The sequence below is a fragment of the Procambarus clarkii genome, chromosome 48, assembly GCF_040958095.1.
Source record: "Procambarus clarkii isolate CNS0578487 chromosome 48, FALCON_Pclarkii_2.0, whole genome shotgun sequence".
Taxonomy (NCBI): Eukaryota; Metazoa; Arthropoda; class Malacostraca; order Decapoda; family Cambaridae; genus Procambarus; species Procambarus clarkii.
In genome coordinates, this window is record NC_091197.1 from 8,097,922 (window position 1) to 8,170,010 (window position 72,089).

General features: G+C 47.5%; 4 protein-coding genes across 4 annotated transcripts in view; 1 reads left to right on the plus strand and 3 right to left on the minus strand.

The window, feature by feature from the left end:
• Positions 1–165, minus strand: part of LOC123764653 (prophage side tail fiber protein homolog StfR-like) — a 2,518-nt gene extending 2,353 nt beyond the window's left edge. Inside the window, exon 1 of the mRNA XM_069302471.1 lies at positions 1–165. This exon is cut by the window's left edge and continues 596 nt beyond it. Within this exon, the coding sequence (XP_069158572.1) occupies positions 1–165 (165 nt within the window).
• A 10,311-nt stretch (positions 166–10,476) lies between these two features.
• LOC123764654 (uncharacterized) lies at positions 10,477–11,343 on the plus strand. Its single transcript, XM_045752629.2, has one exon. It carries the CDS (start codon positions 10,477–10,479, stop codon positions 11,341–11,343), a length of 867 nt encoding a protein of 288 aa, XP_045608585.2.
• Positions 11,344–21,491: 10,148 nt separating this feature from the next.
• Positions 21,492–27,152, minus strand: LOC138351001 (antifreeze protein Maxi-like). The gene is made up of 2 exons (XM_069302472.1): positions 26,884–27,152; positions 21,492–21,894 (listed from the first exon to the last, which is right to left on the minus strand). Exons 1-2 carry the CDS (start codon positions 27,150–27,152, stop codon positions 21,492–21,494), a joined length of 672 nt encoding a protein of 223 aa, XP_069158573.1.
• A 37,721-nt stretch (positions 27,153–64,873) lies between these two features.
• LOC138351003 (glutamic acid-rich protein-like) lies at positions 64,874–65,605 on the minus strand. The gene is made up of 3 exons (XM_069302473.1): positions 65,540–65,605; positions 64,991–65,312; positions 64,874–64,881 (listed from the first exon to the last, which is right to left on the minus strand). The coding sequence occupies exons 1-3, from the start codon at positions 65,603–65,605 to the stop codon at positions 64,874–64,876; spliced, it is 396 nt and encodes a 131-aa protein (XP_069158574.1).
• Positions 65,606–72,089: the final 6,484 nt, after the last annotated feature.

Below are 72,089 nucleotides of genomic sequence, written 5' to 3' on the forward strand. Positions count from 1 at the left end.
AGCGGCACTAGCAGCTTCCTCGGCCTTGGCTTCAGCGGCACTAGCAGCTTCCTCGGCCTTGGCTTCAGCGGCACTAGCAGCTTCCTCGGCCTTGGCTTCAGCGGCACTAGCAGCTTCCTCGGCCTTGGCGTCAGTGACACAACTAGCTGTATAATAGTCTACCATTGGTGCGTGGATTGTCTGCTGCTGGGATGGGCCTAGAAGTGTGAAATACTAGACAATAGAATAGTTACCCATTTGGTTCGAGACCGCCATGGGACTTGAGGCTGTACCGTTAGCACAGTCCGGTTCATTCTCGACTCACAATCGAGAATTCAGGGTTCGAATTCCGGCCGAAACAACAATGGTTGTGCGCATTTCCTATCCCTAATATTAGCCTCTCTTCTCCTAGCAGTACACGAGCTAGTTAGCGTGTTGTGGGGTTGTATCCTGGGAGGGGTCAGTAATTCGACCTTGGGGGTGGGGGTGGGGAGGATCTTGATATAAGCCTAATGTGTATTAATACACTCTGGCTGCCTGTCCTCCGACACTATGAATTATAATTATGAGTTATACTTTTACTACAGAGCCGCCCGTCCGGTGCTACTAGAGCCACACTGGGTACACTTCACTGCCTGTGGAGCCACAAGTTGGTCACGCTGGGGCCCTCTGTTGCCTCTGGACACATTCGTATCTCACTCTGGTGTGACTAACACTTGGTTTTGTTCACTCACAATTCCTAACGCGAGCATCATTGTGTTTACTGGAGAGTATTCATGTAGATATGTTAATGCAGTGTATGAAGGTGGCGAAGAAGTCTACGGTGTCTTGCCACCCACGGTTCACTATCAGCGAGTCGGGCATGCGCCTAAGTTCTCTAATTGTTTCTCATCAATATTTCGGCTTCGCTACATTCAGTGTGCTGAATTTTTTGTTGCATGAAGAAGAAAACTGTTATGAATGCTCGTTTCCCCAAAATAAAAGTGCGTTTATCAGTTTGGTGTTGAAACAGGGCAAGTTCACCTACCTAGAGCTCCAGAAAATGAGGTATCTATCAAGCCATTATGGGTATTATTGCACATTCTCCCTCTTGCAACACATGAGCAACAGGGACCGCAGCAGCTTCCTGGAGAACTTGTCTCCCAGAGCGTCCCCAGAGACGTGTGAAACAGCAGCTAACTGCTTCACGCTCGTGTAACCTTGTATCCTCCCCAGGATATCTTCACTCAGGGGGTAAATGAGCTCCCACACCCAGTGCTCACCATATATTCTACTCGCCTCCGCTCTGTTGCACCTCGTGCAAGCACACACATGTATATGGGAAGCAAGGAGATCCCTTACTACGTATGGACACAGACAGGTCGGCCACAGCACCACGTTGACAGAGGCACTGAAGAATGACACACACAGCAGGGTCAGACAACCCTAGTACGACCCCTCACTGTCTCGCAGCCTCTGTGGCAATGTGTGGTCAGCTTAGCCTCCTCCTCAAGTGTGTCTGTTATGCTAAGATGTGGTTATGTGGTTATACTAAGTACACTAGCTGATAGGGACGTGGTTATGCTAAGTATACTAGCTGATAGGGATGTGGTTATACTAAGTACACTAGCTGATAGGGATGTGGTTATACTAAGTACACTAGCTGATAGGGATGTGGTTATGCTAAGTACACTAGCTGATAGGGATGTGGTTATGCTAAGTACACTAGCTGATAGGGATGTGGTTATGCTAAGTACACTAGCTGATAGGGATGTGGTTATACTAAGTACACTAGCTGATAGGGATGTGGTTATACTAAGTATACTAGCTGATAGGGATGTGGTTATTCTAAGTACACTGGCTGATAGGGATGTGGTTATGCTAAGTACACTAGCTGATAGGGATGTGGTTATGCTAAGTACACTAGCTGATAGGGATGTGGTTATGCTAAGTACACTAGCTGATAGGGATGTGGTTATGCTAAGTACACTAGCTGATAGGGATGTGGTTATTCTAAGTACACTAGCTGATAGGGATGTGGTTATGCTAAGTAGTACTCCGTGGTGTAGTGGTTAAGTCACTCGCCTGGCGTTTCACGATCGCTTTGGCCTGGGTTCGTATCCTGGCCGGGAAGGATTTACTGGGCGCCAATCCTTCACTGTAGCCTCTGTTTACCCAACAGTAAAATGGGTACCTGATTGTTAAACGATTTGGCGGGTCGTATTGCGGGGTATATTAGGATTAAGGACCTGCCCGACACCCTATACGTGCTGGTGGTTATCTTGAGGTTATCTTGATGATTTCGGGACTTAGCGTCACCGCGGCCCGGTCCTCGACCAGGCCTCTTTTTTTGTTACAAACCCCATAATGCAGCCCGTAGCAGCTGTCTAACTACCAGGTACCTATTTACTGCTAGGAAACAGGGGCATCAGGGTTAAAGAAACATTTTGCCCATTTCTCTCTGCCTCCACAGGGGGATCGAACCCGGAAGCTCAGGACTACGAATCCGAAGTGCTGTCCACCCAGCTATCAGGCGCCCCGATGGAGACATACCTAACTTCGATTCCGGATTCAAAGTCCCAGAGGCTCGGTCTCTGACCAGGCCGCCCAGCTGGTTATATTGATGTGGTTATATTGGCTATAATCTGGACTATATTATAACCAGTACACTCGGTGGTGAGGACATGGCTGTAAGCCACACACAGACATGCCAGAATTTGACTGTAATCCCAACACTTGTGAGAACATTGCTATAATCCGGACAATAGCCAGAGGACTTTGGCTGTAATGCGATTTCATAACTGTTCATCAATATATCATCAGTGTCATTTACACGGAGGAATCACACTGACGTGATATATATATATATAATAAATGAGAAAACCAACTGGACCTCTGAGGGGGGACTCGAACCCGGCACCGAGATAATCCCAGCCGCAGACGCCATACCATTGGACCACCCTGACTCGTTAAGCCATATAACCGGATTTGTACTGACACCACCAGTCGGGAAGTCACTCTTGAAGCCAGTGTGGCTAGTCTCAGCCGCTGGGATTCTCACGGTCGCGGGTTCGAGTCCCCTCAGAGCTCCAGTTGATTTTCTCATCTGTATCAGTATAATACCAGAGGTTCACACTGATACTGCAGTATAATGTACTGATACTTGGTACAGAGTTACTACAAGACACTAGTATAATGTCTGGTGTCTGGTAGGAAGCATTCTAGTCACGGACCAAGAGCAAGAGTCCCCAGTCGTGACTGGGCTAATCCCCTAATCCTTGTCTTTCATACAAAGATAACTTACTGAAGCTAAGATCATTTCGGATAAGCGTTCACTGGCTCTACCTGATCTGTCTTACAGACTAAGCCAAACTTCGTAGACACATTCCATACACAAACAGTCACCTGGATCAAATAGTTTTGTATTAGCCAGTTTGCTAACCTCGGCCTCAAAACTATTAGTTTCCAGCAGGAATGTGACCTATTGTGGCCTGGCTGGCTAGCTGGTTGACTGGCTGGCTGGCTGGCTGGCTGGTTGACTGGCTGGCTGGCTGGCTGGCTGGCTGGCTGGCTGGCTGGCTGGCTGATTGGCTGGCTGATTGGCTGGCTGGTTGACTGGTTGGCTGGCTGGCTGGCTGGTTGACTGGCTGGCTGGCTGGCTGGCTGGCTGGCTGGCTGGCTGCCCAGCTTGACAATACACACTCCAACTGATCTGCCCCCTCTCACCCTCCACATATATTGTATTCGTCATAGAGGTTCTCTCTCTCTCTCTCTCTCTCTCTCTCTCTCTCTCTCTCTCTCTCTCTCTCTCTCTCTCTCGTGGAGGTTTTCTCCCCTCACAGCACATCTCTCGGAGCTATAGTGAAGGTTTTCACCTCTCAGAGCTATAGTGAAGGTTGTCTCTCCTCACAGCACACCTCTCAGAGCTATAGTGAAGGTTGTCTCCCCTCACAGCACACCTCTCAGAGCTATAGTGAAGGTTGTCTCTCCTCACAGCACATCTCTCAGAGCTATAGTGAAGGTTGTCTCCCCTCACAGCACACCTCTCAGAGCTATAGTGAAGGTTGTCTCCCCTCACAGCACATCTCTCAGAGCTAAAGTGAAGGTTGTCTCCCCTCACAGCACACCTCTCAGAGCTATAGTGAAGGTTGTCTCCCCTCACAGCACATCTCTCAGAGCTATAGTGAAGGTTGTCTCCCCTTACAACAAAGGGATTCTTAGACGTGAAATTGGAAAGTTTCTTCTAGTCTTGTCCTGTGAAGAGCTTCTACAGAGCTCTGTAAAATTGGCATCTGGTATCTTCGCGTTTCTTGGGTTTCCTTAAAGTTGATTTGAATGTATTTAGCTTATCTTGGATTTTTAGCTAATTTTCATTAACTTAATTTTGTCTTGTTTATCTTATGTTGGAGGTGTAAGGCTCATCTGACGGGCACCCACTCTGAGACATGTCTGTGTCTAGGCCCCTCACATGAGACATGTCTGTGTCTAGGCCCCTCACATGAGACATGTCTGTGTCTAGGCCCCTCACATGAGACATGTCTGTGTCTAGGCCCCTCACATGAGACATGTCTGTGTCTAGGCCCCTCACATGAGACATGTCTGTGTCCAGGTCCATCATATGAGACATGTCTGTGTCCAGGTCCATCATATGAGATATGTCTGTGTCCAGGTCCATCATATGAGACATGTCTGTGTCTAGGTCCATCATATGAGACATGTCTGTGTCTAGGCCCCTCACATGAGACATGTCTGTGTCTAGGCCCCTCACATGAGACATGTCTGTGTCTAGGCCCCTCACATGAGACATGTCTGTGTCTAGGCCCCTCACATGAGACATGTCTGTGTCTAGGCCCCTCACATGAGACATGTCTGTGTCCAGGTCCATCATATGAGACATGTCTGTGTCCAGGTCCATCATATGAGATATGTCTGTGTCCAGGTCCATCATATGAGACATGTCTGTGTCTAGGTCCATCATATGAGACATGTCTGTGTCTAGGCCCCTCACATGAGACATGTCTGTGTCTAGGCCCCTCACATGAGACATGTCTGTGTCTAGGCCCATCATATGAGACATGTCTGTGTCTAGGCCCATCATATGAGACATGTCTGTGTCTAGGCCCCTCACATGAGACATGTCTGTGTCCAGGTCCATCATATGAGACATGTCTGTGTCCAGGTCCATCATATGAGATATGTCTGTGTCCAGGTCCATCACATGAGACATGTCTGTGTCTAGGTCCATCATATGAGACATGTCTGTGTCTAGGCCCCTCACATGAGACATGTCTGTGTCTAGGCCCCTCACATGAGACATGTCTGTGTCTAGGCCCATCATATGAGACATGTCTGTGTCTAGGCCCATCATATGAGACATGTCTGTGTCTAGGCCTATCACATGAGACATGTCTGTGTCTAGGCCCATCATATGAGACATGTCTGTGTCTAGGCCCCTCACATGAGACATGTCTGTGTCGAGGTCCGGCACATGTGACATGTCTGTGTCTAGGCCCATCACATGAGACATGTCTGTGTCGAGGTCCATCACATGAGACATGTCTGTGTCTAGGCCTATCACATGAGACATGTCTGTGTCCAGGTCCCTCACATGAGACATGTCTGTGTCTAGGTCCATCACATGAGACATGTCTGTGTCTAGGCCTATCACATGAGACATGTCTGTGTTTAGGCCTATCACATGAGACATGTCTGTGTCTAGGCTTATCACACGGTTATCTCAGCTGTGTCGCCAGTTCTCACCACTTGATTTCATTCATCAATTGCTTTGTCAGATCTTTGTTTACACTCACCACAGCTTTTGTGTGTGTCGAGTCTTCGTTCATATACTTGTGTGTGTGATGTCTTGGACCTTTGACCTCTAAGACAGATTTACTATTTAATTACTGAAATTAAAGGTCACAGTGATAATTGTCCTCGTGATGTACACTGTCATAGTCACGATTTATCATATTTTTATGATAAATCCATATTAATATACTAGCTGTACCCGGTCACGCGTTGCTGTGTGAGCCAAATCAGCCCTCCCCTGCCCCGCCCCCCCATCCTCCCCACCATTCCTTCCTCCACCGTCCTCTCGTCCTTCCAACCATTCCCCACTCCCCCATTCCCTCATCCTCCCCACCATTCCCTCTCCCCCATCCCCTCTACTTCCGTACCATCCCCAACTCCCCCGTTCCCTCGTCCCCCCCCCCAGCATTCCCCCACTCCCCTCGTCCTCACCAACATCCCACACTCCCCTGTCCTGCCCTCCCCCATCATTCTCCACTACCCCATACTCTCGTCCCACCATCTACCACTCCCCCCATCCCCTCGTCCTCCCCACCATTCCCCACTCTCGTCCGATGCGTTCCCAAATGATCTAATGTTCCTATCAGAAAAATGGGAACATCAAATAATCTGAGGTTCCCGTCACTGAAAAATAAGAACAGTTAAAAAACGAAATGTAAAAATGAAAAAAAAAAACTATTCTCACGAAATGAACGGTAGGTAAACAACACAGCTCAATTCCCACGCAGTGTCACACCAAATAAAAAAAATGCAGAATAGAACCATTGAGGAGTAGACGTGCCATAGGCATAATCAGAGAGCTCTGTCTGAACATTAGGGGTCCATAGCTGTTCGACATCCTCCCAGCAAGCATTAGAAATATTGCCCGAACAACGGTGGATGTATTAAAAGGCACTTGGAAAGGTTTTTGCAAGAAGTGGCGAACCAACCAGGCTGTTGTGGATATGTGGGCCTGCGAGCCGCTCCAAGCAACAGCCTGTTGGACCAAGTTATCACAAGTCGAGCCTGGCCTCAGGCCGGGCTCGGGCAGTAGAAGAACTCTCGAAACAGACTTCAGGTCTCCAGGTACAGACAGACATATTATAAATGGATGAAGATATAGCAAACTTGGCCCTCTCCTCACTGAGCCATATTCAGCCATCAGTGAGTGGCCCTCTCCTCACTGAGCCATATTCAGCCATCAGTGAGTGGCCCTCTCCTCACTGAGCCATATTCAGCCATCAGTGAGTGGCCCTCTCCTCACTGAGCTATAGTCAGCCAACATACAGTGAGTGACCGCCTCCTCCCTGAACAATAAGTCAGCAAACATTCAGTGAGTGACCGCCTCCTCCCTGAGCCATAGTCAGCCATCATACAGTGAGTGACCGCCTCCTCCCTGAGCCATAGTCAGCCAACATACAGTGAGTGACCGCCTCCTCCCTGAGCCATAGTCAGCCATCATACAGTGAGTGACCGCCTCCTCCCTGAGCCATAGTCAGCCAACATACAGTGAGTGACCGCCTCCTCCCTGAGCCATAGTCAGCCAACATACAGTGAGTGACCGCCTCCTCCCTGAGCCATAGTCAGCTAACATACAGTGAGTGACCGCCTCCTCCCTGAGCCATAGTCAGCCAACATACAGTGAGTGACCGCCTCCTCCCTGAGCCATAGTCAGCCATCATACAGTGAGTGACCGCCTCCTCCCTGAGCCATAGTCAGCCAACATACAGTGAGTGACCGCCTCCTCCCTGAGCCATAGTCAGCCAACATACAGTGAGTGACCGCCTCCTCCCTGCCACAATTCAATATAACATGTGAAGAGCAGAGGAGGAGCGCTGTGAGTCGCTTCTCCTTTACACCTGACAATGGAGCAATAAAAAACAATTACCTAGCGCTGACTGCCAACAGCGTCTGTTTCATTTTTTGAACAAGTGAACACTTTTGAACAGTTAGGAGAGAGAGAGGAACCTTCACAAATTAAATTCCTGTCATCCCATCTGCCTCGGGACCCGCCAGGCACGTGAGGTAATTTTAGGCACTCTTGTTCTCTTTCCTATGTTAGCCTTATATGTATATATACAACTATATAGTTGTATATATATATACAACTGTAGCTGGAGGTATAGAACTATAGCTGGATGTATAGAACTATAGCTGGATGTATAGAACTATAGCTGGATGTATAGAACTATAGCTGGATGTATAGAACTATAGCTGGATGTATAGAACTATAGCTGGAGGTATAGAACTATAGCTGGATGTATAGAACTATAGCTGGATGTATAGAACTATAGCTGGATGTATAGAACTATAGCTGGATGTATAGAACTATAGCTGGAGGTATAGAACTATAGCTGGATGTATAGAACTATAGCTGGATGTATAGAACTATAGCTGGAGGTATAGAACTATAGCTGGATGTATAGAACTATAGCTGGATGTATAGAACTATAGCTGGAGGTATAGAACTATAGCTGGATGTATAGAACTATAGCTGGATGTATAGAACTATAGCTGGATGAACAAATCCACAAGGGCCGTGATGAGGATTCGAACTTACGCCCGGGATGCTCCCAGCTGCGCCGTAGTCAACTGTATCACGACAGGGTCAAAAGAATTGCAACCTGGAGTGCTTCTGCCCTCAATAGAATCCCGAAGCTCCCGGGCACCCGGGCTCAGTCAACCAGATGTTCTACCTCTATGCCCTTAGTTCAATACACACACAAATCACAATAGCGCGGTGTATCAAATGAATAAATCCACAAGCGTCGTGAAGAGGGTTCGAACCTATTCACCGGATGTTCCCAGAAGCGCCTTAGCCAACTTTAGGACCGTGCTTAGGTTCGTGTACCACCTGTCAACCACCTGGGGGAGTGTGCATGCCACACACACACACACACACACACACACACACACACACACACACACAAACACACACACACACACACACACACACATTCACACACACATACACACACAGGGGTTTGGTAGCTGAGTGAACAGCGCGCGGGACTGGTAATCATGTGCCCCGGGTTCGATTCCCGGCGCCAGCAGAGACAAATGGGCAGAGTTTCTTTCACCCTGATGCCCCTGTTACCTAGCAGTAAATAGGTACCTGGGAGTTAAACAGCTGTTACGGGCTGTTCCCTGTGTGTGTGTGTGTGTGTGTGTGTGTGTGTGTGTGTGTGTGTGTGTGTGTGTGTGTGTGTGTGTGCGTGTGTGTGTGTGTGTGTGCAAAAGGAAATAGTAGTTAGTGACAGTTGTGAGGCGGGCCGAAAGAGCAGAGCTCAACCCCCGCAAGCACAACTAGGTGAACACACACACACACACACACACACACACACACACACACACACACACACACACACACACACACGCGCGCGCACACACACACACGCACACGCACGCACACACACACACACACACACACACACACACACACACACACACACACACACACACACACACACACACTAACTGTATATCTCTCAACCAGTGAGTTTATAACTTACCATTTTATGAATTGAAACATAATTGATTTTTTTCATTATCATTGTTTTGGTAAAGATAACAATTACGAACCTTTCTCGTTGTTTAATGTTTTATTGACAATGATTGTTTTTGGTTCATGTGTGAGTATTGGCTGTGTTGTGCTCCTGTACCCTCAATCATGATGAACTATTTGGAATTGAGATGAACTGGTTTTTAATAGTGATTATTTTGACTCATAATAAAACATTTTGAATTGTGAGGAATTATTTGGCTCTGTTTGTATGGCTTTATGTGTGTGTTCACTCAACACAGGAGATGCATTTTCCTGCACTAATATTTTCAACGTTAATTATGCATTTTGTAATCCATTTCACTATGACGGGTAAGTTCCCTTTTTAATGTTGCAATTTGCGTTAATTGACACTTCCAAACGTGCTCGATGATTAACAAAGTATAAATGTTTAGTGTGTGGAGAGCTGGGAGGCTGCAGGGCATCGAACCATTCTTTATGAGCATTACGTGAAGTACCCATTTACCTCATGCACACACACACCACCACCCCACCACCACACAGCCCACCACTAGCACCAACCCACCACCCCACCACCCCACCACCACACAGCCCACCACCCCACCACCACACAGCCCACCACCACACACACCACAACCAACCACCCCACTACCACACAGCAATCCACCACCACACACACCACCACCCACCACCCCACCACCACACAGCCCACCACCACACACACCACCACCCACCACCCACCACCACCCCACTACCACACAGCCCACCACCCCACCACCACACAGCCCACCACCCCACCACCACACAGCCTACCACCCCACCACCACACAGCCCACCACCCCACCATCACCCCACCAACCCACGACCCCACCAACCCTCCACCCCACCACCCTACATGAACAAATGCCCCTGGGAGGGGGTATCAAAAGCAGCTCAACTGTCAACACTAGTATAAAAGCCATGTACACAAATGGAGATGGAATTACTAATAAAGGGGTAGAGTTACAGGGACGATACTGGAAAACGAAAGATTCTTTTACAGGAAAGAGTGACAGAAGAACGTCCACACGTGATCACGATAATAAGAATGACACTGACAAGTGTTAAGGGAGACGTGGGTGTCAAGTAATAAGGAGACGTGGGTGTCAAGTAATAAGGAGACGTGGGTGTCAAGTAATAAGGAAACGTGGGTGTCAAGTAATAAGGAGATGTGGGTGTCAAGTAATAAGGAGATGTGGGTGTCAAGTAATAAGGAGATGTGGGTGTCAAGTAATAAGGAGATGTGGGTGTCAAGTAATAAGGAGATGTGGGTGTCAAGTAATAAGGAGATGTGGGTGTCAAGTAATAAGGAGATGTGGGTGTCAAGTAATAAGGAGATGTGGGTGTCAAGTAATAAGGAGATGTGGGTGTCAAGTAATAAGGAGATGTGGGTGTCAATTAATAAGGAGATGTGGGTGTCAAGTAATAAGGAGATGTGGGTGTCAAGTAATAAGGAGATGTGGGTGTCAAGTAATAAGGAGATGTGGGTGTCAAGTAATAAGGAGATGTGGGTGTCAAGTAATAAGGAGATGTGGGTGTCAAGTAATAAGGAGATGTGGGTGTCAATTAATAAGGAGATGTGGGTGTCAAGTAATAAGGAGATGTGGGTGTCAAGTAATAAGGAGATGTGGGTGTCAAGTAATAAGGAGATGTGGGTGTCAAGTAATAAGGAGATGTGGGTGTCAAGTAATAAGGAGATGTGGGTGTCAAGTAATAAGGAGATGTGGGTGTCAAGTAATAAGGAGATGTGGGTGTCAAGTAATAAGGAGATGTGGGTGTCAAGTAATAAGGAGATGTGGGTGTCAAGTAATAAGGAGATGTGGGTGTCAAGTAATAAGGAGATGTGGGTGTCAAGTAATAAGGAGATGTGGGTGTCAAGTAATAAGGAGATGTGGGTGTCAAGTAATAAGGAGATGTGGGTGTCAAGTAATAAGGAGATGTGGGTGTCAAGTAATAAGGAGATGTGGGTGTCAAGTAATAAGGAGACGTGGGTGTCAAGTAATAAGGAGAGAGGGTGCACAGTGGAGGCGGAGTAGCCCATCTTGCCACAGTTACATTGAAGCTTTGACCGAGGTACAACTTGACGGTGAGTCTCCCCAGGACGAGAGCACACTACGAGTACCAACAATGGGAGGTATGAAGACAGTGGCCCCGATGATCTATAATCCCCCATTAGACAATAGAAAACTTAAGGAACAATACGACAAAGGGAACAAGATTTGTCTACAAGTAATTTGGAAAAAGCAACTATAGTAGCAAGAGGAATAAGAGCTAAAATTCTAATCCCAGAGGAATTTAACCACAGGAGGGTTGACAGGATAAAACATGGACCGGCCACAAGGGGTGGATTGCCAGAAAGCCTTTGACACAGTACCACACAAGAGGCTAGTGAAAAAGCTAGAGAGGCAGGCAGGATTGAATGGGAAGGTACTCCATTGGATAAGGGAGTACCTAAGCGGAGTACCTATCCCGGAGGGCAAAACTGCTTGACCTACCAGACGAACACTTCTTAAAGCATCTTACTACAGAACCAACAAGAGTAAGAAGAGTAGACTTCCCACCAATTCTTGATCCGGTGTTTTACAAAACTGAAGCAAATGTTGACAGAAATAGACCACAGAGTTGACCTGCTTGAACACATGATGACGCTAAAGGCGTTGGTGTTTAAACCTGTTTAATAGGAGGAGAGACTACGCTAATATGAGAGACCTTCTCTGTCTCATCTGAGAAATGAAGGAGAAGACAGCACATGACACGATGGAGTTCATTGGTGGGAAATGTGCCGCTGTAACGGAGCTGTTCCCATCACTCAAGGAGTGGAGGAGATGGACAAGTAAAGTGAATTTGTCCCCCTGGTTCAATAGGCAAAGTATCGAAGCTAAAAAATACAAAAATCGTCTGGAAAATAATTGAAAATAAAACAGAGGACAATAGAGAGGTACAAATGCGAATTAAAAAATTAATACATCCGAGTTAGGAGAGAAGATCAGAGGCAATAAGAAATTGAGAGTGTTGCAAAAGCTGAGGACCAACCAAAGCCGTGTTATAGCCATTAAAACGGGAATTCTCACAGAAAATGATAATGAGGTGTGTGCGAAAACTCGACAAAATATTTCAAGATATTTTTACAATGGAACCAGCATGAAGACCAATGTTGCGAGGTGAATGTGGAAAATTTCCACCACTCATAATATATTAATAAATTAATTGGTGTAATTGTGTAGCTACTTGCTGCATTATACAGCCTAAATCATACATCCACGACTACACCACACTGGCCATGTCCGCATATAGACCTATAGATACTCGGTCATATGATCTAGAATATTCGACCACAGGGCTAATTGACAAAAACAAATACTTTCTGTGACGGCATTTCAAAATCGTAATAAAGACGTAATCCATACTATTAGTATTATCAATAATCACTATATCACCTTTATCTTGATCTTACAAACACATCCATCTAGACGAACGAAAAGTTAATCATTATTCATAGCTAGCCCCGGTGACTGAGAGAGCAGGGGGGGGGGGGCACGGGAGGGCCACAGACTCAGACACTATTATTTACAGCAAGACACCATTATTTACAGCAAGACACCATTATTTACAGCAAGACACCATTATTTACAGCAAGACACCATTATTTACAGCAAGACACCATTATTTACAACAAGACACCATTATTTACAGCAAGACACCATTATTTACAGCAAGACACCATTATTAACAGCAAGACACCATTATTAACAGCAAGACACCATTATTTACAGCAAGACACCATTATTTACAGCAAGACACCATTATTTACAGCAAGACACCATTATTTACAACAAGACACCATTATTTACAGCAAGACACCATTATTTACAGCAATACACCATTATTTACAGCAAGACACCATTATTAACAGCAAGACACCATTATTTACAGCAAGACACCATTATTTACATCAAGCCACCATTATTTACAACAAGACACCATTATTTACAGCAAGACACCATTATTAACAGCAAGACACCATTATTTACAGCAAGACACCATTATTTACAGCAAGACACCATTATTAACAGCAAGACACCATTATTTACAACAAGACACCATTATTTACAGCAAGACACCATTATTAACAGCAAGACACCATTATTTACAACAAGACACCATTATTTACAGCAAGACACCATTATTTACATCAAGCCACCATTATTTACAACAAGACACCATTATTTACAGCAAGACACCATTATTTACAACAAGACACCATTATTTACATCAAGCCACCATTATTTACAGCAAGACACCATTATTTACATCAAGACACCATTATTTACATCAAGCCACCATTATTTACAACAAGACACCATTATTAACAGCAAGACACCATTATTAACTGCAAGACACCATTATTTACAGCAAGACACCATTATTTACAGCAAGCCACCATTATTTACATCAAGCCACCATTATTTACATCAAGCCACCATTATTTACAACAAGACACCATTATTTACATCAAGCCACCATTATTTACAACAAGACACCATTATTTACATCAAGCCACCATTATTTACAGCAAGACACCATTATTTACATCAAGCCACCATTATTTACAACAAGGAGAGCAGGCGCGTGTGAGTGTTCGGGACTCTTAAAGAGATCTAACACCGCACAAACTCTCTCGTACTCTCAGTTATAGCTCACTAAGGTGCTCAGGGAGGTGCTCAACTGTAAATCAAAACAAAATTCTAACTAATTCATCTCAAAAGCGTGTAGAGAGCAGCCCACACCAGCACATGTCCCCCCCCCCCCCCCTCCCCACGCTCACCACCACCACATCAATTATAATCTAAGCAAACTCAACCGCCTGAAACTAATTCCTCAGCAACGCTGTCATCTAATTCTTCAACATATCGAGCCTTATCTCAACACGAGAGATCTTTAATCTAGCAACTGTCAGATAGGCACAGGTTCTCAGTTTTGGTTAAGTCTTTAAGTGTTTGTGTAGTGTGTTTATTTGGCCAATTTATATGGTTCTACAACCCGTTCTCGCATTTTCTTACGGTCAATATTGACTTATTAAATAAGTGCATATGTGACATACTAATTTATTGTGAATATTTTAGTTTGCCTTGATAAGCTTCATAGAAAACACTGACCTTACCTAACCTTCTTAGTATGATAAGATAAGCATCTTATTCCTTCGTAATTACAATTATTACTTAACCTATACCTATAATAGGTTAAGTAATAATTATAATTACAAAGCAATAAGATGCTTATCTTAACATACTAAGAAGGTTAGGTAAGGTCGGTGTTTTCTATGAAGCTTATCAAGGTAAACTAAAATATTCACAATAAATTAGTATGTCACATATGCACTTATTTAATAAGTCAATATTGACTATACGAAAGTGCGAGAACGGGTTGGGTTCTATGACTATAATCTTTCCATATAAACTGTTTGTCGTTATATCGAGAAAGGGAACCCTAGAATAAAGTGAGCATCTATAATAATTCTTATCTAAGTTAATTAATTTGATAATTATCAATAATACTTTAATCCTAATTATCTAAACTGAAATGAGTTTATCACTAAATAATCAGTATAAATTATCAATAATTATCATTATCAAATATGGTTATTTGCTTACATATAATCTATAAATCAATTTCAAATCTTGCTTCAATAGTATAACTAGTTGTGCTATATTTATTAGATCAAATCCAAATTATTTTCCGTAACAGTTCAAGTGCTAGACTAGGTTGTGCATAGTGTTCACACCTTTCACCAGCCTGAACAACGAACCCGTAATATTAGCAATCATTAAAGCTGTATTTTTTAACATAATATTTAGTACTATGTACACTGATGTAGCTAAATACCAACAGGTACATGTTGTTTCTACAAACAATTTTCTTCAATAATACCGGATTACATTATCTCAGGAAAAGAGGAATCTTTGGCCGGACTTTGAGACAGTTAAGACCTTTCTTTTTTACGTTGTAGTTCTTGCTTGTAGCAATTTTGTATATACACATTATTATTATCCCTGATCAGTCCCAGGTGTTTATCCTACAGTGAAAGGCCAGAAAAACCAATGGATTTGTAGTCTCTGTAGAAGCGGAACAAGGCGGAACATCTTGTTCTTTCTTGCCACTTGACAAGTGTGATCAAATCATTGGAGTCAGACAAACTCTCTCCTTGGCTGCTGAGGGGCTTTGTCACCCATTATCTAGAAGTGAAAGTCAAATGCATAAGACAGAGAACAACCCAGAGGTCGGGAAAAAGGAGAATCATAATCTCATTAAAAAAAATGGAGTTAGAAAGAAGACATTGTATTACAGACGAGTGTCTTTAACAAGTATACCATGTAAAGGACTGGAGGAAGTCATCATGCTGGGAATAGTGGAGCATCTAGAAAGCATCAACCATGTTACTAAAGGTCAGCATGGATATAGAAAAGGAACGTTGTGCCTGACAAACTTAATTGAGTTTTAGGACAATAAGAGTATCTAAAATAAGATAAAAAAGAAGACTGGGTAAATTGTATTTTCTTAGTTGACCAGACCACACACTAGAAGGTGAAGGGACGACGACGTTTCGGTCCGTCCTGGACCATTCTCAATCGACTTTTGAGAATGGTCCAGGACGGACCGAAACGTCGTCGTCCCTTCACCTTCTAGTGTGTGGTCTGGTCAACATACTTTAGCCACGTTATTGTGACTCATCGACTGTATTTTCTTAGATTGTCAAAAAGCGTCTGACATTGTTCATGGTGAAAGACTGGTGTACAAGATGGTACCATAGGATACAATAACTGTTAAAAATCTTGAATGTGTTTTGAGTACTTGAAGGACAGAAAGTAAAGAGTCACAGTCAGAGAGGATGGTTAAAGCTGGTGAAATGTAACAAGTGGGGTCCCACAAGGCTCTATCCTGAGACCACAGCTGTTCCTAATTTATATGAACAATCTACTCGAGGGAGTGAGCTCCCACATGTCAATGATGATAAACTGACGAGGAATGTAAAAACAGAGGAGGACTGCAGGACGTTGAAGGAGGACAATAACAAACTCCTCAAGTGGTCAAACAACTACTTGCTGGAATTCAGTCACAACAAGTATAAGGTAATGAAGATGGGGCAAGGGAGTGAAGATACTCGAACGCACTTACACAATAAGGGGAAGGCAACTACAGGATTCAAAGAGAGATAAAAAAAAATTGGAGTGGATATAATTCCAAGGGCGGCCACCAGAGGCACACAAACAGGATAACATCTGCAGCATTTGGGTCGCTGGCAAATAAAAGAACATCGTTTAGAAACCTAAATCAGGATTTCTTTAATGAAATCTACACAACCGTTGTCAGAACAATACTGGAATATGCAGCGCCATCATGGAATCCGCATCGTGTGAAGCATAAAAAAAATTCGAACTATTCAAACATTTGAAACAACACTGTAGCCCGAGCTGAGAGGGTTATGCTACAAGGATAGGCTAATGGAACTACATCTCACAGCCCTAGAAGATAGAGGGGGATATGATCACAACATATAAGATACAGAGAGGGGGGTTAGATTAGGTTGAAAGAGATGCCTCTTTCAGATGAGATAAAATAGGACTAGAGGACACAGGTGGACTCTGGGAATGTTAATAAGCAGAAGAAATAGAAAGAAACATTCAGGTAGCCAGTAAGGATTGTCAGCAAATGGAATGCATGGAAAGAAGTGGTGGAAGCCACCTCAGTCCACAACTTTAAGGCGAGATTTGACAAGGAATTTAAATGTTAGAAGACCTAAGTTGTAGTGTAAGAGGCTTCAACGCTAGAAGCTGGGGTGTAGAGAGCTAACCCTATCTCACCCTTAGGTAAGCACTGTTAGGTCCTAAGTACCATCCACCACAATTACACCTATTCACCACTACCCTCTACCACCAACACCGCCCCTCACCACCACTACACAACACCACCACTACTCAACACCCATCACCACCATTACACACCACCACCCATCACTATACATCCCCACTACACAACCCCATCCTGCTATCGTCCAGTCTCTGCAGGCTCATTGTAATCATTACTGCCTGTACTCAACAAATTGGGACCCCACTTAACATGAAATAGCGCAATTATACCATATTCCATTCCCGTTCCAATCCTTGGTTCTATCCCCATAAAGATTTGTCAGCATAGTTTTTCTATATGATGATTATAATGCATTATGTAACTTGTTTATTGATGACAGTATTCAGTGAACATGGTTGAAATTGGTGAGGTGGTGGTGAAGGTTGGTGAAGCTACTGGAGGAGGAGGGAGAGCATCCAGTAGTGTGTGATTCATGTCGTGTTTAACAACCAGTATTGCTGATGAAATGCAAGATGGGTCCTAGAGGCGCCCTCGTGATGGAGTCTGTTATCTTGCCTGGCCAACATTCACAGATATTTTGGGTTCCTGAGAGAGACCCGTTACTCACTCGTGAAGTAACGCTTGTGTGTGATTATGGGCACAGTTTGTCCCGCCCCCAACCCATGTGACGAATAGTGATTGGAGGAGACGATGTTATGGTCTCCTTCAATGCCTCAGTCTTCTGTGTAGATTGGTAATGTTTCAAGATATTTGGCTGTTTTTTTCAAGTTAGGTATATCACGTAATTCTTCATGTTCATCAAGGAGAACTTTTTACACTCCCCTTCTTTATGTTCGTCAAGGAGAACTTTTTACGCTCCCCTTCTTTATGTTCATCAAGGAGAACTTTTTACACTCCCCCTTCTTTATGATGTCCATTCCATCTTTGAACACTAACTCTTTGGTTTATCGACGCATTAATCCCAGTAAATGCATCATGCTGTCTAAAGATCATCATTATTTGGATTTTCTCATCAAATCTTAGTTGATATCACCAAGCAAAAGAGCTATTAGAGCCAAATGTTCAAATCCGTTTAACATTTACATACAGAAATCTTATTTCGGCTCTTCAACACGAATTGGTAAAACATGAGAAAACAACAGATTAATGCCATACACGACCCAAGAATTCATTCTAATTTGACTGGACCACCGATTTTCTGAGTAGGGGAAGGGGGAGGAAGTGGCTAAGTACCCATCTCCCCCCTCAAAGGTCTCCCCTTGTCCTGGTTAATGGGCTCATATATGACTCCTTGGGGCTGGTGGGTTTACATCACCCCCTCCCTCCTTCCTTTACCTCTAATGGTGTTGCACATATGTAGAAGACCAAAATAATGTACCCATTCGGGTCACTGGACCTCCGACTGGAGGGGTCACGTGTGATGGTTTGACCTTGGGTGCCCAGGCTGGGGCGAGAGGGAGTAAGAGGTTGTTGCACTGGTGAGGGACAATGTACAGTGCAATAGGACTCCCATGTTAAAGAGGTGGGGAGCCCCTGCATGTGACAATGCACCAGCCAACACTTGGCCTCCCTTGCTGCCTCAGGGGAAAGGAAGACCATTTAGGACAACCAGGAAAAGAGCAGTGTTCAGAACACTACCTTTGGGGAATACTTATATGTTGTTGAAAAGAGCTAGACAAAGTTGTACCAGAAACAGCAGTACAAATAGACCTTAATTATACTAGGATATCAGTCGTGCTGTAACTGTTGCAAAGGCCACATTGAGAGGGAAAGAGGGGGAGGGGAGGGGGGGAAGGGGAAGTGGGATTAGGGGGACAGGGGAAGTGGGGTTACTTCTACTTCGGTACAGGTGGTACACCTGTGAAGGGGGAGTGAGACAGGCTGGGCTCATCTTACGGTGAGCTCACCGTGAGATGAGATCACCGTGAGATAAGGACCAAAATAACCTTCTAAGAAGGTATATCAGTAACAGGTAATCAAATAGTTTTTCTTTAGTTTATTCCTTCCCTCTTCCGACCAATTTCTTCCCTTCTCTCCAATTACATTTTTCCCCTTTTTCTTCCTCCTTCCTTTGTCCCTTTCTCTTCCTCCATTGTCCTCGTTTTCCCTTTAACCTCATCTCCTCTCTCCTCCTCCTCCTCCTCCTCTCTTTTTCTCTTCCCTCACCTTTTACTTTTCTCTTGTACTGCTATCTCCTCCTCACATCTCTTCATTTGTCAACTGCCACTGTCTTGTGTCCTCGCTATCCTTCATTCTCTTACTTCACTTCTTTCGTTGTCGCATTTCTTAATTTCTCCTGTTCGGTTTCTCTTTCAGTAGCATTTTGTCTTTGCTTTCTACCGCGTATTATTTTTACCTTTTATTTGTTTCTATCTCTTGTCGATTACTAACATTTTTATCTTTATCATTTTTCTTCTATTTAGGCATTTTTTTGCTTTTATCTCTCTCTCTCTCTCTCTCTCTCTCTCTCTCTCTCTCTCTCTCTCTCTCTCTCTCTCTATCTCTCTCTCTGTCTCTGTCTCTGTCTGTCTCTCTCTCTCTCTCTCTCTCTCTCTCTCTCTCTCTCTCTCTCTCTCTCTCTCTCTCTCTCTCTCTCTCTCTCTCTCTCTCTCTCTCTCTCTCAGAACAAATTTCATTCCCATGTCTCTTCGTCTTCAACAATAAATCCCTTTTCCAATTTGATCCTTTTTCTCCAGTAGTGGATACCTGTCTCTTCTGACCTGGTGACCTGGGAGAGGTCACGTCACAGTACAGGTCACTCCTGGCCTCGTGACCTGGGAGAGGTCAGGTCACAGTACAGGTCACTCCTGGCCTCGTGACCTGGGAGAGGTCAGGTCACAGTACAGGTCACTCCTGGCCTCGTGACCTGGGAGAGGTCAGGTCACAGTACAGATCACTCCTGGCCTGGTGACCTGGGAGAGGTCAGGTCACAGTACAGGTCACTCCTGACCTCGTGACCTGGGAGAGGTCAGGTCACACTACAGGTCACTCCTGGCCTGGTGACCTGAGAGAGGTCAGGTCAACAATGTCTTGATGACGTCACACTAGTTACAAAATTCACACAATTTCGAATTTAATTTAGCTTAGCGGTGTGTGGGGGAGGGAGGGTTGAACTTCAGCTCTTGGACCATCTCTCACCCTTCAAATGATTGCAAGGGTTCCCATACCCTTCGGGCTGTCATATTTATACAGGGATTCGAGTATGGATCCCGCCTGACCTCTCTTCATAGTTCCATATATTAACAAAACTTATACAGAGAAAACAATCCTAATTACATAGTGGTATATATATGGGTATTTACCACGCTTCTCCTTGTCCGTCTATATCACCCATGTCAAATTACTTTCCTTTTTGTCGAGTATTTTGTATGTCGTCATCATGTCTGTTTTTTGTTCTTATTTTAGATCTCTAGATTTTCTCCGCCTTTGTTTTGGGGTCTGGAGACGTTGACACATGTCCCAGCTCTTGAAGAGTGAGATAAGAGCTGTGTAGAGTGAGATAAGAGCTGTGTAGAGTGAGATAAGAGCTGTGTAGAGTGAGATAAGAGCTGTGTAGAGTGAGATAAGAGCAGTGTAGAGTGAGATAAGAGCTGTGTAGAGTGAGATAAGAGCCTTATAGAGCCTTCCTTACATCAGCTTAAGTAAACCCGCCATGCCTGGTTTACTCGCTGCCCTGAATGTAGTAACACATGTGTCGTGTCTATGTAGTAACACATGTATCGTGTCTATGTAGTAACACATGTGTCTATGTAGTAACACATGTGTCTATGTAATAACACATGTGTCTATATAGTAACACATGTGTCTATGTAGTAACACATGTGTCTATGTAGTAACACATGTGTCTATGTAGTAACACATGTGTCTATGTAGTAACACATGTGTCTATGTAGTAACACATGTGTCTATGTAGTAACACATGTGTCTATATAGTAACACATGTGTCGTGTCTGTGGAACAGGCGAGAATATATATGTGCTTGTTAGCATTATAAAAGATAATATACCACTGGTGTGTTCAGTCACACTTCACTATATGTTGTCCAACACTTCCCTCACACACTCCACTAACACTTCTCTGACACACTCCACTAACACTTCTCTGACACACTCCACTAACACTTCTCTGACACACTCCACTAACACTGACGATAATTAGCATTATAAATGGTCATGTGTTAAGTAGAAATAATACTAATATAATAGTAAAATTTGGAGTTTAATAGTAAAGTAAGTAATTTAAAGTAATTATAGTAATTTAATAATATACTACAAATTAAACGGCAGCAACAAGACCAGCAGCGCCACTACTCTCAACATCAAATTTCAAGAGCAAAAGTAATAGCAGAGAAAATAGCATAGGCAACAGAAGTCGCAGCAGCAGAAGCAGCCTCATCAGCAGCAGCAGCAACAGCATCAGAAGCAGCAGCAACAGCATCAGCAACAGCATCAGCAGGAACAGCAGCACCAAGAGCATCAGCATCAGCAGCATCAGCAACAGTAGCATAAGCAGCAGCATCAGGAGCAACAGCAGCAGCAGCATAAGCAGCAGCATCAGGAGCAACAGCAGCAGCAGCATCATCAGCAACAGTAGCATAAGCAGCAGCAGTAGGAGCAGCAGCACCAGGAGCAGGAGCAGCAGCAGCAGGAGCAGTAGCATCAGCAGGTGTAATCCACACCACAGAAGCTGCACACCTAACATGGGATGAATACTGGATTATGCTGTAAATATACAGTTAAACACACATTACGTGAATTACGATACACATGGTGCAGCATGCAGCATTATGACACACAAGGAGCAACATGGAGCATGATGACGTACACATATTGCAGCATTATGACACACATGGTGCAGCATGGAGCCAGTCATGGGTGTGGTGATGGGGGGCAGTATTGTCCTGGGACCTCTGGTCATTAGCCGCCATGAAACACTCGCTTAATATCTTTATAATTGGCAAGGAATTTTTATGTTGCATAATTAAGCGTTCTGTTTGATGTTTCTTAATCCTTGCTTGCAACGATCATCATTTACAATGTCAGCTTTAGTATATATATATTTAATATATATATTTATATATATACACACACACTAAAAGAATAAGGGTGGTAGGTGAAGAAAATATCAAAGTGTTCAGTGAGGATCCACAAGGTCTTCTCTGAGTACTCACTATTTTCTTCTCCAAGGCTATGGGTTCCTACACTTGCACCAGAGGTGGTACCCCTTTTAAGTATTATAAAATATATATATATATATATATATATATATATATATATATATATATATATATATATACATATATATAATATATAAATATATATAATATATATAATAGGGGATACGACCTGCGGCTGGAATAAGGGGACACAGAGCCTCGGAGGAAAGCATGCACAACACACACAGAACGACAATGATATAGCAAGCACGGCAAAGACTCGACCTAAATTGCTGCACAGTCACATCAGAAGGAAAACAACAGTGAAGGAACAGTGAGTTAAAAAAATAGTATAATTTCTGGAGCGAAAAAACTTTGTAAAACATCAACAAGGGTTGAGGGACCGCAAATCTTGCGTCACAGCTTTAATTGAATTTTTGTCCAGGCAACAAAAATTAGGCAAGAAAGAGAAGGGTGGGCAGAGTGCAAATTTCTTGATTGCCAGAAAACCTTTGACACAGTACCCTATTATGCAGAACAGTTGCATAAGTTGGAGATGCAGGCAGGAGTTAAAGGGAAGGTACTTGGTGGGTTGGACATGTATATGAGTGGGATTGGGTCGTTATAGATAGGAGCTGCCTCGTATGGGCCAATATGCCTTCTGCAGTTACCTTTATTCTTATGTTCTTATGTACTCAGTCGATAAGGGAATACCTAAGCAAAAGAAGTAAGCGAGTGACTGTGAGGGGCGAGGTCTCAGAGTGGCGAGGCGTCACCAGTGGAGTCCCACAGGGGTTTAGTTCCTTGAATCTATACTGTTTCTGATATATGTAAATGATCCCCCAGAGGGAATTGACTAATACGTCTCAATGTTTGCTGATGATGCAAAAAGTATGAGGAGGATCAAGACAGAGGAAGACAGTATGAGGCTACAAGATGACCTAGATGAACTGAAGGAGGGAGGGAATTATCAGGAGGAAAGCTCCAAGCCATTATGACTATATAGCACTTGGAAGGGGTCAGGAAAAGGATTTGGGATGGGACGGGGGAAAGGAATGGTGCCCAACCACTTGGACGGTCGGGGATTGAACGCTGACTTGCATGAAGCGAGACCGTCGCTTCATGCAGGTCTACTAAATTTCAACAGGTAGGTAGAGCCCAGCAGGTAGAGCTCTCGATCCCAGCATACTGTACAGTGGAGTACAATACAATCTGTACCGTACTTCACTGTACTATCTTGGGTGAGGTTAGGTAAGGGTTCAGTGCCGTATTGTGCACATGGGTGAGGTTAGGTAAGGGTTCAGTGCCGTATTGTGCACATGGGTGAGGTTAGGTAAGGGTTCAGTGCCGTATTGTGCACATGGGTGAGGTTAGGTAAGGGTTCAGTGCCGTATTGTGCACATGGGTGAGGTTAGGTAAGGGTTCAGTGCCGTATTGTGCACATGGGTGAGCAATTTCACATTATATACAATATTTAAATATGGGGAAATATTCTAAAACTTAGGTTAGACTATGTAACTAATTACAACTCATGGGCAGCTTACTCTTCAATATTTAATTACCTGTGAATTATTTAATATATACCACGTATAATTGACAACTTCAATGGGGAACTATACTAACAAATATTTGGTGTAGAAAAGCATTCGCGATCCGGCAATGAATTAGTTTCTCTGAGTTTAAATAAATTACACTTTATATTAACTTGAGTATTAATGTATTTACTTTTTATGTTAATTTGTATTTTTAAGGTAAAATGCAATTTTAATGAGTTACAGATAGAGTATATATTATATAGACATGATGAGATCCTCCGACCATGGTGAGTTTGGTTCCCAGGTGTGTAGTGGGGAAGGCTGGTGTGTAGTGGAGAAGACAGGTGTGTAGTGGGGAAGACAGGTGTGTAGTGGGGAAGACAGGTGTGTAGTGGAGAAGACAGTTGTGTAGTGGAGAAGACAGGTGTGTAGTGGAGAAGACAGGTGTGTAGTGGGGAAGACAGGTGTACTTACGTAGTTGTATAGTTATACTTACCTAGTTGTGCTTGCGGGGGTTAAGCTCTGGCTCTTTGGTCCCGCCTCTCAACTGTCACTCAATTGGTGTACAGATTCCTGAGCCTACTGTGCTCTATCATATCTACATTTGAAGCTGTGTATGGAGTCAGCCTCCACCACATCACTGCCTAATGCATTCTATTTGTTAACTATTCTGAAGAGTCTACTACTCTGCATATATACGTGTGTGTGTGTGTGTGTGTGTGTGTGTGTGTGTGTGTGTGTGTGTGTGTGTGTGTGTATGTGTACTCACCTATTTGTACTCACCTATTTGTGCTTGCGGGGGTTGAGCTTTGGCTCTTTGGTCCCGCCTCTCAACTGTCAATCAACTGGTGTACAGATTCCTGAGCCTACTGGGCTCTATCATATCTACATTTAAAACTGTGTATGGAGTCAGCCTCCACCACATCACTGCCTAGTGCATTCCATCCGTTAACTACTCTGACACTGAAAAAGTTCCTTCTAACGTCTCTGTGGCTCATGTGGGTACTCAGTTTCCACCTGTGTCCCCTTGTTCGCGTCCCACCAGTGTTGAATAGTTTATCCTTGTTTACCCGGTCGATTCCTCTGAGGATTTTGTAGGTTGTGATCATGTCTCCCCTTACTCTTCTGTCTTCCAGTGTCGTAAGGTGCATTTCCCGCAGCCTTTCCTCGTAACTCATGCCTCTTAGTTCTGGGACTTGTCTAGTGGCATACCTTTGGACTTTTTCCAGCTTCGTCTTGTGCTTGACAAGGTACGGGCTCCATGCTGGGGTCGCATACTCCAGGATTGGTCTTACATATGTGGTGTACAAGATTCTGTACACCACATTCTGATTCTGATTCTGATTCTGTTCTGTGTATGTGTGTGTGCGTGTGTTTATTCACCTAGTTGTGCTTGCGGGGGTTGAGCTCTGATCTTTCGGCCCGCCTCTCAACCAATCAACTGATACTAACTACTATTTTTTTCCACACACACACACACACACACACACACACACACACACACACACACACACACACACACACACACACACACACACGCACACACACACACAGAGTATGTGAGAGCCCAAAAGGCTCAGGAACCTGTACACCTGTTGATTGACGATTGAGAGGCGGGACCAAATAGCCAGAGCTCAACCCACGCAAGCACAATTAGGTGAGTATAATTAGGTGAATACACACACACACACACACACACACACACACACACACACACACACACACACACACACACACACACACACACACACACCACACAAGGTGTGCTGAACACAAGGTATCATCTGGGAGGGGAAATTCTGCAAGAGTCAAATAGAGAGAAGGATCTGGGGGTTGATATCACACCGAACCTGTCCCCAGAGGCCCACATCAAAAGAATATCATCAGCGGCATATGCTAGACTGGCCAACATAAGAACTGCCTTCAGAAACTTGTGTAAGGAATCTTTCAGAACCCTGTATACCACTTATGTAAGACCAATCCTGGAGTATGCAGCTCCAGCCTGGAGTCCATACCTAGTTAAACACAAGACAAAGTTAGAGAAGATTCAGCGGTATGCCACCAGGCTCGTCCCGGAACTGAGAGGATTGAGCTACGAGGAAAGGCTAAAGGAGCTGAACCTCACATCCCTGGACAACAGAAGAGTAAGGGGAGACATGATAACCACCTACAAAATTATCAGGGGAATTGACAGGGTGGACAAAGACAAACTCTTCAGCACAGGTGGGACACGAACAAGGGGACACAGGTGGAAACTTAGTACCCAGATGAGCCACAGAGACGTTAGAAAGAATTTTTTCAGTGTCAGAGTAGTTAATAAATGGAATGCACTAGGAAGTGATGTGGTGGAGGCTGACTCCATACACAGTTTCAAATGTAGATATGATAGAGCCCAGTAGGCTCAGGAATCTGTACACCAGTTGATTGACAGTTGAGAGGCGGGACCAAAGAGCCAAAGCTCAACCCCCGCAAGCACAATTAGGTGAGTACAATTAGGTGAGTACCAGGAAGCAGCCTGTAGCAGCTGTCTAACTCCCAGGTACCTATTTACTGCTAGGTAACAGTGCTTCATGACTCTTGACACCTGGTGCAGGTAGATCTAGGCGTGACTAGTCTCGCGGCGGCTTCACTTCTCCACAGCCTCCAACACCTCTTAAACAACAGATTTTATTACATTTCTGGGTGGTAGTAAAGATGCATAAAATATCAGATATGGAACATATCAGTGTGGCTTTACATTTATTAGTAAAACCACAAAGATTGTGGCTGACATATGAGGAGAGTAAACACATTGGCATCGTCTATGTTAGACTGATTTGTTGTGTATTGTGATGGGTGAGCGGAAGATTACACAGCAGGGGAGGAATACACAGCAGCCCAGGAATACACAGCAGCCCCAGGAATACACAGCAGCCCCAGGAATACACAGCAGACGAGGGCAGAAATGCGCTAATTTTCGGCTTCCTTGTACCGGCCTGTGATGAAATATTGAGTGGCTGAGCCTGTGACGCGGTAATCACTGTGAGCTTGTCGCAGCTTGTGCCTGTAAGACCAGTAATGTATTCTCTGTGAGGCTGGAGGCGGCCGGCAGCTGGCTGGGGGCGTCCGGCAGCTGGCTGGGGGCGTCCGGCAGCTGGCTGGGGGCGGCCTCCAGCTGGCTGGGGGCGGCCGGCAGCTGGCTGGGGGCGTCCGGCAGCTGGCTAGGGGCGTCCGGCAGCTGGCTGGGGGCGTCCGGCAGCTGGCTAGGGGCGGCCGGCAGCTGGCTGGGGGCGGCCCAAGCCAGCTGCATGTATACACCCCATGGGGCTTGTCTACCCATATACAAGGGGGGGGGGAGGCTTGCAGGTTCCAGAATAAAGGGACATTATGCACAATGTCCCAACAGACCATTTGAACATTAAAACAATGCAGAGTTAGAAATTAAATCCCACTTCCCATGAAATGTGAAAATTCGAAAGCATTTGTAATACTCATCAGAGCCATTCTCTTCGGAATTAACGGGGCGGGCCGGGGTGGGCCAGGGTGGGCCAGGGTGGGCCAGGGTGGACCGGGGTGGGCTAAGGCGGGCCAGGGTGGACCGGGGTGGGCCAGGGTGTGCCAGGGCGGGCCGGAGTGGGCCAGGGTGGATCGGGGTGGGCCAGGGTGTGCCAGGGCGGGCCGGGGTGGGCCAGGGTGTGCCAGGGCGGGCCGGGGTGGACCGTGCTCAAGAATATCCATATAAAATTCAATTAAATTTAAAAGTTTTTCTTAGAGGTGACAAATGTTCGTTACAAGTAACAACTGATCAACACCAGACACGTGTCAACAAAATATCCCTCAAGCCGATTATTTCCTAAGCATCTTAAACTCCTGTATGCTAATCCCCCGACAGTCACAAACAAGAATCACTCAAACATCCGCTACTGCCTTGAATCACTTGTGGACTAACATAACAGCTCCCCTTGCATCTGGTTTAATCACTGACACAACACCTGACCACTATCCTACCTTCCCCCTAGCAAACATGGACATACCACCACCAAATACCAAGAAATTTGCCTTCAGGCTAGAGAGTAAAGCAGCAATAGGTAATCTCAGAAATGCACTTCACAATTCAATCTGGGAATCTGAATTCAGTAATACACAGGACATAAATTCATTAGCCTACATCATCCTTTCCCAAACTGACTCCACACATTCTCTTGTGCCATTAACATGTACGAATCCTCGTTCCTAGATGCAAATCCTGGGGCCAGATTCATGAAAGCACTTACGCAAGCACTTACGAACGTGTACATCTTTCCTCAATCTTTGACGGCTTTACTTACATTTATTAAACAGTTTACAAGCATGAAAACTTGCCAATCAACTGTTATTATTGTTATAAGCCAGCCTCCTGGTGCTTCGGAGCTCATTAACTGTTAAATGATTGGAAACAAAGCCGCCAAAGATTGAGAAAAGATGTACAGGTTTATAAGTGCTTTCGTGAATCTGGCACCTGACCTGAAACTCTTCCTTAATAGAGGTAATAGATCCCATACTATAACTATAATCTGAGCTTGTAAAAGCATCTTAATCACCTTCAGTTCTAAAGTGCTTAATAACACATTAGTTTCTAGAGCAGTTATCTTACCCTGTCAGAGTAGGAGAGACATAAATATATAATATATACCAGACCATCAGCACCAGACCAATCCGTCACAACTCTCAATCACAAGACCAATCCGTCACAATCATCCGCACTAGACCAATCCGTCACAGTCATCCGCACTAGACCAATCCGTCACAGTCATCCGCACTAGACCAATCCGTCACAATCATCAGCACCACACCAATCCGTCACAATCATCAGCACCAGACCAATCCGTCACAATCATCCGCACTAGACCAATCCGTCACAATCATCCGCACTAGACCAATCCGTCACAATCATCAGCACCAGACCAATCCGTCACAATCATCCGCACTAGACCAATCCGTCACAATCATCCGCACTAGACCAATCCGTCACAATCATCAGCACCAGACCAATCCGTCACAATCATCCGCACTAGACCAATCCGTCACAATCATCAGCACTAGACCAATCCGTCACAATCATCAGCACCAGACCAATCCGTCACAGTCATCCGCACTAGACCAATCCGTCACAATCATCAGCACCAGACCAATCCGTCACAGTACAGAACAAGGCAGCAGAGGGGGGGGGGAAGCTGGAACTATCACCGGTGTTGACGCACTCCGATGGTTTATGGAAATAGAATTTAACGTTAAGCGTCTGTTAGCTGTTATTGTGTGTGTGTGTGTGTGTGTACTCACCCAGATGTACTCATCCTAGATGTACTCACCTAGATGTACTCACCCAGATGTACTCACCCAAATTTACTCACCTTGATGTACTCACCTAGATGTACTTACGAGGTCGAGCTAGGCTCCTGGCCCCGCTGTCGGAACCTTCGTGCATGACTGCAATGACACATTTCTCAAGCTTTGATCATATTTACATTTTCAACTTTGAATCGACTCAGCTTCAACGACTTCTACATCTAACGTGTTCCATTTACTGATAGTTTTAACGCTGAAAATGTTCTTCCTGATATCTCTATGACTCATTTGCCTCTTCAGTTTCCATCTATGACCTCTTGTTCTTCTGTTCTTAGCTTTGAACAATGCTGCTTTGTCTACTTTGTCAATTTCCCTCAGAATGCTATATGTTGTTATCATGTCCCCCGCTATCTCTTCTTTCCTCTAGTGCAGTAAGGTAGAGTTCTCTTATTATTTCTTTATAGTTCAATCCACTCAGATCCGGATCGTGTCTTGTTGCATACCATTAGATCTTTTCTAGTTTCTTCTTATCTTTTTTCAGGTAAGGGTTCCATGCCTGGGACTCATATTCAAGAGTAGGTCTCACCTTCGCTGAATGGCCCTCAAGGCCCCCTTTGTTCAAGTTTCTGAAGGATACACAGATGTTGGTAAGTATGACATGTGCAGGTGGTGTTATTCTGCTTATGTGGGCGTCAGGCATCAGATTTGGGGTTATGTCCCCTCCTGCTTCCTTGATACCGGCTTTGTGGGGTTCTGGGCGTTCTTGTACTCCCCAAGCCCGGCCAGAGGCCTGGCTTGACTTGTGAGAGCTTGGTTCAACAGTCTGTTGCTTGGAGCGGCCCGCAGGTCCACATATCCACCACAGGCCGGTTGATCCCAGGTCTTTCTCCTTTTCTGACTGAAGAATCTGTCTTCCCTTCATCCTATACTACAGTACTGGTTATGGCACTCCTATTCCAATCTTCATAACTTTGCATTTGGCTGAGTTAAAATCTAGCAGCCATTTTACAGGCCACTTCTGAAGTGTGTCCAATTCTGCTCGGAATGCATCACAATCTAACCCTGACCTCACTCTTCTCATTAGTTTTACACCATCTGCAAACAATAACATGAAGGAGGCGTTTCTCTCTGTCAGGTCATTAACATATGCTAGAAACAAGATGGGACCGTAGAACCGACCCTTGTGGTACTCCACTTGTAACCTCTCTCTGATGTTGTCTCTGCTCTCACTGTGACACGTTGCTTCCTTCCTGAGAGATGCTCGATGACCCATCTTAGCACTCTTCCAGATATCCCCCCTACCACACCAACACCCCCCCCCCCCCTCCTGAACCAACATTCCCCCCCCCCCCTCTTGCACCAACACCACCCCCCTCCTGCACTAACACCATCCCTCTCCTGCACCAACGCCACCCCCCCCCCCTGCACCTGACCTTCTTCTGTTAACCTGTTGACCTTACCCAGCTCAAGGGAACCCGAGAATGTGGTCTTTTCTAAGTTACAACTCTACGGTAACATATATCCACAGTTCACTATGTCTCATAACCTTACCCGACCCACTTGGCTTGGACGGAAGAGTATTTTGACGTAAGCTTTCCCCTAAGGCCATAAATGGTCGTACTAGAACATGGTTGCGGCTCGCGACATTGACATTCTGTTTTGGTTCCTCTGATAGGTTAGGATAGGGGCACTTTAGCACGACCTAACGAGGACGGGTTGGGTAATGACCACTGGGTATATAAGCCTCTCCTTCCTTGCCTTACTTTAGTCACATCTAATTGGCTGTAACAGGGTTGTTAAGTGAAGGCTGTCTGCCACCTTCCATCCCACCGAACTGCTGCTGCTTGGAGCTCCAGTTGTCGGTCCTTCAAACACTTAAAGTTTGAGAAGGTTGAATCAGTGAGGAGAGCCGACAATATTGCAGCCTCCTGCTATGACGTGTTGAGGGCGAGTGAACCCACATGGCCAATCACAGGACACGGTGATGCCGACGCTCACCAGGTCATCTCCAATTGGTTGTTGCATGTCACGTGACTTGAAAGCGCCGTCATCGCGTGACTTCATGACTGAGCGGGGCGCCATCTTGTTCAAGAACGTATCACTACAAAACTAAAACGTCTTAGGAGCCGTCTTGAGCACTTGAAATAGGCGAACACGACTATAATCTTAGGCGAGGAGGATCTGATGGTGACCTGGTGGTTGACACAATTGCCTTCCACCTCATTTAATTATATGATCGGTTCTATAACCTCATTAATTATACATCTGATAATTTGATTATGCAACAATTATGGATTTTGTTCTTTTAGAGCATTGTCGAACTCTTGACAGCAAGAATTATTGTTTTATGTTATTCTCGAATACTGTGTACGCTCACTGTGTTCACCGGTTAGGGAGCCGGTCGGCCGAGCGGACAGCACGCGGGACTTGTGATCCTGTGGTCCTGGGTTCGATCCCAGGCGCCGGCGAGAAACAATGGGCAGAGTTTCTTTCACCCTATGCCCCTGTTACCTAGCAGTAAATTAGGTACCTGGGTGTTAGTCAGCTGTCACGGGCTGCTTCCTGGGGGTGGAGGCCTGGTCGAGGACCGGGCCGCGGGGACACTAAAAGCCCCGAAATCATCACAAGATAACCACAAGATAACCGTGGCATGGTTCACTGTGCTGGAGACGACCATAGTATAGTTCACTGTGCTGGGGTCGTAGGGACGACACATCACCCGTGTGTGTGTGTGTGTGTGTGTGTGTGCGCGCGCGCACATCACCCGCGTGGACGGGGTCGTGCACGTTGTGGCAGGTACACACACTCGTCCCGGGACAAGAATGTGAGGCATTTAATATATCTTGTTGTCGGGCCGTCATGTTAGCTTTGTTAGTCCCCCCCACCCCCCTGCTGGGGCGCTCTCTGGGGGGTGGGGGGGAGGGGGGTGGGGAGGGGGAGGGGGTGCTGAAGGATTGTGGGGAGGGGGGTGCTGAAGGGTTGTGGGGAGGGGTAGAATGTTATGAAAGGGGGGGGGGAAGATGAGAGACAAGGATGAGGCAGAGAAGCAAGAATGAAGAATAGACGTAAAACATGATAAAGAGGAGAGAAGAGACATAATAAGGGTAAAGAATGGGGCGTGAATAACAATGTAAACACGAGGAACAGAAGGAACGAGGGAATATAAAAATGATAAAGTGTATAAGGTAAACTGATAAAAAAATGAGATTTACGAATGATAATGTTAGTTTCCCTTGTTTACACCGAGCTCAGGGGCCCCAGCCTTGCATGGGCTGGACCACCCCCCCATCCCTTCACCTATTACGGACTCCGGTGCCCCTGGCCAAACAATAACTACCCCCCCCCCATCACCCCATCCTGCCCCCTCCACGCAATACTAACTACCCAAACAAACGAGTGATCCGACCAAGGCACACGGCGAAGCTGTCTTTGCTCGCAAAAGGAAAAACGATAATTGAATGCAGTGTGGTGTAACCATCGTGAACAGGAACTAGGCATCGACATGTTATCGATAACTGATAACAAACTGCCTCTGGCTCCCCCTCATTGCCTGGTTCCTCTCCCCTCCCCCCGAGGGGCAACTTACATTTAACTTATTACAATAATTCATCTAACCGTTGTTGTTCCGGGTTATCTAATTGTCTAATTAGTCCTCTACACCAACTGGCTTGTATGTGTGTCTCGCCAGCAACACTGAATGATGTCTTCAACCGTTTTCTTTGTCACGTGTCCAACCATCCAGCTTCCAGTCATGTGTCCAACCATCCAGTTTCCAGTCATGTGTCCAACCATCCAGCTTCCAGTCACGTGTCCAACCATCCAGCTTCCAGTCATGTGTCCAACCATCCAGCTTCCAGTCATGTGTCCAACCATCCAGGTTCCAGTCATGTGTCCAACCATCCAGCTTCCAGTCATGTGTCCAACCATCCAGCTTCCAGTCATGTGTCCAACCATCCAGCTTCCAGTCATGTGTCCAACCATCCAGCTTCCAGTCATGTGTCCAACCATCCAGCTTCCAGTCATGTGTCCAACCATCCAGCTTCCAGTCATGTGTCCAACCATCCAGCTTCCAGTCATGTGTCCAGCCAACCATTATCTAGTCATTGTGTTAGCATACCTCGTATGATTTTGACACTTGGTTCCTTGTTTCAGGAGGCTTTGTGAATACTGTTACAAGTCTCACATTCACTCATCAGGTGCTACAAGCCTCCCCTACACCCATCAGGTGCTACAAGCCTCCCCCTACACCCATCAGGTACTACAAGCCTCCCCCTACACCCATCAGGTGCTACAAGCCTCCCCCTACACCCATCAGGTGCTACAAGCCTCCCCCTACACCCATCAGCTGCTACAAGCCTCCCCCTACACCCATCAGGTGCTACAAGCCTCCCCCTACACCCATCAGGCGCTACAAGCCTCCCCCTACACCCATCAGGTGCTACAAGCCTCTCCCTACACCCATCAGGTGCTACAAGCCTCCCCCTACACCCATCAGGTGCTACAAGCCTCCCCCTACACCCATCAGGTACTACAAGCCTCCCCCTACACCCATCAGGTACTACAAGCCTCCCCCTACACCCATCAGGTACTACAAGCCTCCCCCTACACCCATCAGGTACTACAAGCCTCCCCCTACACCCATCAGGTACTACAAGCCTCCCCCTACACCCATCAGGTGCTACAAGCCTCCCCCTACACTCATCAGGTGCTACAAGCCTCCCCCTACACCCATCAGGTACTACAAGCCTCCCCCTACACCCATCAGGTGCTACAAGCCTCCCCCTACACCCATCAGGTACTACAAGCCTCCCCTACACCCATCAGGTACTACAAGCCTCCCCCTACACCCATCAGGTGCTACAAGCCTCCCCCTACACCCATCAGGTACTACAAGCCTCCCCTACACCCATCAGGTGCTACAAGCCTCCCCCTACACCCATCAGGTACTACAAGCCTCCCCCTACACCCATCAGGTACTACAAGCCTCCCCCTACACCCATCAGGTACTACAAGCCTCCCCCTACACCCATCAGGTACTACAAGCCTCCCCCTACACCCATCAGGTACTACAAGCCTCCCCCTACACCCATCAGGTGCTACAAGCCTCCCCCTACACCCATCAGGCGCTACAAGCCTCCCCCTTCACCCATCAGGTGCTACAAGCCTCCCCCTACACTCATCAGGTGCTACAAGCCTCCCCCTACACCCATCAGGTACTACAAGCCTCCCCCTACACCCATCAGGTGCTACAAGCCTCCCCCTACACCCATCAGGTACTACAAGCCTCCCCTACACCCATCAGGTACTACAAGCCTCCCCCTACACCCATCAGGTGCTACAAGCCTCCCCCTACACCCATCAGGTACTACAAGCCTCCCCTACACCCATCAGGTGCTACAAGCCTCCCCCTACACCCATCAGGTACTACAAGCCTCCCCCTACACCCATCAGGTACTACAAGCCTCCCCCTACACCCATCAGGTACTACAAGCCTCCCCCTACACCCATCAGGTACTACAAGCCTCCCCCTACACCCATCAGGTACTACAAGCCTCCCCCTACACCCATCAGGTGCTACAAGCCTCCCCCTACACCCATCAGGCGCTACAAGCCTCCCCCTTCACCCATCAGGTGCTACAAGCCTCCCCTACACCCATCAGGCGCTACAAGCCTCCCCCTACACCCATCAGGTGCTACAAGCCTCCCCCTTCACCCATCAGGCGCTACAAGCCTCCCCCTACACCCATCAGGTGCTACAAGCCTCCCCCTACACCCATCAGGTGCTACAAGCCTCCCCTACACCCATCAGGTGCTACAAGCCTCCCCCTACACCCATCAGGTGCTACAAGCCTCCCCCTACACCCATCAGGCGCTACAAGCCTCCCCTACACCCATCACAGCTCTTCAATCAGCTACAATTTTATTGAGAATGAAATTACTGTTTTTGTCCTCGATACAAATTAAATTTCACGAATCACATGTGGCGTTTGGGAATAAATTAATCACTTTTTTCTTTATTGTTTTCGCCTGGCATAATTCGTTAAAATTAAGCGGAATAAAATAAATAGAATTAGCAAAGTTTTAATGATTCTTGATGTATTGACCTTGACGCCATGTTTCCCTGTCTGGTGGGTAGGTCAATACTCGTTACTGACGTTCCCACAGTATATTATCCTGGCTAATACTTCTTACGTCTGCGCACGCAAAGTATATTGTCCTGGTCAATACTTCTTGCATATGGAACAGATTCATAGAACATGTTGTCTAGGCCGGGAATACTTGGCCCATGTCCATATCTACAGTACACTGCATGACCACGGTCCGTGTCAGGATGGAACATGGCCCCCCCCCCCTGAACATAGTGACCACGGGACATATCGTGTGGTCATTACTAGCCATACTTTATGGCCAGCTGGGGCACCATGGAGAGGGGTGTGGTCAACAGTGTGGCACAGGGGACATTATTGAGTAGCTCGGATATGTAAAATAGAGGATGGTGATTGGACAGTTCTGATCTGAAGTCAGTCTGATCTGAAGTCAGTCTGATCTGAAGTCAGTCTGATCTGAAGTCAGTCTGATTTGAAGTCAGTCTGATTTGAAATCAGTCTGATCTGAAGTCAGTCACAAGGAATCAACAGCGAGCCATGAACGCATCTTAATGCCAAGGCGGCATTCCTCTAACTGGCAGACAGTACCTTTTGTAGTCAGTAATATCCACTATCTATTTGATAAAACTTTAAAAAAAGGGAATTAACATGCATAAAATAAAATAAAAAAAAACACAAAGGTAGCTGAGCTGCAGAGTAGGCCTGACTGCCTGATGCAAGCTCAGCTTCATGACCAAATCACAACTCGGAAGGTGGAGAAGCAACAACGTTTCGGTCCATCCTGGACCATAATCAAGTCATGTGTTGATCACACCACTTGATAATGGTACTGGGGCCAGATTCACGAAAGCACTTACGCAAGCACTTACGAACGTGTACATCTTTCCTCAATCTTTGACGGCTTTGGTTACATTTGTTAAACGGTTTACAAGCATGAAAACTTCCCATTCAATTGCTGTTATTGTTATAAACAGCCTCCTGGTGCTTCGGAGCTCATTAACTGTTTAATAATTGGAAACAAAGCCGCCAAAGATTGAGAAAAGATGTACACGTTCGTAAGTGCTTTCGTGGATCTGGCCCCAGGACGGACCGAAACGTCGTCGCTTCTCCACCATCTTGTGGTGTGTGGTATGGTCATCATATCTTGTCAGGTTGTTGTGACTCGTTATCAGCATAAGGTGAGTTTCCTTCACGTGGTCAAGGGGTGGTGGAGGCACACGCTGGTGTCTCCTGCTTTCGCCAACCTGAGGAGTTATTGACCCATTAACACATTTTATCTATCTTAAGTTGAAGTGTAGAGGGCAGCTATAAGCACTGGTCATATATTGTCTAACTTTAACTCTGTCTGTCTGCTACTTTCTTACCTGTGTGTTAGGACTATTTTCTTAATATAGTAAATATTAACTGAATTTTTATTAAATTAACTATAAGTAAGTTAATGATATTCATATATTACTTTAACTAGATATTGACTTGTAGACTTAAAAAATTAGTATAAAAAATAACTAACTATTGTTAAGATTGGCATGACAGAAAAAAATTCAGGAAAGATCTATTAACTAGATTATTCTATATATTCATATCAGAATGGTAAGTCATATGACAATCTAAATTGAGTGTTTCCTGGTTGTTGTGGGGCATTACGCCCACAACGTAACGAGTGTCTGGGGAAAGAAATGGGTTAAGGCTGTTGCATTTATACAAACCGTAAACCACACTTATCCCTAATTCAGGAGTGACACCCGGTGGTACTCAGTCTTGTGGAGTTCTGCGACAAGCAGGCGCAGCTCCAGCCTACAATCATTTGTCCGTACGAACCCAGTCACCACGCCTCCGAGTGAACCGGAGGCCCCAAGTGAACCACCCCCGGCTCCGAGTAGGGCCAGGATGGACCGAAGAATGCGGGACTACCTGGGGAGGGGCGATAGACTCCATCCTTAAAACCACACGCAAGTCAGGGCCTGCACGATCCCCCTCACTGCTCTACACTAGCAATGGGGGAAGCACAGTCGGGTACCGGCAACGGAGCCACTATATCCCGGCCCGGCATATCTTGAAGCACCTCCCAGCCACCCTCACCTTCCATCACCACCAAGAGACCGCCACCCGGCAACGCCCTTCCTACGTTTAATCCGAGGAGACAACACAACCGCACACGACGTGTCCTGCAGTTGGCGAGAAGTCCGGTCACCACCTCCCGGCGAGACACCTGGAACCGGTACCGAAGACAAGGAAGTCACCCCCATGGCCAGAGGCACCGCAGGCGGCGCATGCGTACCAGGAACGCGCACCAAGACCGATGGGGCCGGCTCCACCTCCACCACCGCAGGCGGCACATCATGAACCTCCATCCGTACCTCCGGCGCCACACATCCCAGTAACCGGAACATCCGCACACACCGACGCAATAACCGGGGCGCCGGGAGACAAATGAACATCCCCTGCCACCACAGCCTGGGACGGCACGTCCTGCGTCGGAAGAGAAAGAAAGTCATCTTCCCGAAGGATATTAACACGATCAGCAGCCGCTACGTCACACGCAGCTGCCAGGTGACCCCGCTGACCACAGCAAAAACACGTACGGGCTGTCCTTTATACATTCACCGCACTGTAAACCCCAGTAAACACAGGCAAGACTGAACACTATGTTCCAGGAACATCGTGAGCGCCCTGGTACCATCCAGCAGAGACCTTGTTCCATCTCACACTGACCACCTTCCCAAACCGACGAAACAGCCTGGTTAAATGCTCATCCAGTAATTCGAACTGCGCTCCCCGCACCGCCACAAAGGTCAGAGCCACACTCAGGTTCACCACCCGAACTTCGCCAGCGCCATCAGGCAGAAGGAAGGAGCGTCCCTCACACCGATGGAGGAATTCTTGAAACTCAGCCTCACCCGACGACCCAGGAGCAGCTGAACACCCATCAGAGCCGTCAACTTGACCTGGAGTACGTCCTCCAAGGTGTGGTCCACAGGCACGGTAAACTCCAACCCAGCCGAGGTGGTTCGCTTCATAGGAGGTACGGAAGACCCATCGCAACTTGACACCCGGTGGTACTCAGTCTTGTGGAGTTCTAACAAGACTCTACTAGTGGTCTGGCGCACTAGGAGCCCCATTTATTTTGGTTGACACTTGTGATGAAAGTGAGAAGTGGTTGTCTACTAGTGGTGAAGGTGTCAACGCGTTGGCTCGGTCGATTCTCCTATACTCTGGCACGTCATGAGTGTCAAGGACTGAACTCACAGCAATGTGAGGATGATCTAATGATAAATTAATATTTTAAGCTCATATCAACCCACCTACCCCGCACGACTGGAGTCCCCCCCCCCTCACGCGAGTGGAGCCCTCCCCCCACGTGTGGAGGCCCCCCCCCACGACTTCAGCCCCACACCCACGATTCGAGCCCCCCACACGACAGGAAAAAAACCCTCACGCGACTGTTGCCCCCCCCCCCCCCAAGTGAGTAGAGCCCTTTCACGACTAGAGCCTCCCACAACTGGAGCCCCCGCACCCCTCCACGACTGGAGCCCATCCCCCAGAACTAAAGCATCCTCCCCTCCCCCCACAAATAGGTTTCCCCCAACAACTGGAGGAGCCCATACAGCGTCGCAGACCGAATGGTTCCCGTGCCATCGGTTAAGGTTCAAAACCGACATTATTGAACTAATATTAGTTACTGTAAATAAAGCAAGTTTTATGGAGCTGCTGCGTTGTTCAATTCTGCAGAAAAGCCGAATAAAGAGGAAAGAGTGAGAATAAGAGAGCGAGAGAGAGAGAGAGAGAGAGAGAGAGAGAGAGAGAGAGAGAGAGAGAGAGAGAGAGAGAGAGAGAGAGAGAGAGAGAGAGAGAGAGAGAGAGAGAGAGGAAGAGTGAGAGGGAGAAATGAGAGAGAGAGGAAGGCGGGAGAAGAGGAATAGAATGGGAGGGGGGAGTGCAGGAGCTCTCTGGAGTGCACGGTAATCCTGGATTCAAGAGGATTACTGATTTCATTAACGTGGCTTAACATGCTAAAACTCATCATATTACCATGCTCAGAGTTTTGTAATGGGTCTTGTCTTTAATTAAGAGGATCAGAGCCAGGTGGAGCTCAGTGCGGGGCTTCCCAGGGCGCGAGGCCCTCGCTAATGATCCCGCCTAATGACCAGTGACTCTGAGACCAACCTGTACATCAGCTGGCCAGGTCGCGCCCTCTGGCGTAGCCAGCAGTATTAGCAGGACCAGCAGCAGGAACAGCAGCAAAAGCAAGACCAGCTGCAGTTGCAGCAGCAGCAGCAATAGGAGCAACAGCAGCAGTAGGACAAGCATCAGCAGCAGCACTTGGAGCAGCAGCACTTGGAGCAGCAGCAGTTGGATCAGCAGTAGCAGCAGCAGTAGGAGCAGCAGCAGCAGCAGGAGCAGCTGCATCAGTAGGAGCAGTAGCAGCAGCTGGAGCAGCAGCAGCAGCTGGAGCAGCAGCAGCAGCTTCAGCAGTTGGAACAGCAGCATCAGCAGCAGTTGGAGAAGCAGCAGCAGCAGTTGGAGCAGCAGCAGTTGGAGCAGCAGCAGCAGCAGCAGTTGGAGAAGCAGCATCAGCAGCAGTTGGAGAAGCAGCATCAGCAGCAGTTGGAGAAGCAGCAGCAGCAGTTGGAGCAGCAGCAGTTGGAGCAGCAGCAGTTGGAGCAGCAGCAGTTGGAGCAGCAGCAGTTGGATCAGCAGTAGCAGCAGCAGTTGGAGCAGCAGCAGCAGCAGTTGGAGCAGCAGCAGTGGAGCAGCAGTAGCAGCAATATGAGCAAAAGCAGCAGTAGCTGTAGCATGACTACAACACCCTGCACACTGTTGCACCATGATCACCACACACTGCTGCACCATGATCACCACACACTGCTGCACCATGATCACCACACACTGCTGCACCATGATCACCACACACTGCTGCACCATGATCACCACACACTGCACACAGTTGCACCATGATCACCACACCCTGCACACTGTTGCACCATGATCACCACACACTGCACACAGTTGCACCATGATCACCACACACTGCACACTGCTGCACCATGATCACCACACACTGCACACAGTTGCACCATGATCACCACACACTGCACACTGTTGCACTATGATCACCACACACTGCACACAGTTGCACCATGCAAGAGGGGGCTGGAACCAGCGGTCACCACCACCGTGGAGTCATGGTGATAATGTGGTGACCGTGGACGCCTCAGCCACACGCCCGCGGGATCTGATCAACAGAAAAAATATTAATCTCATGGTTCAATTTGCATAACATTTTGGTCAATAATTCCTGAATCGTCACCCTGCCTTGCCTCCACGTACTCACCTAATTGAGTTTGCGGGGGTTGAGCTCTGGCTCTTTGGTCCCGCATCTCAACCGTCAATCAACTGGTGTACAGGTTCCTGAGCCTATTGGGCTCTATCATATCTACACTTGAAACTGTGTATGGAGTCAGCCTCCACCACATCACTGCCTAATGCATTCCATTTGTCAACCACTCTAACAATAAAAAAAGTTCTTTCTAATATATCTGTGGCTCATTTGGGCATTCAGTTTCCTCCTGTGTCCCCAAGTGCGTGTGCCCCTTGTGTTAAATAGCCTGTCTTTATCTACCTTATCGATTTCCTTGAGAATTTTAAATGTGGAGATCATGTTCCCCCTAACTCTTCTGTCTTCCAACGAAGTGAGGTTTAATTCCCGTAGTCTCTTCTCGTAGCTTATACCTCTCAGCTCGGGTACTAGTCTGGTGGCAAACCTTTGAACCTTTTTCAGTTTAGTCTTATGCTTGACTAGATATGGACTCCATGCTGAAGCCGCATACTCCAGGATTGGTCTGACATATATGGTATACAAAGTTCTGAAAGATTCCTTTTCTTATCAGCAAAGCTACACCACCTCCTCCTCTTCCTTCTCTCTCTTTCCTCACTACATAGTAATCCTGTGGAAACACTGCATTTGTTATGGTTTTCGTTAGCTTTATTTCTGTGAGTGCTATTATGTCTGGGTTTTCTTCTAGTGCCCATTCTCCAAGGTCAATTGTTTTATGTGTGTGTGTGTGTGTGTGTGTGTGTGTGTGTGTGTGTGTGTGTGTGTGTGTGTGTGTGTGTTTGTACTCTTGCTTGCCACACAATTGGCAAGCACAGTCACCTGTGTGGCTGCTCAACAGCACAGTCCCCTCTGTGCACGGGGTCAGTTTAGAGCTGGTACATGTAGTCTGAGCATCGAGCAGAGAACACAAAGAGAACCGAACATAAATTTAAGCACAACAGTCTAATTCGAACATAAACAGTTTAATGAATCAGAAGCTCGTGCTTTTGACAGCTGGACATATAAATTGTTGTTGGCGAAGCCTATTAAGTACCTTACAATAGTTATGTGATTACTTGACTGTAATTTAGAAGCAATGGCCCGGCACAACAGTCACAGAGTGCAGGACATACACAAGTTGCAAGAATTATTGCAGGCCACCGGTCCTACAACTTGCAAAGACAGCCGGTAGCAAATATTTAATTGTTCCCTTGGATGTAGCAAAGACAATACACACACACTATTTTGGGCAATTAAAAATCTCTTAATAAATTTCCAAACATCTGGACAACGTAGCAATAAAGAGAATGGTGATAGATTCATGTATTGGACAAGTACAACAGGAACTCTACAGTGTGATGTTATAGTGGCCAGGATACGTCAAGCTGTTAGAGTGGCCAGGGGACGTCTGGGATGTTAGAGTGGCCAGGGGACGTCTGGGATGTTATAGTGGCCAGGGGACGTCTGGGATGTTATAGTGGCCAGGGGACGTCTGGGATGTTATAGTGGCCAGGGGACGTCTGGGATGTTATAGTGGCCAGGATACGTCAAGCTGTTAGAGTGGCCAGGGGACGTCTGGGATGTTATAGTGGCCAGGGGACGTCTGGGATGTTAGAGTGGCCAGGGGACGTCTGGGATGTTATAGTGGCCAGGAAATTCCTAGGATGTTATAGTACAGTCTATAGTATACAGTCTCCGTGGTGTAGTGGTAAGACACTCGCCTGGCGTTCCGCGAGCGCTATGTCATGGGTTCGTATCCTGGCCGGGGAGGATTTACTGGGCGCAATTCCTTAACTGTAGCCTCTGTTTAACGCAACAGTAAAATGTGTACTTGGATGAAAAAACGATTCTTCGCGGCAGGGGATCGTATTCCAGGGACCTGCCCGAAACGCTACGCGTACTAGTGGCTGTACAAGAATGTAACAACTCTTGTATATATCTCAAAAAAAAAAAATAGTGGACAGGATACGTCTGGGATGTTAAAGTGGCCAGGATACTCCTGGGAAGTGCTGACTGTCAACCACCTGGGATGTACGTCCGAACACTTCCGGAACAAGTGCTTTGCTCAAGTCGTCTGTTCGAACCACAATTTCATAAATATTTCACCCACGTACTTCAGATACAAATAATCGCCAACAGAACCTAAACACTTAACCTAACCTACTCCTAACTATTCATAGAATTTATATGTATAATAATATTAATTTCTATACGCGAACAACCCAATGTTTAATACACAGTTTGTTAAATTTGATGAATGCGTCAAGGGAGGACGGCCGCTGCTTTAACATGCTCTCATTCTCTGACATTCTCTTATAACATAGATGTCCCATATATATGTTCTATATTTGGCCCAGGAGAGGTTAAGCTAATTCGTTTTCCCTCAGTTGCTATAGAGTTCCACAGAGAGTTCCCCTCAGTTGCTACAGAGTTCCATGGAGAGTTCCCCTCAGTTGCTACAGAGTTCCATGGAGAGTTCCTCTCAGTTGCTACAGAGTTCCACAGAGAGTTCCTCTCAGTTGCTACAGAGTTCCATGGAGAGTTCCTCTCAGTTGCTACAGAGTTCCATGGAGAGTTCCCCTCAGTTGCTACAGAGCTCCATGGAGAGTTCCCCTCAGTTGCTACAGAGCTCATTGGAGAGTTCCCCTCAGTTGCTACAGAGTTCCATGGAGAGTTCCCCTCAGTTGCTACAGAGTTCCATGGAGAGTTCCCCTCAGTTGCTACAGAGTTCCATGGAGAGTTCCCCTCAGTTGCTACAGAGTTCCATGGAGAGTTCCCCTCAGTTGCTACAGAGTTCCATGGAGAGTTCCTCTCAGTTGCTACAGAGTTCCACAGAGAGTTCCTCTCAGTTGCTACAGAGTTCCATGGAGAGTTCCTCTCAGTTGCTACAGAGTTCCATGGAGGGTTCCTCTCAGTTGCTACAGAGTTCCACAGAGAGTTCCTTTCAGTTGCTACAGAGTTCCACAGAGAGTTCCCCTCAGTTGCTACAGAGTTCCACAGAGAGTTCCTCTCAGTTGCTACAGAGTTCCACAGAGAGTTCCTCTCAGTTGCTACAGAGTTCCATGGAGAGCTCCACTCAGTTGCTACAGAGTTCCACAGAGAGTTCCTCTCAGTTGCTACAGAGTTCCACAGAGAGTTCCTCTCAGTTGCTACAGAGTTCCACAGAGAGTTCCTCTCAGTTGCTATAGAGTTCCACAGAGAGTTCCTCTCAGTTGCTACAGAGCTCCACAGAGAGTTCCCCTCAGTTGCTACAGAGTTCCATGGAGAGTTCCCCTCAGTTGCTACAGAGTTCCATGGAGAGTTCCCCTCAGTTGCTACAGAGTTCCATGGAGAGTTCCCCTCAGTTGCTACAGAGCTCCATGGAGAGTTCCCCTCAGTTGCTACAGAGTTCCATGGAGAGTTCCCCTCAGTTGCTACAGAGTTCCATGGAGAGTTCCCCTCAGTTGCTACAGAGCTCCATGGAGAGTTCCCCTCAGTTGCTACAGAGCTCCATGGAGAGTTCCCCTCAGTTGCTACAGAGCTCCATGGAGAGTTCCCCTCAGTTGCTACAGAGCTCCATGGAGAGTTCCCCTCAGTTGCTACAGAGTTCCATGGAGAGTTCCCCTCAGTTGCTACAGAGTTCCATGGAGAGTTCCCCTCAGTTGCTACAGAGTTCCATGGAGAGTTCCCCTCAGTTGCTACAGAGTTCCATGGAGAGTTCCCCTCAGTTGCTACAGAGCTCCATGGAGAGTTCCCCTCAGTTGCTACAGAGCTCCATGGAGAGTTCCCCTCAGTTGCTACAGAGCTCCATGGAGAGTTCCCCTCAGTTGCTACAGAGCTCCATGGAGAGTTCCCCTCAGTTGCTACAGAGTTCCATGGAGAGTTCCCCTCAGTTGCTACAGAGTTCCATGGAGAGTTCCCCTCAGTTGCTACAGAGCTCCATGGAGAGTTCCCCTCAGTTGCTACAGAGCTCCATGGAGAGTTCCCCTCAGTTGCTACAGAGCTCCATGGAGAGTTCCCCTCAGTTGCTACAGAGTTCCATGGAGAGTTCCCCTCAGTTGCTACAGAGTTCCATGGAGAGTTCCCCTCAGTTGCTACAGAGTTCCATGGAGAGTTCCCCTCAGTTGCTACAGAGTTCCATGGAGAGTTCCCCTCAGTTGCTACAGAGTTCCATGGAGAGTTCCTCTCAGTTGCTACAGAGTTCCATGGAGAGTTCCCCTCAGTTGCTACAGAGTTCCATGGAGAGTTCCCCTCAGTTGCTACAGAGTTCCATGGAGAGTTCCCCTCAGTTGCTACAGAGTTCCATGGAGAGTTCCCCTCGCCATCTGCAAGTTAGGAGGAATGAGTTACCAGCCTCCTCTTAAGGTTAAAGCTGGCCTTAATGCTGTGCCTAAGAGGGTGAGGTTTATCTTGAGGTTATCTTGAGATGATTTCGGGGCTTTAGTGTCCCCGCGGCCCGGTCCTCGACCAGGCCTCCACCCCCAGGAAGCAGCCGAGCCAGGAAGCCAGTGAGACCTCTGGCAACGCTGAGATTAATGACCCTACCTTCAGGTGCTGGTATCTTCCTGTTGCACGCAGGCACCATGCACGCTGTGTCTCCCTGGTGGCACCTGTCGACCTGTTGCACGCAGGCACCATGCACGCTGTGTCTCCCTGGTGGCACCTGTCGACCTGTTGCACGCAGGCACCATGCACGCTGTGTCTCCCTGGTGGCACCTGTCGACCTGTTGCACGCAGGCACCATGCACGCTGTGTCTCCCTGGTGGCACCTGTCGACCTGTTGCACGCAGGCACCATGCACGCTGTGTCTCCCTGGTGGCACCTGTCGACCTGTTGCATGCAGGCACCATGCACGCAGTGTCTCCCTGGTGGCACCTGTCGACCTGTTGCATGCAGGCACCATGCACGCTGTGTCTCCCTGGTGGCACCTGTCGACCTGTTGCATGCAGGCACCATGCACGCTGTGTCTCCCTGGTGGCACCTGTCGACCTGTTGCACGCAGGCACCATGCACGCTGTGTCTCCCTGGTGGCACCTGTCGACCTGTTGCACGCAGGCACCATGCACGCTGTGTCTCCCTGGTGGCACCTGTCGACCTGTTGCACGCAGGCACCATGCACGCTGTATCTCCCTGGTGGCACCTGTCGACCTGTTGCACGCAGGCACCATGCACGTTGTGTCTCCCTGGTGGCACCTGTCGACCGGTTGCACGCAGGCACCATGCACGCTGTGTCTCCCTGGTGGCACCTGTCGACCTGTTGCACGCAGGCACCATGCACGCTGTGTCTCCCTGGTGGCACCTGTCGACCTGTTGCACGCAAGCACCATGCACGCTGTGTCTCCCTGGTGGCACCTGTCGACCTATTGCACGCAGGCACCATGCACGCTGTGTCTCCCTGGTGGCACCTGTCGACCTGTTGCATGCAGGCAGAACGCAAGCTGCGTCTCCCTGCAAGAGAGTCAGTCAATTATGGGTGTGAGGAGCACGCTGGGTCTTGGGTGGTAAAGATGTCTCAGGACGAGGCACAACACACAATAGACTTAATTTGTCAAAGATTGAGAGTATGACAAGCTGCAGGTAGGAAGTGTGTAGTGTGTATGTGTGTGTGTACTTAACTGTTGTGCTTGCGGGGGTTGAACTCTGGCTCTTTGGTTGGAGCCAGGTGTGTACTCACCTAATTGTACTCACCTAATTGTGCTTGCGGGGGTTGAGCTTTGGCTCTTTGGTCCCGCCTCTCAACTGTCAGTCAACTGGTGTACAGATTCCTGAGCCTACTGGGCTCTATCATATCTACATTTGAAACTGTGTATGGAGTCAGCCTCCACCACATCACTTCCTAGTGCATTCCATTTATTAACTACTCTGACACTGAAAAAATTCTTTCTAACGTCTCTGTGGCTCATCTGGGTACTAAGTTTCCACCTGTGTCCCCTTGTTCGTGTCCCACCCGTGCTGAAGAGTTTGTCTTTGTCCACCCTGTCAATTCCCCTGAGAATTTTATAGGTGGTTATCATGTCTCCCCTTACTCTTCTGTTTTCCAGGGATGTGAGGTTCAGCTCCTTTAGCCTTTCCTCATAGCTCAATCCTCTCAGTTCCGGGACGAGCCTGGTGGCATACCGCTGAATCTTCTCTAACTTTGTCTTGTGTTTAACTAGGTAAGAACTCCAGGCTGGAGCTGCATACTCCAGGATTAGTCTTACATAAGTGGTATACAGGGTTCTGAAAGATTCCTTACACAAGTTTCTGAAGGCAGTTCTTATGTTGGCCAGTCTAGCATATGCCGCTGATGATATTCTTTTGATGTGGGCCTGTGTGTGTATGTACTCACCTAGTTGTACTCACCTAGTTGTGTTTGCGGGGGTTGAGCTCTGGCTCTTTGGTCCCGCCTCTCAACCGTCAATCAACAGGTGTACAGATTCCTGAGCCTATCGGGCTCTGTCATATCTACACTTGAAACTGTGTATGGAGTCAGCCTCCACCACATCACCCCCTAATGCATTCCATTTGTCAACCACTCTGACACTAAAAAAGTTCTTTCTAATATCTCTGTGGCTCATTTGGGCACTCAGTTTCCACCTGTGTCCCCTTGTGCGAGAGAACAAGTCTGTGCCTGTTTGTGCGTGTTTGTGTATGTGTGCTTGTATGTGTGTGTGTGTGTGTGTGTGTGTGTCGCGTACTCACCTAGTTGAGCATGAAAAGCTGAGCATTAGCTTTTAAGGCCCACCTGTAATGACTCTTTTTACTGTATATATATATATATATATATATATATATATATATATATATATATATATATATATATATATATATATATATATATATATATATGATTTCTCTTTCCTAAGGCCATGTTGAGGTTTGGTTACAAACCTAATTCTTTCAAGGTGTGCAACTAGTCTAAACCTTATAATCTTGGGTTGTGATCTTTCCGTGTTTGATGGAATTTCAATTTCTTTAAACAATTATTATGTATTTCTATTGCGTTATGAGCAAGTTTTGTAGTTTTTTATCCAGTTCCTTTCAGATGGGATCATATACAATTATCTGGTCACTGGGACTTTTGACTCCATGACTCTGTTATATCCAGACTTTTGACTCCATGGCTCTGTTATATCCAGACTTTTGACTCCATGACTCTGTTATATCCTGACTTTTGACTCCATGGCTCTGTTATATCCAGACTTTTGACTCCATGACTCTGTTATATCCAGACTTTTGACTCCATGGTTCAGTTATATCCAGACTTTTGACTCCATGACTCTGTTATATCCTGACTTTTGACTCCATGACTCTGTTATATCCTGACTTTTGACTCCATGGTTCAGTTATATCCTGACTTTTGACTCCATGACTCTGTTATATCCTGACTTTTGACTCCATGGCTCTGTTATATCCTGACTTTTGACTCCATGACTCTGTTATATCCAGACTTTTGACTCCATGGTTCAGTTATATCCTGACTTTTGACTCCATGACTCTGTTATATCCTGACTTTTGACTCCATGACTCTGTTATATCCAGACTTTTGACTCCATGGCTCTGTTATATCCTGACTTTTGACTCCATGACTCTGTTATATCCAGACTTTTGACTCCATGGTTCAGTTATATCCAGACTTTTGACTCCATGACTCTGTTATATCCTGACTTTTGACTCCATGGCTCTGTTATATCTTGACTTTTGACTCCATGACTCTGTTATATCCTGACTTTCCCCTGGTCAGCGATTGTCAAAATGTCCTTCACTATTTGCGTGTTCCTGTGTCACAGAACACCAAAAGCCGCGTCGATGTTTAAAGATCACTTTAGTGAATTCCGAGAATTGAGACCCAAAACTGTGGCCATCCAGACGGTAAGCGTCGTCCCAATTATGATTGGTAGGCTATTTTAAGAGCTACTTTCTTACGTTATTTTCGTTATGGTCTCCCTGACGCTGCTACCGACCTCTTCCTATTTTCTTTACTCTTTTTCGTTTCTTTAAATACTTTTTTTTTATATAGTCACGGTCCACTAAGCTTTGGCCGCCCTCGATAACTGGCTTGGTAACGTTTGTTTACAACCAGCAGCGAACCAACTGTGGCTGTTACGATCGACGCCAGAAATTTTTCTCGTAAATTTGGCGCTTTTGAGGCAACAATTTCCGTTGTGTGGACGTTGGTGGGTGTTGGGACCTCTGGCGCCATCAACCCTCACTTTAAACTTGCGTGACACGTCCTGGTTGCTGGCGGCGTTGACAGGTGGTGTGTGTCGGTGGCGTTGACAGGTGGTGTCGGCGGCGTTGACAGGTGGTGTGTGTCGGCGGCGTTGACAGGTGGTGTGTGTCGGCGACGTTGACAGGTGGTGTCGGCGGCGTTGACAGGTGGTGTGTGTCGGCGGCGTTGACAGGTGGTGTCGGCGGCGTTGACGCTTGGTGTCGGCGGCGTTGACAGGTGGTGTCGGCGGCGTTGACAGGTGGTGTCGGCGGCCCTTCAGGCTAAAAACTGATTTACTAAATATCACAGCGGCTCGCTAAATTGTCGTCATGTCCCGTTTTCTATCTGTGCGGTCCCTCGTTTAGATTAAGTTCGGGCAATTAAGTGCATCAGTTTAACGACGTTGTGGAGGCTGGAGAGGCCGGGCTTGGCTGCTAGCAGCGTGGGCTACACTGGAGAGTGGCAGCGATGACCACTGTGGCTCACACCTTGTGGTCTCCCACTTTACCAATTACTTTTATCACAGTTAAATTGATGACCACTACACATGTATTGACCAATTTGGTCTGATTGTCCTGTGAACATCAGTTCAGTAGATACCAGTTATTTAGTGATCGTAGTAGACCAATGGATCAGTTTAAAACAGTCAATGCGAATTGACTGATGGATAGCTTTGTTTCTGTGAGTGCTATTATGTCTGGGTTTTCTTCTAGTGCCCATTCTCCAAGTTCACTTGTTTTATGTGTGTGTGTGTGTGTGTGTGTGTGTGTGTGTGTGTGTGTGTGTGTGTGTGTGTGTGTGTGTGTGTACTCTTGCTTGCCACACAATTGGCAAGCGCAGTCCCCCCTCTGTGGCTGCTCAATAGCACAGTGCCCTCTATGCACGGGGTCCAGTACAGATGTAATTGATTCAGCGCAACTTGCGACATCAATATACGTGCCACTGATGCCTTTAGTGGACATCAGCATCAAGTGTGCCTGTGAAGGCACCCCGCAGGCGCTGGCTGGCACAACTGGCCTCGTTATTAACTTAAAAGATAAACAGAAGCTGTGGACACAAACCGTAAATTTCACATTTTCCATTTCATTGGTCAAAGTCAAACATTGTTTAGTAACACATTGACCACAGACTGTTCAACTCTCTTGTGGGGGAAAATGATACACCCCCCCCCCCTCACAGACTGCTGTATCATACTGTTGTTCTATGGGTTTTGTCCGGGAACTGAGGTGCTTTACTGAACGCTGGTGGAATTCACACACTTTATGGAACAGAAAGGAAAGGAACACTTGAACTGAAATATAAGGAATTAGTTCTAGACCTGATCTTTATGGTAAATATCACAGCTCATAAGTATCCAGAGAATAATGATGTAGGACGCAATAAACTGGTGACGCAATAAACTGGTGACGCAATAAACTGGTGACGTAATAAACTGGTGACGCAATAAACTGGTGACTCAATAAACTGGTGACGCAATAAACTGGTGACGCAATAAACTGGTGACGCAATAAACTGGTGACGCAATAAACTGGTGACGCAATAAACTGGTGACGCAATAAACTGGTGACGCAATAAACTGGTGACGCAATAAACTGGTGACACCATATGAGATGAAACTTCGTTTTTTTCTGAAAGGAAACTTGCAGTGTATTTATCCACACATTTTAACCTTTAACCTCCTGCCAGACACCCCTAAGATATATGCAGGTAACTTACACAGAAAGTGCTACAGCAAGATTTCTATGTGCAACAACAACATTTGTTTCTCGAAATATTTAATCATTATAAAAGCCTCGAGAAAGATTTCTTCTACTTCATTCTGTCAGTATAACGAAGTAGCAGAATTTCGACAGAAAAACAAATCACTGAGTTTGTGTTGAATCTGGCTTGAAGAAAAACTTTTCGTGTGTTGATGGTGGCAATATATTTTACCAATATGTGAGTTTGAAGTCCATGTTTGGACGCGCGTGAACCGCTCTTCCCTTTAATAACTATCAAGACATCTTGGTGTCGTCTTCAACTTACTGTTGCATGCCTGAACTCAATACTCGAGGTTGCTGTTGATCATCAACCTGGTCCTAACTGTGGGTTCATGCCGTGTGTGATCAAGGAGTAATACCAGACGCTACGGTAAATATTTCTTTACCTTCTTAGTAGATATTACTAAAAACAATGAAAGATTCTGCCATTAATGTTATGCACTTTTGTTTTGAAGAGGTTACGTCTTCTCTATCTCGGCCCGCATCATGTAATCAGATGACATCTGGTCCGTCATAGCTAGTGAACATCCATGGGGGAAACATCTGGCCTACCATTGCTAGTGAGCATCCATGAGGGGAAACATCTGGCCCGCTATAGCTAGTGAGCATCCACGAGGGGAACATCTGGCCCGTTATAGCTAGTGAGCATCCACGAGGGGAACATCTGGCTCGCCATAGCTAGTGAACATCTTTGAGGGGGACATCTGGCCCGCTATAGCTAGTTAGCATGGAGGACATCTGGCCTGCCAGGCTAGTGAGCATTCATGAAGGGACATCTGGTCCTCCATAGCTAGTGAGCATTTATGAAGAAGACATTTGGCCCGCCATAACTAGTGAGCATTCATGAGGGGGACATCTGGCCCGCCATAGCTAGTGAGTATCAATGAAGAAGACATCTGGCCCGCCATAGAAGTTCCAGAGATACGAGAGGGAATAGTCAACAAGACACCACTAGAAGAGTTTGGGATTACCAGTGGGGATGTAAGAAATCTTTTGCAAGAGTTGGATGTGACAAAGGCTATAGGCACGGATGGAATCTCCCCATGGATATTAAAGGATGGAGCATAAGCACTGTTGCTGCTACTCACCATAGTGTTTAACAAATCACTGGAAACAGGTGAACTGCTAAAAATTTGGAAGACGGCTAATGTAGTCTTTGTAGACGGATAAAGTATATCCCTGATATACAAAACGGGGGAGATAGACAGGAGGCACTGAACTACAGGCCATTGTCCCTAACTTGCATATCATGCAAGTTGATGAGAAGATTGTGCGAAAAAAGCTAGTGGAACATCTGCAGCTAAAGAACTTTGTATCACAGCATCAGCATGGGTTCTTGGATGGTAAGTCCTGCCTCACAGGATTAATTTAATTCTACGATCAGGCAGCAAGAATCAGGCAAGAAAGAGAGGAGTGGGCAGACTGCATATTTTTGGATTACCAGAAAGGCTTTGACACAGTATCACACCAGAGACTAGTGCGAAAGCTGGAGATGCAGGCAGGAGTGAAAGGGAAGGTACACCATTGGATTAGGGAGTATCTTACTAACAGAGGACAGCGAGTCACTGTGAGGGGTGAGGTCTCAGATTGGCGAGACGTCACCAGTAGAGACCCACTGAGTACTCAAATGAGTCCTAGAGCCATTAGAAATCTTTTTTTTCAGTGTCAGATTAGTAGACCAATGGAATGCATTAGGCGGTGATGTGGTGGAGGCTGACTCCATACACAGTTTCAAATGTAGATATGATAGAGCCTAGTAGGCTCAGGAACCTGTACATTAGTTGTTTGACAGTTGAGGCGCGGGACCAAAGAGCCAGAGCTCAACCCCCGCAAGCACAACTAGGTGAGTACACACACACACACACACACACACACACACACACACACGCACACACACACACACACACACCCACACACACCCACACACACACACACACACACACACACACACCCACACCCACACACACACACACACACACACACACACACACACACACACACACACATCTCGTGCCGGAGTGGATATAACTCACTGCGTGACCCCTGAAAAAGAAAAGCCCTCCATCTCTTGCGTTGCCGGAAATGCACGTTAAAAATTTATAGTGCAAGATAAGGTTTCAACAACCATTGCTCTTCCACTTTACCCGGAGAGTGTGTATTGTGAGCGTGGAGGAAGTGTATTGTTGATGCGTCTACACCCGCCACGGTGATGACCTGGAGGAGGTACACGCCACGGTGTTGACCTGGAGGAGGTACACGCCACGGTGTTGACCTGGAGGAGGTACACGCCACGGTGTTGACCTGGAGGAGGTACACGCCACGGTGTTGACCTGGAGGAGGTACACGCCACGGTGTTGACCTGGAGGAGGTACACGCCACGGTGATGACCTGGAGGAGGTACACGCCACGGTGTTGACCTGGAGGAGGTACACGCCACGGTGTTGACCTGGAGGAGGTACACGCCACGGTGTTGACCTGGAGGAGGTACACGCCACGGTGTTGACCTGGAGGAAGTACACGCGCCTCCAAGTGAACACGTAGCACAGTTGGTGGTGTTCTCAAGAGGAAGATCCAGAAAAGGCTCTCCAGCCTCCCGGGTGAACACGGAGCATAGTGTTCACCAGCCTCCCCGGTGGTGAACACAACACCGCGTCGTGCTGTGAGCCCGACGGAAGGACGGACCTCACCGTCTCTGGCCGGCTTGCTGAGCACTGGTAGGGGGGTAGAAATAGCCTAAGCTACTCTATCCCTTTGAGATGTATTTATTGCTTATCTCAATAAACATACTTGAACTTGAACTGAGCACTGGTCACACAGCCTCAGCCCAGAGACGTCGCGTCCGTGACCACAGCCAGCGAGGGCTCGGGTAGGCGCCACGACTCTGAATCCCGAAAAAAACGAAGGGAAAATCGGCGACGCAGCAGCGAACGCAAGGCCCCCGGGGTCCGAACCCAGCGGTGGCGAGAACGAGGGAAGGGACGTCCCCGAAGGAACCAGAACAGCCGCCGAAGCCACATCCGACCTGACGGGTAGACCAGATTCAAGCCGAATGAAAGGTAACGAAAGCGGTAAGCTCGCCGCCCAACGACCAAACCGAGTCAGTCCCTGAGCATCAGATGAATCGGGACGTCCCAATGCGCGTCCCGGAGGTCAAGGGACACCGTTCAAGCGCCGGGCTCCAAAGGCAGCCGGACCTAGGACAGAGTCCGAAAGGAGGGGCAAAAGACCCAGGGGTTCAGACGGGACAAGTCCAGAATGAACCTCAGATCCGCACAGTCCCGATTCAGAACTGGAAACAGGCGGGAAACCTACCTGTTTAAAGGAAGGGGGTATATGGGGGTGGTGTAGAGTAAGGAGAAGAACCTTCTGCTTGCCTGTCCTGTCCTGTCCTGTCCTGTCCGGTCCTGTCCTGTCCTGTCCTGTCCGGTCCTGTCCTGTCCTGTCCGGTCCGGTCCGGTCCGGTCCTCCTCCAGGCGAGGGTCAACACCAGCTAATGTTCCCAGCAGGTAACTTTGGCATTAATTAAATGATTTTATGTTGTTATCCCAGGAATGGTAGGTATACGTTGGCCTCGAGGGACGCTGGTTGAAGGGGCTTGAAATGGGGTGAGTGGGATTGAAGGAGCTGGGATGCCAGGGGTGTGAGAGGGGGAGGGGGAGCAGCATGAACCTAGAAGACAGTGTGAGGGTAGAGTGTGTGCGTGCAGGGACTCACGCGTAATCTTGTTAATACCAGCTGGAAAACCTTAAGCTCTTGGCCCGGCCTCACGACACGACCTGAGGATGTGGAGCGTATCTCTGCTGTCCCGCCTCGACCCACTCCCGCCTCGACACACTCCTGCGTGGGTCTATTAACACGGTGTGCTCCTGTTAATAGCAGTTACGCTGTCAGAGTTTTGGACAACATACAGGAGTGTGAGAGCTGAGGAATTCACATTGTCTTGAAATGTGCAGAGGGTTGTGCACAATAGAGCAATGATTCGTCGCCTGGTGTGCTCTCAATGCACAGGTCGCCTGTGCACGCATATGCAAAGTCTTTAAACTACTTTGCGTGTCGCCAGGACTATAGTGTTTACTATGGTGTGATAGCTGACGATGTGAGCAGCTCAGCGACACCACGACGACCGTCGCTCGTCGTCGCTGCAAGATCTTACAAGAACCAGAACTCCTGTTACCTGAATACACACGTAGTTAGCCATGAGGAGTGTTGGCGCAGCAGCCGAGGTTGGCGGAGGTGGGTAGTGACTAACCTCATTGAAGACGCCTCCGAGGCTACCGTCCAGGTCAAGTCACAGGCGCCAAATCACGTAGGCGCCTTCGCTAGCTTCGGGAACATTCTGACGCTTCTGACCTGTCTGAGAAAATTCCGCTCTATTCAAGAAGCTGTTCTGTGATGTGTTCGGAGCTGCAGCCCCTAACTGCTTCAGGGGTTGCAGCCCCTAACTGCTTCAGGGGCTGCAGCTCCGGATTTTTCCAAAAGGATGACTCCTGAAGCCCGTCCCAATAGTGGGTATGGCCGCGAGGCACCGGAGGTTTGAGATCAAGGGTTTTCCTTCCCTTAAGTAAGCTGCCTTCCCAGGCTGTCGAGTCCCATCTACCCGGAGCAGCTGGTTGTAAGGCGCCAGAGGCACGAGGTCATGCACGAGGACGAGGACGAAGACATACTTGAACAGTTTTATGATGTAGTGCTATCCACCCACTGGATGTAGTGTCAGGGAGCCGGTCGGCTGAGCGGACAGCACGCTGGACTTGTGATCCTGTGGTCCTGGGTTCGATCCCAGGCGCCGGCGAGAAACAATGGGCAGAGTTTCTTTCACCCTATGCCCCTGTTACCTAGCAGTAAAATAGGTACCTGGGTGTTAGTCAGCTGTCACGGGCTGCTTCCTGGGGGTGGAGGCCTGGTCGAGGACCGGGCCGCGGGGACACTAAAGCCAAGAAATCATCTCAAGATAACCCAGGTAGGAAGATAGACAGGTGGAGTGTGTACCGCCGGGCGTGTGTAGTGGCTATCATGATCATCACACCAGGGTGTCTTGAACACGTCCCGCATGTCAGGGTGTGTAGTGTGTGTGTCATCTCGCATGTCAGGGTGTGTAGTGTGTGTGTCATCTCGCATGTCAGGGTGTGTAGTGTGTGTGTCATCTCGCATGTCAGGGTGTGTAGTGTGTGTGTCATCTCGCATGTCAGGGTGTGTAATGTGTGTGTCATCTCGCATGTCAGGGTGTGTAGTGTGTGTGTGTCATCTCGCATGTCAGGGTGTGTAGTGTGTGTGTGTCATCTCGCATGTCAGGGTGTGTAATGTGTGTGTCATCTCGCATGTCAGGGTGTGTAGTGTGTGTGTGTCATCTCGCATGTCAGGGTGTGTAGTGTGTGTGTGTCATCTCGCATGTCAGGGTGTGTAGTGTGTGTGTGTCATCTCGCATGTCAGGGTGTGTAGTGTGTGTGTGTCATCTCGCATGTCAGGGTGTGTAGTGTGTGTGTCATCTCGCATGTTAGGGTGTGTAGTGTGTGTGTCATCTCGCATGTCAGGGTGTGTAGTGTCTCATCTCACAGGCCTTCCACCTGCACAAATTAGCCACGGGGCAAGATCTTTAAGGCATCCCCCGTGATGTTCGTCCTTTGGAGTCAAATATTGTCATATGACTTCAATATACCAGGTCGAAGGTCGGTGTCCGTGTGTTAGATGATGGAGGATGAGACCAATCAGGGTGGGGAAGGCTCGCCCACACACGGGGCACATGTGGGTGGGTGCTACAGTAGAGGTGTAAGTTGCTCTAACTTTGTGCCCGGCACGTTTCCTCTGGGCCTCTGCCGTCCCTCTTTTTTCTGCAGCAGAGATAGTACTACACCATTAAACACAGCCTTGCATCACAGCTTTGCATCACAGCCTTGCATCACAGTCTTGCATCACAGCTTTGCATCACAGCTTTGCATCACAGCTTTGCATCACAGCCTTGCATCACTGCCTTGCTTCAAAGTCTTGCATCACAGCCTTGCATCACAGCCTTGCATCACAGCCTTGCATCATAGCCTTGCATCACAGCCTTGCATCACAGCCTTGCTTCACAGCCTTGCATCACAGCCTTGCATCACAGCCTTGCATCACAGCCTTGCATCACAGCCTTGCATCACATCCTTGCTTCAAAGTCTTGCATCACAGCCTTGCATCACAGCCTTGCATCACAGCCTTGCATCACAACCTTGCTTCACAGCCTTGCATCACAGCCTTGCATCACAGCCTTGCATCACAGCCTTGCATCACAGCCTTGCATCACAGCCTTGCTTCAAAGCCTTGCATCGCAGCCATGCATCACTATAAATATTGATGTAAGAACCCCTAGCTTCCCAAGCCCTCTAGCGAATTTTCGTTTGAGCCGGACGATGACCTTACCCAACATTATGATATTATAGAGGAAGAGATTATTACTCCGCGTTATCTCGGCCACTGGCGTGTCGGGGGTCTTGTTGCTAGAGACTTTGGTGTCTCTTCGGGCTGCTCAACATGGGCTATTGCAAATGCAAGTAGCAATTACTGGTCCTTTGTGAGAGTCCAGTCATTACAAGAAGCTGCCTGGATCTTCTTCTTTCATGTTCCGTGTTCTCTTATCACATCAGGACTCCAATTACTGCTGGGTAAACAAAAGTCAAAGCTCGGTTTCGATCATCCCCGTCCAGGGTTCGAACCTTGTCGACATCTGTGGCGAGGTGTGGGTCAAGCCTATAATATTATATAATAATAGGGAGCCGGTCGGCCGAGCGGACAGCACACTGGACTTGTGATCCTGTGGTCCCGGGTTCGATCCTGGGCGCCGGCGAGAAACAATGGGCAGAGTTTCTTTCACCCTATGCCCCCTGTTACCTAGCAGTGAAATAGGTACCTGGGTGTTAGTCAGCTGTCACGGGCTGCTTCCTGGGGGTGGAGGCCTGGTCGAGGACCGGGCCGCGGGGACACTAAAGCCCCGAAATCATCTCAAGATAACCTCAAGAAACATGCTGCCACTGCGCCACAAGGTGGAACTGCTGGGTTTTCTCACCCCAGACACCTTGGGACTGATATAGACCAACTTGTAGAGTTAGCTTTATTTTGACCGAGTGATAATTGACTATTTTATATCAATAATTCCCCAGACGTAATGCAAGGAATGTTAAACAATGTGAACATATATTATAAAATGCAGTTATATTCTCCTGTAAAGTGTTAATGTTTTATGTAACGTCTTGATACGTGTGAAAACACCTTTATTTATGTAATTATTTTCAAGCAAATATATTTGGGAATTAATATTTTTTGTCCACATTATAACCAAAGAACAATAATGCAATATGCAAATAGTTTGTTAAGGAAGGGAAATTTTAGGGGAAAGCGTCAAGCCATTATGACTGTATATAACACTTGGAAGGGGTCAGGATAGGGATTTGGGATAGGACGGGAGGAAGGAATGGTGTCAAACACTTGGACGGTCGGGGATTGAACACCGACCTGAATGAAGCGAGACCGTCGCTCGACCGTCCAGCCCAAGTGGTTGGGCATAGGTTGAGAGGTAGAAAGCTGCAGATCAAGTGTGTGTGAAATCTGAAGATCAGACAAGGTATAATGTCAGACTAAGAGCGGAATGCTTCAGTGTGGGCAAGGCCGCCGTGCAGGGGACACCGTGCGCGCCTCTCCAGCTGTGAGGCTCAGATACCAGCACCTCACATCAGCCAGGAGGTCCCTGACCAGCGCCAGGATTCTTGAAGCATGTACAGAGCTAATAAACTGTTTAATAAATGCAAACTAAGTCGCCATGATAGAAGAAAGATATACAGGTTTCGTAAGTGGACACGCAAGTGCTTGATGCATGCTGTCCAAGGGATTATGATCATTAAGCACCATGTATTTCTTCCCGAGTGATTTTGACATAACTTTACTCAGGAAGACTGAACATTCTCCAGTGCATGATTCAGGAAAGCTTCCATGTGAACTTTTGAAATAGTTGTACAAGTTCGCTGCGAGTCCACAGAGGGCGGTAGTGCTTTTCGTCTCACCAATCACAGTGAAGTAATCACTGTGATTGGCTAATCACATTGCTGACTCGGCTGGAGAACTGACCAATCATACACGTTTGATGTCAGCTAATGTTTATTAACAATATTGGTGTTAGGTTTTCAGCCCAGAGTATCTAGGAGTAATCATGTCAGAAGACCTTACCTTTGCTGAACGCAATAACGCAGCTGTCACGACTGCAAGAAAAATGACAGGTTGGATAACAAGGGCCTTCCAAACATGGGACTCCATACCTGTGATGATACTTTTCAAGCCAACAGTGCTCTCTAGGGTGGAATATTGTTGCACACTAACAACCCCATTCAGAGCTGGAGAAGTTGCTGACCTGGAGAGCGTATAAAGATCTTTTACTACTAGAATCCACTCAACAGGTGACGGGGGCTCCGTCACCTGTTGTAATGGCGCCTGTGTGGCTCCGTCACCTGTTGTAATGGCGCCTGTGTGGCTCCGTCACCTGCTGTAATGGCGCCTGTGTGGCTCCGTAACCTGTTGTAATGGCGCCTGTGTGGCTCCGTCACCTGTTGTAATGGCGCCTGTGTGGCTCCGTCACCTGTTGTAATGGCGCCTGTGTGGCTCCGTCACCTGTTGTAATGGCGCCTGTGTGGCTCCGTCACCTGTTGTAATGGCACCTGTTGTAATGGCACCTGTGTGGCTCCGTCACCTGTTGTAATGGCACCTGTGTGGCTCCGTCACCTGTTGTAATGGCGCCTGTGTGGCTCCGTCACCTGTTGTAATGGCGCCTGTGTGGCTCCGTCACCTGTTGTAATGACACCTGTGTGGCTCCGTCACCTGTTGTAATGGCACCTGTGTGGCTCCGTCACCTGTTGTAATGGCACCTGTGTGACTCCGTCACCTGTTGTAATGGCACCTGTGTGACTCCGTCACCTGTTGTAATGGCGCCTGTGTGGCTCCGTCACCTGTTGTAATGACACCTGTGTGGCTCCGTCACCTGTTGTAATGGCACCTGTGTGACTCCACTCAGTATTCCACTTCTCAGTTCTGTGTACTCTCAACACACTTATGTTAATCGTGTCTTCTAACTAAACAAAGAGTATCTATAGATATGTTGTTTAGTGTAAACAAAGAGTATCTATAGATATGTTGTTTAGTGTAAACAAAGAGTATCTATAGATATGTTGTTTAGTGTACTGCAGCGCATGTGATCACTCAAGTGTTCCACCCTGTTCCTGGCCCGTGGTGACCCCACTGGCCAGGCCAGGGCCGACCCCACTGGCTAGGCCAGGGCCGACCCCACTGGCTAGGCCAGGGCCGACCCCACTGGCTAGGCCAGGGCCGACCCCACTGGCTAGGCCAGGGCCGACCCCATTGGCTAGGCCAGGGCCGACCCCACTGGCTAGGCCAGGGCCGACCCCACTGGCTAGGCCAGGGCCGACCCCACTGGCTAGGCCAGGGCCGACCCCACTGGCTAGGCCAGGGCCGACCCCACTGGCTAGGCCAGGGCCGACCCCACTGGCCAGGCCAGGGCCGACCCCACTGGCTAGGCCAGGGCCGACCCCACTGGCTAGGCCAGGGCCGACCCCACTGGCTAGGCCAGGGCCGACCCCACTGGCTAGGCCAGGGCCGACCCCACTGGCTAGGCCAGGGCCGACCCCACTGGCTAGGCCAAGGCCGACCCCACTGGCTAGGCCAGGGCCGACCCCACTGGCTAGGCCAGGGCCGACCCCACTGGCTAGGCCAGGGCCGACCCCACTGGCTAGGCCAAGGCCGACCCCACTGGCTAGGCCAGGGCCGACCCCACTGGCTAGGCCAGGGCCGACCCCACTGGCTAGGCCAGGGCCGACCCCACTGGCTAGGCCAGGGCCGACCCCACTGGCTAGGCCAGGGCCGACCCCACTGGCTAGGCCAGGGCCGACCCCACTGGCTAGGCCAGGGCCTGCCCAGTAGCACGCTCTCTTTAAACACGGGATATATTCATAATAATAATAATAATAATAATAATTTATTTGCAACGTACAATTTGTTGGTGAGATTACGTAATATTGGCATTTTTACATCCTTGCAAAGCCAGTATCACACACACAGGGCTTCGGGGGAGCTATACTACCGGTTTACCAAATGTATTTGGGTAGAGTTAACTATTTATGATTTATTCTACACTCTTACCATAATGTAAGCAATTTTCATTAAGTATTGTGATAGGAAACATACTGACGTCTTGGAGGATACGTCATGACGTCTGGGTGTCACGTCATGGAGGATATAGGCTGACTCTGGCTGACTACGCTGACTCTGGGTGACTCCGACTGACTCTGGCTGACTCTGGCTGACTCTGGCTGACTCTGGCTGACTTTGGCTGACCCTTACCTGACCCTGCCTGACCCTGGCTGACTCTGGCTGACTACGCTGACTCTGGGTGACTCTGGCTGACTCTGGCTGACTCTGGCTGACTCTGGCTGACTCTGGCTGACTCTGGCTGACCCTTACCTGACCCTGCCTGACCCTGGCTGACCCTGGCTGACTCTGTGTCAGGATCGCTTGGCTTGGGTCTGACAATCAGATATGGACCATGTGGCTCCTGCATGGGCCACGTCTCTTTTTCTTCTATAAAATCTTAATAATCCATGAATAACTTGAATATACTTTATTATATCTTGGCATAAGTGGTCATTTGTCCACACGAGAAAAACATGAGGAGTTCAGGGTATTACGAGGGGATAGAACCAGGTCTGGGCATTATGGGTAAGGAACCAGGTCTGGGCATTATGGGTAAGGAACCAGGTCTGGGCATTATGGGTAAGGAACCAGGTCTGGGCATTATGGGTAAGGAACCAGGTCTGGGCATTATGGGTAAGGAACCAGGTCTGGGCATTATGGGTAAGGAACCAGGTCTGGGCATTATGGGTAAGGTGGAGCAGTGTGTGTGTGTCTCAGTATTAGAGATACATTGATGTCTCAGTAAATCTTAGCTACTGACCCTCTTATATAGTTTATCACGACATCAATGTAAACAAAGACATTGAACTGATGAGATGGCAGAAGACGAATATTACTTACATGTGAACGTTTTTACTATAAACGGAAAATAGCATCATATTTTCACTGATGTTTCCAAGACCACAAAAGTTGGTAGTATCATGATTTTACACAAACAATTACATGGGTTTCTTTTGAGAACAATTTTATAGTATTCTTGGTATTCAACTTGTGCTATACCGTGACGCTGTAGTGTAAACATTCACCGCCATCAGGGACTATAGGTGAATGGCAGCGCGGTGGGCAGCCAGAGAGGGCAGCCAGAGAGGGCAGCCAGAGAAGGGCAGCCTAGAGAAGAGGCAGCTAGGCGTGTACGGGTGGTAGAAAGTAATTTAGAAAAAGAGGCATATCGTGTGTGTGGGGACGTGAGTGTTCCTGCTCAGGAAGGGCCAGGAAGCACACGGAAGGACACCGCTGCACCACGACTATGATGCTGTTAGCGTTGCAGCGTGCTGAGGTTGGCATGCAGGCCGAGGGTGGATGAGGCACTAGGCTGGAACACATGGGGTTGAGGGGGGGGCTGGGGCAGGCAAGCTGATGCAGGCTGTGATAGGTAGGCTATAAGGCTTGGTGGAACATGTAGGCTGAGCCTGGTAGGTAAAGACAGACTGGGACAGGTATAGGCCGAGACAGAGTGGATGGAAGAAATAACCCGAGGCAGGCTGGGACAGGTAGAATGGGGTAGGTAGGCCGAGTCATTTTGGAACAGGTTAGCTTAGGTAGATGGAAGTAGAATCGTCATGGAATGAACACTTAAATCGTGCAGAACATTATTTTCATGGAGGATGGAATGATTCAACGACTCAAGACGGGCGACGTCTGCAACAGACGACCCTAGACGGGCAACACCTGCAACAGACGACCCTAGACGGGCAACACCTGCAACAGACGACCCTAGACGGGCAACACCTGCAACAGACGACCCTAGACGGGCAACACCTGCAACAGACGACCCTAGACGGGCAACACCTGCAACAGACGACCCTAGACGGGCAACCCCTGCAACAGACGACCTTAGACGGGCAACACCTGCAACAGACGACCCTAGACGGGCAACACCTGCAACAGACGACCCTAGACGGGCAACACTTGCAACAGACGACCCTAGACGGGCAACACCTGCAACAGGCGACCCTAGACGGGCAACGCCTGCAACAGGCGACCCTAGACGGGCAACGCCTGCAACAGACGACCCTAGACGGGCAACGCCTGAAACAGACGACCCTAGACGGGCAACGCCTGCAACAGACGACCCTAGACGGGCAACGTCTGCAACAGACGACCCTAGACGGGCAACATCTGCAACAGACGACCCTAGACGGGCAACGTCTGCAACAGACGACCCTAGACGGGCAACATCTGCAACAGACGACCCTAGACGGGCAACGTTTGCAACAGACGACCCTAGACGGGCAACATCTGCAATGGACGACCCTAGACGGGCAACGCCTGCAACAGACGACCCTGGACGGTCAACGCCTGCAACAGACGACCCTAGACGGGCAACCCCTGCAACAGACGACCCTAGACGGGCAACGCCTGCAACAGACGACCCTAGACGGGCAACCCCTGCAACAGACGACCCTAGACGGGCAACACCTGCAACAGACGACCCTAGACGGGCAACGTCTGCAACAGACGACCCTAGACGGGCAACGTTTGCAACAGACGACCCTAGACGGGCAACATCTGCAACAGACGACCCTAGACGGGCAACATCTGCAACAGACGACCCTAGACGGGCAACGTCTGCAACAGACGACCCTAGACGGGCAACACCTGCAACAGACGACCCTAGACGGGCAACATCTGCAATGGACGACCCTAGACGGGCAACGTTTGCAACAGACGACCCTAGACGGGCAACATCTGCAACAGACGACCCTAGACGGGCAACGTCTGCAACAGACGACCCTAGACGGGCGACGTCTGCAACAGACGACCCTAGACGGGCAACACCTGCAATGGACGACCCTAGACGGGCAACGCCTGCAACAGACGACCCTAGACGGGCGACCCCTGCAACAGGCGACCCTAGACGGGCAACCCCTGCAACAGACGACCCTAGACGGGCGACGTCTGCAACTGACGACCCTAGACGGGCAACGTCTGCAACAGGCGACCCTAGACGGGCGACGCCTGCAACAGACGACCCTAGACGGGCAATAGCCAGCGGGAGGGGACTTCAGGGAGGCTTCAACAACCCGTCCTCTTACAAATTACGACGCTTTACGCTCGTATGCGCACGCGTATGCGCACTCAGACTAGAAATCGACGTAATTTCAAATGAAATCGGCTCACGAAATTGACATATTGTCCCGTTTTCTGTTTTGGGTCCTCTGGCTTAGGCTGTTAGGTTAGCAGAGGAAACTTTCAATTAACGGTTTTAATGACGTTTTGAAAGGAGAACTTCCTCCTGCCCTCCTAACCTGCCAGAAGATCCTTAACTTGCTGTTTTGAAGAAAAAAAATTACAAAATTTATTTTCAATAAATTTTCATTTTAAAATTACGGCTTTTTTTTGGGGGGGGGGCCGTAGAGCATACGAGGGATAAGCGACGTAGTTCGTAAGAGGACGGATTGGGCTAACAAGGTGATTGGAGCCGGCGGAACGACACGCAAAAATCTCCACCTGGTATACACGCTACAATGATTGGGAACAGATTCTGATATTCGAACGACGTCGTTAGGGTGGGCGGGGATCGAACCCCAGAACACCAAATGGGAGAGTTATTGGAGATTAGTTATAAGACATCACAGAGTGATGTTTTATGACATCACGTGACACTCTCCCCAGTGTCGACGTGACACTGTGGGGAGGGAAGATGACACCGGTGTCGTGACATGATGTCACAGGTCCTCAGGCGTCGTGGAGAAATCGTTGAGTTTATATATAGATATATATATATATATAGGTAGCTAACCTAACCTATATATATATATATATATATATATATATATATATATATATATATATATATATATATATATATATATAAGAAATAAGAAATATTGATTTAATATTTTTAATGTCTAGACAGATTATTGAGATAAAATTTGATTAAAATATAATTAGATATAGGATTTAAAGATTATAAGTAGTACTTGATAGTACCATTGATTCCTGGTAGCAGATTTGTATTATCCATCATCAGAAGTCAATTAATGTTCCAATTGTTTTTTTAATTAACAGGTTCTTGTGGACTCTTTAAAATCCTTGAGAATTCATGCATAATGTCACGTAGGTGCATATGGGCCCCATGGCATACGTGATCATGGTAGCATTGTCATGTAGGATTTAGTTGATGTAGGATATGTATTATGAATCTGATGTAGGATATGTATAATGCATCTGATGTGATTCTAATATGATTCTGGTATAAAAATAATACATTTCTTAGATAATAATATTGATACAGTGGGTATAATTTCCTACACTCCTCCTTATCCACATCCTCCTCCTTATCCACATCCTCCTCCTTATCCACATCCTCCTCTTTATCCACATCCTCCTCTTTATTCACATCCTCCTCTTTATCCACATCCTCCTTATCCACATCCTCCTTATCCACATCCTCCTTATCTACATCCTCCTTATCCACATCCTCCTTATCCACATCCTCCTTATCCACATCCTCCTCTTTATTCACATCCTCCTCTTTATCCACATCCTCCTTATCCACATCCTCCTTATCCACATCCTCCTTATCTACATCCTCCTCCTTATCCACATCCTCCTCCTTATCCACATCCTCCTCCTAGGAACATACCAAAACAGCTTTTAGGATAATTACATCCTAGCCGGGTTTGATGAATGGATGAACGTTCTTTACACACGCTCATGTGGGATCGTCATTCACAGCCATCCACGCTTGGGGCTCCACCCCTCATTAGCAGGCAGGTGTGGAGGCTGACCTCTTCAGGTGTAGTGCGCAGGTGTGGAGGCTGATACCTGTAGGTGTAGTGCACAGGTGTGGGGGCTGACCTCTGGAGGTTTAGTGGGGAGGCTGATCTCTGCGGGTGTAGTGCACAGGTGTGGAGGCTGACCCATGCAGGTATAGTTTGCAGGTGTGGAGGCTGACCCCTGCAGGTTTAGTGCGCAGGTGTCGTGGCTGACTCCTCCTGGTGTAGTGCGCAGGTGTGGAGGCTGCCCTCCCCCCTGCATGTGTAGTGCGCAGGTGTGGAAACTCACACTATGGGAAAATATCCACGGGTTATATGTCAAGATATCCAACAGTCACGCATTAAAAAAAATCCGCATTGCAGGTGTATAATAATTACAGCAATTAGGTCGTGTGGTAACCATTGTTTTTTCTCGTATAAATTGTATTAATCACGTTAAAGTGTTATATTATCTATCGTAATACTTCATGAACTATGTTATGAGGGACGGAGGGAACAGATAGATATCAGAACGAGAGAGTAGATGTGTACGATATTAATTAAAGAAACAAGTATTGCTTCATCTTGTGAGTCATAATATTATCATCAGAAATTATTAGTCCATTAAATGTTTATTAAGAATTATATAAAAAGCAATTTATTATTGTGTTGTCATTAATTAATGATTGAATTAGTATGCAATCGAAAAATCATTAATAATGTACTGGATCTCAATTACTTTTTAGAGATAGAATTAATTATTAACTGCAATATGCAACTGGGGTGCTTAGTTTGATCCCACAGTTAACTGGTGGGTGATCTTGACGCCCACACCGCCCACACTGGTCTTGCCGCCCACACCCCCACCCTGCCCTCGCCGCCCACACCCCCACCCTGCCCTCGCCACCCACACACCCCCACCCTGCCCTCGCCGCCCACACCCCCACTCTGCCCTCGCCGCCCACACCCCCCCCCACCCTGCCCTCGCCGCCCACACCGCCCACCCTGGTCTCTCCAGCCTGTCATCAAGACCCCGCCTGAGATGTCTCAACATAACTGGTGGCCGCACTCTTCAGCACCTGCTTCTCTCTCTCCAGTGATAGCGAGAAGAGCCACGATATCTTAGAGCAACTCCAGCCACAAGATAACCCATCCAGAGGATACATTGACCAGTCATTACCGTGGCTGTAATCACCTCCCATCCGCTGCATAATACAGATAAGCTGATATAAGCTTAATATTATTATTACTCTACACGGGTCACTGGCACCTGGCAGGTTTGGTATTTAACTGGGACGCCGCTTATATTGACCGATCAAGTGAGTAATATTCCTAGAGTTGTGTTGTTATTAGTGAACAACAACGAACTAGTTGTTAGTGAACTAGTGAAATTGTAGACAACTCCGCTTTATAACAGTGAATCAGTGAGAATGGTGTTGTGCTGTTGCACTGATTATTGTATTGTCCTGGTGACAGGTTTTTGAGTGATTCAGAGTAAGGTGGAGCTGTCGTCTTGTAAGGTGGAGCTGTCGTCTTGTAAGGTGGAGCTGTCGTCTTGCAAGGTGGAGCTGTCGTCTTGCAAGGTGGAGTTGTCGCCTTGCAAGGTGGAGCTGTCGTCTTGCAAGATGGAGCTGTCGCCTTGCAAGGTGGAGCTGTCGCCTTGCAAGATGGAGCTGTCGTCTTGCAAGATATAGCTGTCGCCTTGCAAGGTGGAGCTGTCGCCTTGCAAGGTGGAGCTGTCGCCTTGCAAGATGGAGCTGTCGCCTTGCAAGGTGGAGCTGTCGTTACTTTAGCCAAGTTATTGTGACTCATCGCCTGCATAAATCACGACTGTTGATACTGGGTCACTTCAACTTTAAAGCAATAGACTAGGGAGACCTATGAAGCAAGAACAGGAGGACATTTGGACAGGCAGATTTTAAACCTCCTTCTGGAGACATTCTTGCATCAACACATCAAGCATGGCCGGTCGGCCGAGCGGACAGCACACTGGACTTGTGATCCTGTGGTCCTGGGTTCGATCCCAGGCGCCGGCGAGAAACAATGGGCAAAGTTTCTTTCACCCTATGCCCCTGTTACCTAGCAGTAAATAGGTACCTGGGTGTAAGTCAGCTGTCACGGGCTGCTTCCTGGGGGTGGAGGCCTGGTCGAGGACCGGGCCGCGGGGACACTAAAGCCCCGAAATCATCTCAAGATAACCTCGAGATAAGGCCACAAGAATGAGGGAAGGGAATGTACCATCAGTACCGGATCTAATATTCACCAGGAAAGAAGAAGACATCCAGTACCTTCCTGCCTTTGGAAAGAGTGATCATGTCCTGTTAGAAATTAAATATGCTTTAAGATTATCATCTAGAAGAAAATGGGGACATTGAAACTGACATTGGGGACAGAATAATTTCCAGACTGTTGAAAATGGGAAACAGATTCACGGAAAATGAAAAGGAAATGTGTGAAACTTTAAACGAAAAGTTTCAAAGTGTGTTTGTACAAAAGGAGATCTTTAGAGAACCCAATAAGAATTCTAGAGAACAATATAGGGAACATAGAGGTGTCAAGAGACGAAGTGGAAAATATGCTCAAGAAGCTAAGTAAGAACAAAGCAGTTGGCCCAGATGGAGTTTCACCATGGGTTCTGAGAGAAAGTGCACCTGAGCTCAGCATTCCACTTCACCTGATTTTTCAGGCATGTGTACAGGAGTCGTAGCAGATGTGTGGAAAAAAAGCTAACATAGTTCCAATCTACAAAAGTGGCAGCAGAGAAGACCACCTCAGTTATTAGACCTGTATCATTGACAAGTGTATTAGTCAAAATATTGGAAAAATAATTAAAACTAAATGGGTCGAACACCTGGAGACAAACGATATAATATCAGACCGTCAGTATGGTTTTCTATCTAGAAATTCCTGTGTAACAAATTTACTCACTTTTTTATGATCTAGTCAGAGATTTTATAGGAAAGATATGGTTGGCTTGACTGCATCTATCTGGACCTAAAAAAGGCTTTCGACAGAGTTCCACAAAAGAGGTTGTTCTGGAAACTGGAACACATTGGAGGGGTGACAGGTGTCCTTTCACCTTCACATTGGAGAAGGTCAAGGGACGACGACGTTCCGGTCCGTCCTGGACCATTCTCAAGTCGATTGTGAGGGAGGGACAATCGACTTGAGAATGGTCCAAGACGGACCGAAACGTCGTCGTCCCTTCACCTTCTAGTGTGTGGTCTGGTCAACAAACTTTAGCCACGTTATTGTGACTCATCGCCTACAACTGGATGTTACCTACCTTGAGGTTACCTTGAGGTGCTTCCGGGGCTTAGCGTCCCCGCGGCCCGGTCGTCGACCAGGCCTCCTGGTTGCTGGACTGATCAACCAGGCTGTTGGACGCGGCTGCTCGCAGCCTGACGTACGAGTCACAGCCTGGTTGATCAGGTATCCTTTGGAGGTGCTTATCCAGTTCTCTCTTGAACACTGCGAGGGGTCGGCCAGTTATGCCCCTTATGTGTAGTGGAAGCGTGTTGAACAGTCTCGGACCTCTGATGTTGATAGAGTTCTCTCTCAGAGTACTAGTTGCACCTCTGTTTTTCAACGGGGGTATTCTGCACATCCTGCCATGTCTTCTGGTCTCATGTGATGTTATTTCTGTGTGCAGGTTTGGGATGTGGCAAAAGCCGTGGGACCAGACAAAATATCGCCGTGTTAGAGTGATATCTAAAATATGTTAGAGATGTCAATAAATAGAACAGATTAGATGTAGAAGTCAAGCTAATTCGATTACATTTTTTAGGGGTAAATTTGATAAAAGCGAGAGAAATGAGTCATTACATTAATTTAAGACTGTTCGGAAGGCGGGGCTAGGAGCTTAGCTCGACCCTGCAAGCTCCTCCAGGTGAGTACATGGAGGTGAGTGACCCCGGGGGGAGGGGAAGGGGGGGGCAGGGACGCTAGGAGAGGGTAAGAAAGGGATGAAGGGGGCGTGTCTCTGCAGCCAGCTGCAAACTTTGTCTGGAGTGGCTGAGATAATCTGTTAATGGCCTCCCTGATTGTGACGGGAAGCCCCCCGCCCCCCGCCCGCCTCCGCCTCCCTACTCCTCCCTCTGCCACGCAGCAGGGAGGCGTGACCTGCTCTGCCACGGCAGCAGCAGCAGGGAGGCGTGACCTGCTCTGCCACGGCAGCAGCAGCAGGGAGGCGTGACCTGCTCTGTCACGGCAGCAGGAGGCAGGAGCAGGCAGCAGCAGGGGTGTGTGGTGGTAGTGTAGTGGTAGTGTGGTGGTGGTGGTAGTGTAGTGGTAGTGTGGTGGTGGTGGTTGTGTTGTGAGAAATTTCCATATCGAATATACAAACTCCAAATTATAACAGCCATAAGATGTTATAACTAGAGACTCCTACATGAGACTCATCTTACAGTCACCTGTGCCACTACAAGAGGATTACATCTTCTACGAGCGTATGGCGGGAACAGTCAAATGTTGTCTTAGGAAAACCCTAAACTGCCAAAAAATTGAGCTCTGAGCTCCAAACAGTTGTCACGGAAATTGAGTCTCGGGTCAATAACGGACCACTGACCTTCCTCTCTGACGATAACTCTGAACGTGAGCATTAAGTCCATCTCATCTGTTGTACGGAGGACTTCTTACTTCTTTAGCATCCCACACTGATGAGGGACCAGAAGATTCTTCATATGTCAGAGAGAGCGACTTGGTTCAGAGTTATAAACATCTGTCTATCTTATCTTGAGTTATCTTGAGATGATTTCGGGGCTTTTTAGTGTCCCCGCGGCCCGGTCCTCGACCAGGCCTCCACCCTCAGGAAGCAGCCCGTGACAGCTGACTAACACCCAGGTACCTATTTTACTGCTAGGTAACAGGGGCATAGGGTGAAAGAAACTCTGCCCATTGTTTCTCGCCGGCGCCTGGGATCGAACCCAGGACCACAGGATCACAAGCCCAGCGTGCTGTCCGCTCGGCCGACCGGCTCCGGCTCGGCTCGTCTAGATTCGTTAGTCGGTGGAATGAAGTTTGGACCCATGAGTATCTGACTGCTCTGAGGGAGTATCACGACAGGCATACAACCCCCTACAATAGAATTCAATTACAACCTTACAACCTGACGATATTGTTCTGGTAGACAGTGACGGTCCATGCTCAGAGTGGCCTCTAGGCCGTATAGTCTCTGTTCATCCAGATAGCCAGGGGTGTTTTGAGAATAGTGAAAGTATAGTGCAAAGGCATCACTAGTCTCAAGACACCTGAGGAACTAGTTCCTTTGGAGCTAGCAGAAAATGAAGTCACCCAAAGACTTCCCAACCCTGCAGCTCCAGTACGGGACATCCGTCCTATACAAACTGCAGCACGAGAGTGCACAATGAAACTGAAACAATATTACCATAATTCTCAAAAGGAATAATGAAGTGTTCAGTAGCCCTAAATATTTGACTTCAACCCATGTTTCTCCCCCCCCCCCCCCAATTATGTGGCAAATTTCCATATCAAATATACAAACTCTAAATTATTACAGTCATAAGATATTGTTGATTTACATTAGTTAGTCATAAAAGATTACAGCAAATGGGAAAGACCTACTACGATCAGCTTTCGTCACAAAATTCATCTAACTAATGTTACGACACAAACTACACCAATCGAAGAGCTGGTAACCCAATAGCAATAACCATTTCAATTAATTATACATTCAATAACAATGAATTATACAAAACCCTTCCTTATACACTTCTCAATACATCTGACACGTGAAGGTGACGAGGAGGAAGGAGGGAGCCAGTGTAAACAAAAGCACAGCCACGATGGTGTGTTTACAGTGCACGGCGGAGCAGTTGACACGTCACGAAGTTGTTGAGCCGACATTGAGCCTGTCACTTGACCACTAACTCTACCACGTGACCACTAACTCTACCATGTGACTACTAACTCTACCATGTGACCACTAACTCTACCATGTGACTACTAACTCTACCACGTGACCACTAACTCTACCATGTGACTACTAACTCTACCACGTGACCACTAACTCTACCACGTGACCACTAACTCTACCACGTGACCACTAACTCTACCACGTGACCACTAACTCTACCACGTGACCACTAACTCTACCACGTGACCACTAACTCTACCATGTGACCACTAACTCTACCATGTGACCACTAACTCTACCATGTGACCACTAACTCTACCACGTGACCACTAACTCTACCATGTGACCACTAACTCTACCATGTGACCACTAACTCTACCATGTGACCACTAACTCTACCACGTGACCACTAACTCTACCATGTGACCACTAACTCTACCACGTGACCACTAACTCTACCATGTGACCACTAACTCTACCACGTGACCACTAACTCTACCACGTGACCACTATACCATGTGACCACTAACTCTACCACGTGACTACTAACTCTACCACAAGTCCCAAAAGGCAAAGTGACTCACAGTAGTCACTAATAGTTGCAGAACTAAGAGAAATGTCAGTTTAACTTATTTTAGCTCTGATTAAATTGTTCAATTTATTTTCTGTGTGTAGGATTAGTCGTTATAAGGCATGAAAACAACACCCACAAGGGTGAGACTCATTATTAAATCAAGCCAAATTTCACGTGTCACACCTGTACTTTACATATTGTCAG

Excerpts from the sequence above, each read along its gene's own strand:
- LOC138351003 (XM_069302473.1), bottom strand. The coding sequence starts at position 65,605 with ATGGGTCAGCCTCCACACCTGTGCACTACACCCGCAGAGATCAGCCTC. Across the intron at positions 65,313-65,539 it reads TCCCCACTAAACCTCCAGAG|GAGGAGGATGTGGATAAGGA; the intron begins GTCAGCCCCCAC and ends GTATGTTCCTAG.
- LOC123764654 (XM_045752629.2), top strand. The coding sequence starts at position 10,477 with ATGTGGGTGTCAAGTAATAAGGAGATGTGGGTGTCAAGTAATAAGGAG.
- LOC138351001 (XM_069302472.1), bottom strand. The coding sequence starts at position 27,152 with ATGCAGCTGGCTTGGGCCGCCCCCAGCCAGCTGCCGGCCGCCCCTAGC. Across the intron at positions 21,895-26,883 it reads CAAGCTGCGACAAGCTCACA|CATAATCCAGTATTCATCCC; the intron begins GTGATTACCGCG and ends GTATATTTACAG.